Source organism: Mangifera indica, chromosome 9 (assembly GCF_011075055.1).
Source record: "Mangifera indica cultivar Alphonso chromosome 9, CATAS_Mindica_2.1, whole genome shotgun sequence".
Lineage (NCBI taxonomy): Eukaryota > Viridiplantae > Streptophyta > Magnoliopsida > Sapindales > Anacardiaceae > Mangifera > Mangifera indica.
The window spans coordinates 13678074-13732095 of record NC_058145.1 but is presented as its reverse complement, the minus strand read 5'-3'; the positions used below and the strand labels follow the sequence as shown (position 1 = coordinate 13732095).

The window sequence follows — 54022 nt, the reverse complement described above, 5'->3', positions numbered from 1 at the left end:
TTTTAAGGGGTACTTCTCAAGAACATGTATATGTCTTTTAGGCTTTATAGTTTTTAATATATCTTGTCAAGCTTTGCTTTCTAACCAAGAAAGTTATTCACAAGTAGTAATAACAAGAAAGTTATTTAATAAAAAAATAATGAAAACAATTCTAGTTGTGTTGAAGTGGGAAATCCATAAACATTCTGCAACTGAGCTTTGGCATGCCTAGCTCATGGGATTCTAAAATGAAGCCATTAACTTCAGAGAAATGTTTATGGAATCTACACATGGTAAGCTTTAGAAACTTTTAGATGCTCAGTAGGACTGCACTTAATATTAGTCGTCAAATCGTTCAAAAATGTTCACCAAATTGTCAAAGACCTGCTCAAGTTCTCCGTCTAGCTATGCTGGTGAAAATGCAGTTTGACAATTAGGAGGAGGATGAGGACAAGAATGATGATAATAATTAGTGAAATATACCAAGTCAGATGGAGATAGCTATGACTTTGGCCAGCGCCATTGCATGATTAGACTCTGCAACGACTAACAAGATTAACCCTAATGCTTTCTCTCTTTCTTTGTCTCGACATTTTCTTGGAAGGAGACAAACGAAATGCTGAAAAGCTTTTTTCACATCATGCCACCAAGCCCCACACTTGCTCATGTTACCCTGTGAGAAATTTAACAAAGTTCAAGTTATCACCTAAGGGCATAATCATGGTGATTAATTACTTCTAAGTCTCATTTTTCTTGGGCATAGACTAATATTCTTTACAAAATTCCAAGTTAATGGGGAAATGAAATTCATGAGGAAAATACGTACAACTTGGAGCTTACATTCACATTCACATGTTTGGTATTAGTGATTCTGCAGGTTTGCTCCGGTAGAGTAAGTACAGAAATTTCAGGAAAGTGTCATGAAAATTGTTGAAAATTGAAAAGAGGAATCAAACTACTCAAGAGATAAACAATGCTCTGTAAATATATAACAGTTTAGGTAGATACATAAACGGTAGGCGTTCATGTGAGCAATCATAGACCAGACTATATGATGCATGCATACAAAGAAAGTCAAGCAATCATGAACATTAGTCATTGTTGAGTGAGACCAAGATCACATGCAGGAAACAAATATTTCATAGCTTAAGGGAGCTCGAGCACTTACTATTTCATGTTCAGGGAGCTTCATCTTCAACTCCAAGATAGTCGGCTCATCATCTCTCCTTGATTTTACGTATCTGAATGTTTGAATTATTTTTCCATGGCTACTCAAAGCAATGCCAGTAGTCATAGAATTAGAAAATAGTGGGTATTTCATGTGATATATTATTATGATCAAGAAATCACATAAATCTTGGTCAACATTTTGGACTGCGATGGATTTAATATGATAATCATGCCTTCATTTTGCATGAACCATATTTAAAACAATTAATTACCCAGGAAAAAACCAATGAGAATATTAAAAAGTAAGGAGTTATACAGAAGAAATTTGTGAATCTTTCATTCAAGTGTTGGCGCGAATCAGGTTACAATTAAACTCTATATTAAAGCAGCTAACTTTATTATAAATTTTACATTATACTCGACAGAAAAATTACGATAATGTTATGCAGTAATTTTTATAATTTTCTTTTTCCAAAGTAATAAAATTATATAATCCACTTTAAATACATAAATGATTATATATGATTTATATATCATCAAATGATAAATAATTTTGAATTAAAGATAAAATAATAATCAATAATTTAATAACATATTTAAGTATGTATTCACCAATGTATTTAAAATAAATATGTGTAACGTTACTCTTTCAAAAGATGCTGGCACAGCAATGATACAGAAAATTTGTACTGATAAGGAGATTTCATTATGGTACATTTAGCCAAAAATACTGTGGGTTTTCACATGCAATTAACAAGATGGTGATGGTGATGGTCTGCCTTGTGACAATTATTCAATTTACGTACACACAGTATTTCTTATTGTGTTTTTTTTTCTAATTTATTATAAATTGTTTAAGCTTTGCTTCGGAGTTGATGTTGAAAAGAAAGAAAGTGACGAGGCATAAGAAAATAACGTGACTGTCCTATTAATCCAGTACCATATAAACCGGACAGATTAGAAGTGTCGGTGGTCACTTTTTAATTGCAGATTAAAACAGCTAATCTGTCAAAAGTTTAAAATCATTAGACCATCCATGCTTACACAGTTCTTTTGAGCAATTCTTGGCTCTATACAAACTTTAAATTCAACATTAAAATTAATAATATATAGTTTTTCTTCGGTGACAACTTAATTCAGTTCTTAAAAAAATGTAGATTGATCAGAATTTCTCCCTTTTATTGGCCTTTAGGAAAAGCTAGCTAAGGAAAATGTTTCCAATATCTCTATCGAGTGAAAAGGCAAACATTGGCGATGTCTGAAATAACGCTTCATTAGTTTTTGTCTGGAATTAGGTCAGCCATCTTTATACAAAATAGCAAGAGTGATGAAGGCATAATCAAAGGCAATAACACTAAACACAAAATGGATGACAGTGGAGGATACATGGAATGGAACAATTAAGTGGATACTTTAATTTAGAGGTTATCTCTTTCTCTGATTAAGAACCCCACTGCTACTTTTAAGGCCAAAAGACTTATTTCCACCCAAGGCTTAGTATATTCCCAAACTCTTGCCTACACAATTTTAAAAACTCAAATACTTATTCTGGACTATTAAAGTTAACAAAATCCGTTAATGCTAAAGGTTAAAATTGTTATTTAAACAATAATATTAAAAAAATATAAAAATTTAATCATTTTCTCTCTTGGTTTAAAAAACTAACAATTTTTCTTTGGATTAAGTTTTGAAAAATTTATTTTCCCCCTAAGGTTTCAATTTTTCGGCAAAACATCTCCCTTTCCAACAACCAGCACCTTCCAGACCACCCTCTCCCTTCTTCCGGACTCGTCTTCACCAGAGAAGACGAGTCTTTGTTTGGACAAAGACAAATCAGTTCGTCTAAAGAAATCATCTTCATCGATTTGGTTGGACAAATCGTGCCTAGGGAGAGCAACTTTTAAGTTGTCGAAGAAGGAGGGACATTGCTAGGAGGGATAGAGAGTGCGAGAGAAGTTGACTGTTCACCAGAAAATTATCGTTGAAAAATTGAAACCTTACCCCGGGGGGATGCAATTTTTCAAAGTTTAATCACGAGAGAAAATTGTTAGTTTTTAGGGTTTATGGAGAAAAATTAGATAACATTTTTTTTTTTTATATCACTAATTAAATAACAATTTTACCCCTATAACTAATGAATTTTATTTAATTTTAATAGTTTATAAGTGAGTACTTAAGTTTTTGAAACTCTGTAGGTAAGAGTTTGAGAATAAACTAAACCTTAGGTGGGAATAAGTGTTTTGGCCTATTTTTAAAGTGGGAATTTCAATAATAGTCAAGGGACCTATAGATGGTTTCCTTTGTATATATACATTCTTCCCATAAAAGAATGTAATTGTAGAGATAGTAGAGAGATGGATACAACCACCTTCTGTTGATTTAACCGATGGAACAAATATTAGAGATGAAAAGGCAAACACTCCCTTGCCTTAAAATTGCCTATGAACAGTTTACATGGAGAGGAAAAGCCAACAATCCGCACAATGCACGCATGCACATAGCTAAACTAGTGGTAAATCATTTTCCTTGTGAAAACCAGAGTTGATAAGTATTAGTAGGGATTACATGTTTTCTGTTATAAAAATTCATAATTAATCATGCATAATATTTTATAAACATCATTCATGCATGTTAAATCACAGGATCAAGTAATGATTATTCAACAAAAATATTATCAATCAATCAACAATTTTTAATTGGTAGAGGTGTATTAGGCTCCTTTAATAAATTTAATAAGCACCCGTTTTAATTAAATAAAAATAAAATTAAATGTCAGCAAACGATAAAGAAATTTTGGAATAATTTATCTCCGAGCGGTTGACAATTTTTGTTGCTTATTCAGTTTTTGATGAGGCAAAATGGTCTTTCTCACACATGGGTGGGTTGTTCATCAATTATAATGTCTGACTTCATTTCTCTAGTCACAGTAATCCTTACGCTCAAACTTTGTGTAAAGCTGAGTAATGGAGACTTTCATGTGTACCGAAATTTTCATAATAAAAGAAGCCAATTTGACCACGGCGTGTAGGTGTCATTCTACGGCTGGTCAACATGATGATAAATCAACAGTGCTATTATGCATGTGTCTATCAAACAATGGTGTTCGCAATTTTCTCTCACACATTTATTTATATTAGTTAAAATTTAAAAAAACAGTGATTTTTTCTCTAATTTTTAATTTAATCTCAAAATTATATTCATAATAGATAAAATATTTAAATATTAATCTATAAATTAATTATCATTTAAATTTTCAGTTAAAGACAGAGGTAAAATCGTTATTTTATCTATAAAGCCTAAAACCTTGGAATTTATATTATTTTTTTTCTCAAATTTTAAAAAATAATACTTCAATCTATTATTAAAGTTTAAAATGTTTAGATTTTACTTATAAGGTTTGTTTTCTTCTTCGATCGACAACCAACATTTTTTACCTACTTCTAGATCTAACGACAAAGGATAATCAACCAGACACGACAACGAAATATCATCCTTTGTCATATGAAAGACTCTATAAAAAACAACTCTTTGTTTTTCTTTGTCACATCGTCCTTTGCCATCTCATCTCTAAATGAAATGGATAATAAACATAAAAAATTGCTATAATTTGTGAACGATGGAATTTAGAGTAATGGCAGCATAGTGTGACAAATAAAAGGTGTATTAGGTTCTTTTAATAATCTTAATAAACCCAATAACATTTCATTGAACTATGTTACTATATGTTTTTATTAATAAAAATAAAATTAAATGTTAGCAAACAATAAAGAAATTTTGGAATAGTTTAATTAAAAAGACACACAATTTTTGTTGCTTGTTTGGTTTTTGATGAGGCAAAAAAGGTCTTTCTCAGACATGGGTGGGTTGCTCATTAATCATAATGTCCGACTCCTTCTCTTTAGTTATAATAATCCTTACGCCCAAACTTGGTTCAAACCCTTGAGTCTTAGAAACTTTCATGTAGACCAAAATGACCATAATAGAACAAGCCAATTTGGCCACGGGGTGTAGGTGTCATTCTACATCTGGTCAACATCATGATGATTCAAAAGTGCCACTATGCACGTGTCCATCAAACAATGGTGTTCACAATTTTCTCCCATGCAACTACTCGTGGTAATTAAATTTTTAATTGTCTTTCATTATCTCTAAATGAAAAGGATAATAAAAAGAAAAGAAATTTTCTTTTTAATTACTTCGTTATAATTAAAAAAATTCTAAAATTTCTTAATAATGGAATTTAGCAAAACAGCAGCAAGCTTATCATTGTACGGCTAATTCAATCTAGGAAATCTCTATGAATTTCTTAATTCTTAGCAACAAGTCGATCACATTGATCGGCATAGTGTGACAAATGACTTAATGTATGAAATTCATACATTAATATATAAAGTTATGGGGCGTGGGAGAAGCTTAAAAATAATGCACTGGGGAGAGAAGGTAATAAAGGATGAGATCGGATCTTACAAGGACTCAAAAAGATACAACATTCCTCTGAATTCTGATCCCCCACATATTTTCATATGCCCTACTCTTTGAAATCTCTCTAAAATAATTAGACTAATAAATAAAAAACGATGAGAGAGTTGTTACGAAAATAATGGTTATATTGATATTTCCTTTAATATTGTACTCTTCTCTATTTTTTATAGATAGATGGAACACATTTTATAAAGATTCTTTGTGAAATTTATTGCTTTTGAGATTAGTTTGAATACCTATAACAAAAGATAAATAGAGACCCAAGAGTTAGTAAAATTATTGAAACATTAAAATTTTTAGAAAGAAAGTTTGGATTTGAGCATTTATTACGTTTGTAAAACTTTGACTTATCTGATATAGTAATTGTGAGTCTGGTCAATAATTTACTTATCCAATCAATATAGATAATTATATAATTTAAAAATATCGTTATTGACAACCTAAAATAAAACAATAACATAGACCTTTGATCAAAACAAAGAGAAAGTCCATATAAAATCAAGTTTTGATTGCTCAAACTAAAATATGCAAGAATAGAAGTAAATTAGATAATGATCTACAACAAGAGAGAAAAACAAGAAAGTGATGTGGATTTTTTTTTTTTTTAATGAAGAATAAGAAGAAGAAAATAAAAAAGTGAAGTGGCGTTGGAGACAGTAGGGTTTGGTCCAGGAGAGAGTGGAAATATGGAGAAAGTGTTAGTTTATTGTAATGGAAATGAAAATGTTTCTTATTCACAGAACGAATTTGTCTAGTGAGGAAGGCTTGGTGAGGGTACGCTTGAGATGGGTTATGGGGCATAGCATAAGCTTGTTTAAGATGAATACACAAATGCTATAATATATAATTTCAATATAAATATTAATACACTTAAGACATGCTCTCTCTCTCTCCCTCTCTCTATACATTCACAACTAGAGTTAATAAACAATAGTTTGAAAGACCAATGACCTTTGGCAATTATCAAAGAGAAGTCTCATATCGAATCTCACACTATAACATTCACCTAGTGAAGACATTAACTTTCATACATGTCAATATAGACATAAATTCATCTATATAAATCTAAAATCATATTAAGTTTCAAAGGAGATGAACAATTCAATGGAGGTTTTTCCCTTCAAAAAAGTTGTATATAAAAGAAGAAGATAAAAAGATACAAGTAAAAAGAAAATAAAATAGAGAGATAAGAATCAGAAAAAAAACATTGTATTATATTTGTATTATATTATAAACTAGTGAAAACATCATAAATGTAGATATTATGATAATCAAATCAAATCACGTAAAAAACTTAGTATTAATTTTCTTTTTTATATTACGTTTACATACTAATTTGCATATTAATCTACAAATATTGATAATGAATTTATACCTATCTGAGTTTTTTCATATTCTAATTATTATTGTCATAACTAATTTCATATAAAACTCTAAATTACTATATCAATTAGTGACGAGAAATCACGTTAACATCATTTGACATAATCTCTTGTACTATTGGGGTGATAGCCACTTATACACCGCTCATATAAATACCCTTTTATATCATATAATTTGGTCATTAAATGGCTGTGCAAATTAAAGTTGTAAAACTAGAAAAAGACCTCGCGGGGATCATCTCATTTTAGGTCAAGCTTGCTCAGCATATCAGTTTTTAATCACTCATATACCTAAATTTCTCACATTTAAAATGAAAATGTAACAAATATGAAATTTTTGATAGTGAAAGCAATGGAATAAGCCACCGCCAATGCATGTGAACTTTTTTGAAACAAATTGCAAGCCAATGGGTGCTCAAGATTGAAGAGAATTGTCACATTAAGAATATCAAAGCATCTTTTTTATATGTAAAGCAACAACCCTATTGTTATTATTAGAATAACTTTGGAAATTCTTTTTATATTAAGAAAATTAAATTTGTATTCACACATAAAAGTTACTTAAAAAGGTTAATTGAGATAATAGTGGCTTAATCTTTGTTAAAATCAAACATAAAGTGATTCCATTAGAAGCTCTTTCTTCGCAACCCCCTCACAAGGGTCGGTTCTTATCTCGTCTATTTCTTCTTTCATTCAAATTACTCAAGATTCTTTTGCCCCTCTTTAGTTTCTGATGGCAATCTTTATGATTTTCTTTATGAAACACTCCAATGTCAAATATAATAATCATTACGATTAACAAAATTAGTGAAATATTAGAACTTTTATATATAAAATTTAGATTTGAGTTTTTTTCATACTTGTAAAATATTAAAAAAATTTATTTACAGAAAAAAAAATTAAAGAGCAATCTTATACATACTTATTTTAAATATACAAATATATATTTATATGTGTTATCATATGAGTAGATATTATTTTATCTTTAATTTAAAGTTGTTTAATAATGTGATAACATGTATAAGTATGTATATATTTATGTACTTAAAATATACATAGTTTTATTGATTTGCATAAGGGTATTATTGGGAAGAAGGCATTATTTAGATTTATAAACATAGAGTTTGAAAATGTAGTTAATTACATAAAACCCCCAATTTGTGGTTATTTTATAATTAATATTCTTGTTGTAATATATATTTTTCTATCTTATATCTATTTGTCCGTACATGATGGATTATTTAGACTTTAAGCATGGATTTTAACTCAGGCGTGCTAACCTGCGCCCGCGCTACCGTTATAAATGCACGTCCTCTGAAGCCACTCTCAAATTTATCTCGACCGTGGTGGGTCACTTTGAACACAGATAGAAACAGATAGTATATTTGTTTTTTTTCCTTGAAAGAGATGGAGATTGAAATGAAACACTCAAAATTCAGCACAATTTGTGTGTTTTGTGGGAGTAGTCCTGGAAAGAAAAGCAGTTATAAAGATGCTGCCATTGAGCTCGGCAAAGAACTGGTAATGGCTTCCCTCACTATTTCTGCTCTGTTTTTTCGTTTTCTTCTTTTTTGCTTTTTGTTTTGCGCTTTTTTGTATGTTTTCTTCCTTCCCCACCTTTAATGCTTCGTTTCTGATAGTTTTACATGTTTAAAGAAGTGCCTTCAGAAAAAGTACCTCATATTTCTCTCCATTGATTCTTTTCCTCTGTTGTGGCTCTGCTTCTCCTCTGTAATCTCTTCTCGTTCAAGACTTTAAATTTTTTTTCGTTTTTCATCAAACAGAAGTGAACTTAGTGGCTTTTGATAAATTCTCTGTGAGACATTTAAATGTACTCTGAAGGGTGCAATTAAACGGTTCATTTTTAACCTTACTTTATTCATCAAAGTCAATTTGTCTCACATAAATGTTATGATTTTCCCCAAAGGTTGCAAGAAACATTGACCTCGTTTATGGAGGTGGAAGCGTTGGCTTAATGGGTCTGATATCTCAAGCTGTTTATGATGGTGGACGCCATGTCATTGGGTAAACCACATTTCTCTTTTTGCTTGTAAATTGTTCAAAATAACAAATTAATGGATCAATTGGGATGTTTTTGGTTACTTGGAATGTTTTGAATTGAATTGACCTAAAACTTCTAACTAATCTTTGTCATGTTATATTCTGCAGAGTTATTCCCAAGACACTCATGCCAAGAGAGGTCTGTCTTCTCCCACTAAAATATAAGCTTTAAGGAATCTTATTTTAGAAGTTAAAATTGAAAATGACCAAAGAGCTGGCTAGAGAAAGAGAGAGATCCTTATTCCTTTACTATCTTCAAGCATGGATTTCAGACTTGTCTCTTCTGTGTTCATGCAGTTTCCAATTCGTATTTCATTGAATGATTAGTTCTGAATATTTGCTTTGTTTTCACACATTTCAAATCTCTGATGAATTAACAACTTGCCATCAATTCACTCACCCATCTGGGTCTTCACCATTTTGTCCCTACCAATTAGTTTTATGTACCACGAGCAAAGATTCCTTAGATATATCGTTTTTTTTTCAGGGTTTTTTCTTTCTTTCTGTCTTTCTTCATGAACCTTCATAACAGGTTTTTACTTCTCTTTCCTTACCAGAGTTAACCTGGTAGGCCCACCACCTCTGCTACACTCATTATTGCTCTCTCTCTCTCTCAAAAGTTGGTGTCTTTTGGGCACGTATTTGTATTTGATTTGTGTTTACTTGGTTTATACGTATTGTAGATCACTGGAGAAACAGTTGGGGAAGTGAAGGCAGTGGCAGATATGCACCAAAGAAAGGCAGAAATGGCTAGACAGTCTGATGCCTTTATCGCCTTACCTGGTTGGTATTTGTTTTATCTATATAACTTTACAAAGTTAAGCTTATTAATTTTCATAAAGACCCATTAAATTTGCAGAGGTGAAGCTAAATAAATTTAGGAGCATCCCCGGTTCTGGTAATGGGTAATTATTGGAAGAAGAATCAGAATGTTCACTACTCATTTCACCTGACAAAAGAATAGATTTTTTAGGGCCAAAGGACTATTTCCCACCCAAAGTATGTTGTAATCTCAATTTTTCACCCTTTTAACTATGAAAATCTCATTTACCCACCTATGGACTATTAAAATTAACGGTTTAAAGGGTAAAATCATTATTTTATCTACAATATTAAAAATAAATTAAAATTTAATCTATTTTCCCCCTTAACCTCTAAAAACTAACCATTTCCCCCTAGGTCAAGTTTTAAAAAATAGCATTTCTCCTCCTAGGGTTTAGCTTTCAATCCCTGGTGTTGAATCCGGCTTCATCGCCGACGAAAAAACTTTTCAGAGGCATCACTATGCTTCGACTGTCTCTCTTTTCTCCTCTGGAACGTCGATCGATCGAGATCTAGCCTAGAAAGTCGAAGAGACGAAACTCTTCGTCTTCCCATCATCTTCGTTTGGGACAGGCCAGATCTCGACCGACCAGCATTCTAGAGGAGAAAAGAGAGACGGTCGAAGCATGGTGATGTCTCTAGAAAGTTTCGTCATCGGTGATAGCGTCGAATTTGACGCCGATGATTGAAAGCTAAACCCTAAGGGGGAATACTATTTTTTAAAACTTGACCTAGAGGAAAATAGTTAGTTTTTAGGGGTTAGAGGGGGAAAGAGATAAAATTTTAAAGGGTTAAGATTTCGTTAATTTTAACCGTTCATGAGTGGGTAAATGAAATTTTTAAAGTTAACGGGAAGAACTTTGAGATAATAAGATATTTTGGCCATTTTTTTGCAATACTCTTTCTCCAAAGTCAACTAAGCTAACTTATTGTTCAGCCATTATAGCATCAAACAGCCAGGCTTGTTGAGTTTTTGATAAAGTGAAAGTTTACCTTGTACAGTCAATCCTCTGGCTGATGCTTTTCAAATAATTTAGACATTTCACTAGGAAATTTGATTGAAGTTAATAGCAGAACTGCAGAAGCAGAAGTGAGAATTGAGAAACTACAAGAAATTGGATTCTCACAAATATGAATTTAGAGAACCTAATTTCTGACTTCTATTATCATCACAATTCAATATTTCAAGATTAATTTTTTTACTTACCCAATGAGGTTGTGGTTTTGAGCTTATGGGCTTGGCTCCGTCTCAACAAAACCCAAATAGTGAAAGATTAAGATGAAGCTCAGCCCAAAACCTAAATCTTTCTTGTGATGTGTGTAAAGGTGGCTATGGGACTCTTGAAGAGCTGCTTGAAGTCATAACATGGGCTCAACTCGGCATCCATGACAAACCGGTAAAGCAAGTCCTAGATCAAACTGAAAGATCTGTGAAAGAAAAATCATTTAAATTTGATTAAATTTTGATTTGTTTGATGATTTTGAAGGTGGGATTGCTGAATGTGGATGGCTACTACAATTCGTTGCTGTCATTCATCGACAAGGCAGTGGAGGAAGGGTTTATTAGTCCGAGTGCTCGCCATATCATCGTGTCAGCTCCAAATGCCAAAGATTTATTGACCAAAATAGAGGTAAACATTAACAATAAAATTATATGTACGCAATTAAATATGTATTAGATGTGTATTTTCACGTGATTAGATCATTTTGAATTAAAAATAAAATAATACCTCTTCACATTATAACATATATTCATTTATATATTTAAAGTAGATATTCATAATATTAATACAACAACTATGTCTAGATTTATCAATGTTTTAAGGCATACTTCATCAAGCTCCTGTGTTGTTTCAGGAATATTTTCCACGCCATGAGAGAGTTGCTTCAAAGCTAAGTTGGGAGATTGAACAATTAGGCTACTCTCCAAAATGTGATATCTCCAGGTGAGGGGAGCACAAGTAGACAATACATATATGTGCAGTGGACTAATTTTAGGTGACAAAAGAAAGTTCCTAGAATGGGCATTGTTTTTTCTTTTGTTAGTGTAGACATTAAAAAAAAAAAAAATTAACCTCAGAAATTGAAGCTACATTTGGTTGGCAAGGAGAAGAAGATGAAAAGAGATGTGGGTTTGTTAAATTGTATGCAGGCTTACCTTTTTTTTCTCTTCCATTTTCTTGGGAATGACTGATAGCTCGAGTTTAGATATAAAAAAGGGTTAATTTTTTGTGTATTATGAGTTTATGACAATGTTTTCATTGTTAAAGGTCAATTTTTGGATCATTTAATGTCATTAAGTCAGAAGTATGGGGCTGAAAGTCAGAGGATTAGAAGAAGAAAATTTGTGAAAATATACTAAACTTTAATCTCCATGTTAATGGTAAAAAATATTACAAAAATAGTAAAAAATATTCATAGAATAGTTAATGGTTGTTAGAAGTAAAAAAAGGAGAAGTGGTTAGAATTTGGGAATCGGTCATGCGACATTCTGCTTCACTTTGCAATGGCAAAGTCGCAACTCAAGCAAAACTTGACATGGTTTATCGGTCTATGCAAGGTTATTGCATCAACTTTAAGTGTTGGTGGGGTTGTGATTATGTTGTGATTGTAAGAGGGATTTGTTGCTGAAAACGAGTGGAGAATTTGAGCTTGAATGATCATGACAAGGAAGAAAGATATGCATAATCATTCTAAATATACAAATAGGTACATATTTATATATATTGGGTCTTACTTTATACTTAATTTAAAATCACTCACTCATATAATGACATACATAAATATATACTCATTTGTGTATACAAAGTAAGTATGTATAATTTTGTTATTTTTTCTTATAACAAAGTTAGGATTTGTGTGAAAAAGTATTTTAGATTAAACTTTTGTAAGAAAATGTTATTCACTCTCGCCTTTTAATCGTATTTAGATGGTAAATTTTCCAAATTTATAACCTTATCAATATGAACAAATTCCTTTTACTCCTTAGAATCTTAGTCAAGAGAAGATTATTTACAAATTTTCATTCAATGCCTAAATTAACATCTACGAAACAAAGAATAAGAATGTCTGGAACTGTCAAAAAAATGTGGTCAATCGAATTAATTTCTAATGTACAATCCCTCAGAATATAAGAAAAATGAATAAAAAAAGGGGCCAAAATAATGACAACATTAAGATGATTGGTAATGAAAGTAAGATCTACAAAATTAGCTTGCAGGTTGGTGGTGGTGATGGAGATGTTCAATTCAAAATGGAATTACTTGGAGTAAAATTGAAGTTTTCATAACAAACACTCATTGAACGTCAGGTTGGCCAAGTTTTTTTTTCCCTTGCATTTGCAGATATCTCACATTCATATTCAAATAAGAAATGTTTGTTTCACCTTCCTGGCTTGCTCAGGAAGTTTCTCTTTTTTTTTTTTTCTATATTTTCTCTTTTCATTAATTCTAAGACATGGCTGGCCGTGGCTGTGGCTGTGGCTGTGGCTGTGCTATTAAAGCTTAAAAAGAAATTCATTCATGATCTAGAAGAAAAAAGTCTACTACATATAAACCCTTCTTACAATAATTAACAACGGTGGGCACCAACCTCTTTGTCATAAAAAATAAAAGGGTTGGGCAAATTCAACATTCTCACACAAGCCAAATCTCTCTCTCTCAAACACAGAGTTATCAATTCATTTCCCAGCTGAGGATCGCTGTAACTCGCCGGACTCTGGTGTTTTCGTGGAGTTTTAGGAGCCCTTTACACAGAGAAATATATCTTGTACATTCATTTGTAGGTTTTGTTCGGTAGTAAAATTTGATTTCTGGGCTCCTAAAACTCCAAGCTTTTACTTCTTTTTCTTTAAGGTACGTAAGTTAACCACCGTCAAATTGTTTTGTTTCTGTATGTTAAGCTACTTAGAACTCTGTAGATTGCAGCATTCTTTATCCTCTTCATATATTGTTTTTGTTAATGAAGATATGGGAGAAATGTCGAGCTTTCAGTTGGGAGTTATTGGGGCACTGTTTCTCTCAGTGGCATCATCTGTCTCTATTGTCATTTGTAACAAGGCGTTGATGAGCAATCTCGGCTTCCCCTTCGGTAACTAAACACTACCTCAAACTAAATTAATAAATATTAATTTGGGTGAAATATTTGTTAATTATCTTTTTATCTCTTGTTGGTGGTATAAATAGCAACAACATTGACTAGTTGGCATCTCATGGTTACATTCTGCACTCTTCATGCTGCACAAAGATTCAACTTGTTTGAAAACAAGACAGTTGACATGAAGACTGTGATGCTCTTTGGCTTTCTTAATGGCATTTCTATTGGGCTTCTTAACTTGAGCCTTGGATTTAACTCTGTTGGATTCTATCAGGTTACTTCTTAGTTTCATTTCGTCCATTTTTAAATATACAAATAAATAATACATTATCATCATTTGATTAGATATTACTTTATCTTAAATTAAAATCACTCAATCATTTAATGACACATGCCAAATGTGTGTCCCTTAATGTATTTATAGTTTTATTGTTTGTTAAGAGATTATAGAAAATGTCAAACTTTCTTGTCCTCGTGTTCATTTTACTTTGAAGGGTGTTTTTTTAGCAGATGACTAAACTTGCAATTATACCATTCACTGTGTTACTGGAAACAATCTTCCTGAAAAAGCAATTCAGGTTTTACATATATCTCTCTCCCCTGGTTACAATTCTGAAAACATAATTCTCCAGGGTTATATAATTATATTGAAACCTCTTATTTTTCATACTTGTTGCAGCCAGCAGATAAAATTGTCCCTCTTGGTCTTACTGCTTGGGGTTGGCATTGCCTCTGTGACCGATATCCAGCTCAATATGCTCGGCACAATCATCTCTCTGCTTGCCATTGCAACCACCTGTGTTGGCCAAATTGTATCCTTTTTTCACAACCATTTATAGTAATATTTCCAAATTGTAATCAGTCGGCTCAATAAAGTTGTTTGTACTTAACTAAAATCTGAATATAGCTCACTAACACAATACAAAAGAGGCTGAATGTTTCATCCACTCAGCTGCTGTATCAGTCAGCTCCATTTCAAGCAGCTGTTCTTTTTGTCTCGGGCCCCTTAGTCGACCAGCTCCTCACCAAGCAAAATGTCTTTGCTTTCAAATATTCTCCTATAGTTTTGGTATTTTTTCTCAAATTTCCCACCTCATACTTTCCTTTGTTCAACTGAATTTCTGATTCATTACATTAAAATAATTGCAGGCATTCGTCATCCTTTCATGTATTATATCAGTTTCTGTGAACTTCAGCACGTTTTTAGTTATTGGCAAGACATCCCCAGTTACATATCAAGTTCTTGGACACCTCAAGACCTGTCTTGTTCTTGGGTTTGGCTATACATTGTTACATGATCCATTTACAAAGAAGAACATTATTGGAATTCTAGTTGCCATTTTTGGTATGGGGCTGTATTCATATTTCTGCACTGAAGAGAATAAAAAGAAACAATCAGGCAATTCATTGGCACCTCAGGTAGTACAAATTCAAGAACTGAAAAGATGTTTTTGGTGTTATTTGAAAACAGTAAAAGTTTTTTCTTGAATGATTTTTCTTTTTTTTTTTGGAATTGGAAGTGAAATTTGTTGATGTGTGTTTCAGATGAAAGATTATAAAGAGACAACAGCTCTTTTGGGTCATCAAGAAAAAGAAAGTCATGAAGTTAAGAAAGCAGCTAAGCATTCTCTTGTTTGAGTGATAAAGATTTTCATGTATTAGTATTAATGGTTTCTTGAAATTGCACTTGGTTGAGTGTAAATGATTTTATTCTTTAAATAATTAATTAGACTCCCTTTTTGGTTTCTTTCCCATATTAAATCATTTATTCCCTTTAGCTACACTGTAATTCAAATTCATACAAATAGAGAAATGCAAGTGATCATCAAAAGCCCAAATTATTGAAGGTAAATTACAAATTAAAATTCAGAAATAATGGTTGTCAATTTCGGGGTCAATGAAGACCATTTAGCCAATTCTAATTGTTTGTTTATTAAGCAAATTGTCAAAAATATTAGAAGGTTTTCTTTTACAAAGCATTAAAATGACTTCATCTGATCATACATAATAAATAATTTCACTTAAAAAATAAAATATAATTATATATATAATTTTTGTGCACAAAAATAATACGTCATTATATAATTGAATTTTATTTTATTTTTAATTTTTTAACTATTCAATCATATGATTAATGTCACTGTTTATATACAATTTTATACTGTTAACTTTTATTGATTCTTATGACTTTTGACTATTTGTTCTTTATGATTACTTTCTCTTTTTCTCGTATGTTGGTATTTCATCTTTACAGAACAATATAGAAGTTATATTCAAATAATGAAATCAAAGTATTTCTGAATCAAACATAATTCTTAAGATCCTAAAACAAATACTAAAGGGATGTGTTCTTTGTTAAGTTTTTCTTCTTGTAATTTTTTTTTTTTTCACAGAGTTAGAATATAAATAAAATCTCTAAATTCATTGTAGTATTATAAAAAATTATGTAACATCATTACATGCAGTCTTACTTTTTTGTCTTCACAAAGGGCACTCATTTATCATTAATATCTATAATTTACACACTTTTTTTAAGGGATAAGTTGATACGAAATTATACTGTCAATTCCAATTATTATTATTACGTATATCAATCATATAATAACATATATAAGTAATAAATTAAAATTTTAATTTTAATATATTATTAAAAAATATTTAAATGAATATTTTTTTATATATAGAATCTCATTTTTTATCATTTAACTTATATTTTAGATGATATTTGGTTTAGATAATGTTTTATTATCAAAATAAAGAGATTACCTTGAGGATAAATTACTTAAAAGATTACTGAGTATAAATAATTACTATATTTGATAAAATTTAATAGGTATAAATAATTATTGTGTTTGATTAAAAGTAATAAAAAATACTAGTAAATTATTTTACTTAAATACCCTTAAAGATAATTATTTTTAAATATTTTTTATATTATTTATTATATTAATTAAAAATAAATTTATTTTTTTCTTAAAAAATTAATAAATAATAATATAATTATAATAAAATTAAGATTATCTTAGTAATTTTTCAATACCTAAAGTGAAAATGGTAATCAGATTATCTCATATATTATCTGTCACATCAACATTGATAATTAAATATTATTGTAATATTTTATTATTAATAAATAAAATAAAATAATGAAATATAGATTATCAAAATAATCTTTAAATCCTGAAACCAAACGGCGTTTTAGGTTTTTCTTATAATTATTAATGATGCTGAAACAGAGAAATATTGAAAGGACATGGCCCCTTGTGGCCCACGGCCCACTACATCTTTGGGGAGCTCCGGCACTGGCACCTGGCCGTAGTTCTAAGCCAAATATTCTGTTTCTCTTCCTAACGATCCAACGCCAAGACTAACTCAACCATGATTAGCGTTCTCGCTCAGGCAATTCTCTGTTCTTTCATAATTGATTTATAATCTATTTTGGGTCTTTAGTTGAATCGAAACAGGTTACTCATGGTAATGCATTATTATTTTTGCCATTTTTTGCTTGTGGAAAATGCAGGAGCGATTGCTCGGTGCGCTACTGGGGAGTTCAGTTACCGGAGTGATTGTGTTTGAGCAACGTAAACGCATCCATAAATCCATTTCCGATGATCAATCTCAAGCTGGTTCCCAATCCCAGGTACATTTTTGTTATCTATTGGATTTATCGCGAACCCTAGAAATTTAATTTGCAAGGTAACTTATTAATTTTTACGAGAGCCCCTATATTGTTTTAATCCCTTCAAGGTTCTGGAATAGAGTATTTTTCAAGTTTCTGTTCGTTCATTGGTTTCATGAGGTTTGACCGATCAACTATGTCTAAGTTCTTTATATACTAATTTTTGTGGGATGGAACTTCTTTTTCATAAATTGAGAAATTTTAATTTGTCCGCAGGGGTTAGTTAAATGGTCTGGTTTATGGTTTGCTACCTAATGAAACAATTGTAGGTTTGGCAGGGACCTAAGTTTTGAAATGAGTCCATTATGAGAATCAGAGGATTTTTAGGTTGTAAATGTGAGGAGAATTTATTCGAATGTTAGTGGATTATTTAAGTGATACACATAGGATATATGGGGTTGCATAAATGGATTTGTTGGTGTTGGGCAAGTACAAGGGATTGTGCACAATTTCTTGGTCGGCAATAGAACAGTTTGCTGTATTTTTTGTATTATGTTTTAGGTATCTTTTTGTAATGGTGGGTAGTAAATCTGCACTTGACTGAACTGAAAAGTTTTAGGTGACACAATAATTCATCTGGTGAAATTTTTGAAAGTTGGATATCCCTCCATGAGATGACATAAAAGTGATAGTTGGAATGGGGTGGTTTCCCTTTTTTTTTATATCAAACAATCAGTCACTTTTAGATGATGCAATTAACTTAATTCCTTGAACACAAGTATGGAGAAATGATGGGAGGCTAGATTGGTGAATTGGAGTAAAATCTTTGCTGTCAGAACTAAGGTTTTAAAATGTATCCTATGCCTCTCTTTTTCACCTCTCAATATCTTATTTGAAATAGTATTTGATAACTGTTTGCATCATAGTGCTCAAGTTGCATACATATAGCTTCAAATCATAGACTTTGATTTCTACAGAACTTTGTATCTGTATTATTGGACTACAAGATCTATGTTATTAAATTACTCTTAATTGTATTGTCATGGTGGATATAATTGCTGTGATCATAACTATGACAAAATGTGAAAGACAACCAGAATTTCCTTTTATAAGTTAAAATCCATATTTGTAGTGCATTATGTCTAATAGCTTTAACCTTGAACTTTTTGCAGACAAGGGAGACCATATTTCCTAAGAAAACACTGTCAGAGTTTGCACAATTGTGGAACAAGACTGTAGACCGGACTCTTGGCCCTGTGATTTCATATGTTAGTTCACGAAAATGGTAGTGGTCTTGGAGTAAATCCACTGCCATCTTAGGGATCTCTTTATTAATTTGTGACATTTATACATGTACTGGTTTTGCCTGGATCTTATCTTCCTATTCTTTGAATACTGGAGAGACACACCTTGACCCAGATTTTAGATCGAGTCTAAGGACTCATAATAAAATGTTTTGTGGTCATTGTTGTTCTTCACTCATCTTTTTTATATCCATACTAGTTATTATTGTAAACTGTATATAAAATTGATTTCACATGCAAAGAACTTAATATCATTCGTAAGAGAATGCACAAACAGATAGAATATTCCCTTAAAAAAAATAATTAGAAAAAGGATAATTGCTGAACCAGGCAAACTGTGTTTATTTCAACATGTGAAGGTGACATGATTCAGTTCTATACCAGCCGGCATGATTCTACAGAGGGTCTGTCAGTTTTTCGTTGGATCCTGATTCCTGCCCGTACTGCAATATGTTATAAGCTTATGCAGAAATGGCCACTTCCAGGGCCTGAGACCAACTGACTATGGTCGAACAACTCTGTATGTTTTTTATTTCTTTCTTTTTGCACTTGGAAGAAGCACATGCTACAATAGCAATAAAAGAAGTTAAATCTTGGAAGAAGCACATGCTACAATAGCAACAAAAGAAGTTAAATCTCGGTTATGTTAATTAATTTTTACCAATAAAATCATATAATTATTTTATATATGGCTTGGCAGGTGGCATTATTGTAGTTAGACCAGTACTTCCACCAAATAAAGGGGTTTCCTCTTTCAGAGTCTAGGCCATATACATCTATTTAGTTTGGCAGCTTATTGCATTTTTGGTGCCACAGGTCTGTACAACTGAAACGTAACGTTCTATTCTTCCAAATTAAATAACATTATCCATTTTAAACTGAAAACTTATGGTATTCTGGTCAAGAAACAGTGTTTCTTTTTGCAACTTCTCGGTTGCTGTAGATTTTGCCCAATTTTTGGCCATATTTTTAATGCCGTTTTTAGCCATAATTACCATCAGAATATCACATCTTCAACGTTACTGGACAGCAGTTTAACATATTTATAGAACTCTTTGTTGGCTCTCAGAACCAACAGTTCTGTCTCTCTGCCCCATTGCTTACAATCATGATGTTAAATGACTCATTCACCCCACTGCATACATTAATCACCCTTTACTCATTTAATCTTTAAGCACTAAACTATCAGCCACTGATGAAATCATAGGTACATATATTCCATAACCCACATTACAATAAAAAGAAAATAAATAGCATAAAATACGACATGGATTAGAATACATATTAAAGAACCCATCTGCAAAAGAGCTACAAATGCAGAACCAAACACAACGCTAGCAGCACCACAGGCACCAACTCTGCTTCCATTCTTGGGAATCTTGAGCTTTGGCTTTTATGCACTTCAGTAGTCTCAACTTGAGCTGCAACAGGTAATGGAGAACAATTAGAAGAAGCACAAGGTTTAAAGGTTTCAGGTTTTTGTGTTTTTGGATGAAAGAATTCGACTGCTGAAGGTGGGAAAGCCATAGGGTTTTCATAAATCAGCCCATGTGGAGCTCTCTCTTCAGCTCTGGCAATGGGGAAAAAGACTAGAGAAGCCAAGATTAGGAAAAGAGAAGTTAGTTGACTCATAGATGATTCACTTGTTTTCCCCAGTTGAATGACTTTTAAGGAAAAGCAAAAGTTGTATGTATGAAATATTTTTTGAAGGTTTGAAGTGAATTATATAGCAGATTGCGAAGTGGTTGTTACTTGGGTTGTGAAATCATGTCTCCTTTCTTCTCATTTTGTCACCACATTCTGATGAAGTTTCACCAGGTGGCTTGTGAAATCATGCCTTCTCTTTTTGTTTGAGTGCCTTCTCAAGCAAACAAGAGCAGAGCTGTTATTTTATTAACCCCATTAATGCTTATGAATGATAATATATAATTTAGTTATAATTTGTTTGTGGATTATTACCAATGATAAAACAAAACATCACCCATCTAAATGAATTGAAAATCATTTTCTTGGCTTAGAATTGTTAATAAATATACATAATCGTAATTAATAATGACAAAAGCAAAAGATATATATTGTGGTTGAAGTAATATGGAAGCATAGGGGATTTCTTAGCTTAGAGGATCAGTAAAGGGATAATACAGATAATAACAAACACATTCGATGGTTATAATTATACCGGGGATAAATTTTTTTTCTTTAGATAAACTCTCAAAATAACGATTTTACTTTTGACAGTAATATCAAAATTTAACTTATAAATGGGTGTTTAAGTTTTTTAAAGTTAACAGATAAAAATTTAAAAAAAAGTAAACCTTGGGTGGAAAGAAGTCTTTTGGCCTAATACTAAAAAATAATTATATATATATACTTTTAAATATATAATTAAATATGTAAATAATTTCAATACATCGTGGATGTGACAATGACTTCTCTCTATGATTTCTGAGGCCCATTTAACATTCACACAAGATGCTTGTTAATTTTACTTAAATGGGCGGGCTGTTCACATGCCACCTGAAGTCAGATTTATTGGGTTTTGATTGCCTGCCAGCTTCTAAAATGGAAAATGGAATCAGAAATATACAGAGGAATTGTATTAATGGCAAACACATGCTTAAATGAAGCTTTTGACCTTTAGGAGCTCGAGAATAAACATTGATTGTGGCAAAGAGGTCAGCCATGAAATATACTGCAACATTTATAAACAAACTTAGTGCTTTGACTGGACTTTATATACGTTTCAATTTCACGCCCATCACTGCTATACCTCAACGAATTATCCTGGAATTCTCAAATACTTCTAGGGGCAGTTTGGTTATCGATTTTAAAGATTACTTTGGTAATCTATCTTTTATTTCTTTATTCGATTTGTCAGTAATAAAATATTACAGTAATCTTCTATTATCAATGCTGACGTGTCAGATAATATAGATGGTAATCTGATTACCACCTTCACCTTAGGTATTTAAATATTACCAAGGTAATCTTGATTTTATTATAATTATATTAGTATTTATTAATTTTTTGAGACAAAAATAAATTTATTTTTAATTAATATGACAAATAATATAAAAAATATTTAAAAATAATTATATTCAATGACATTTAAGTAAAATAATTTATTAGTAATCGTTTATTACCTTTAACTAAATACAATAATTATTTATACCTATCAAATTTTATCAAACATAGTAATCATTTATACCCAGTAATCTTTTAAGTAATTTATATCTTTCAATTTTGGTAATAAAATATTATCCAAACCAAACGCTCCCTAATTGAATCTAGTTTTACAATATTTGGCCAAAAGTTAAACAAGGGTGTCCAAAGGAAAAAAAAAAAAAAAGATTGAAATATAATAATGCAACTTAATTAAGGGAGAAACTTAATCCAATTAACTTAAAATCAAATAATTAATATACAAAATAAATCTCTAATAAATCTAATACAATAATTATACATTCGATGTGTTTATATTTGAATTTATTCTATTTATATCAATAACATTATACAATAATTGGAAAAAGTTAAAATAGATAGAAAGAAGGTGCCATGAATTTGATGGGTTGGAATATTACATTGTCCTTCCTTCGGAATTATTCTTACAAAGAGATAAGAGAAACATGAATAGCCAAACCAAACATATCTTCTCTCTCATACTTTCTCCATTAATTTAAGCTAAAATATGCATCATCAAAGGGTTAAATCTCACCTACTCGACCTCACGAAAATGACCCAGAAGCCATAAGTTAAAAAAATAAAATTAAGATTATAAATAAATTATACAAATTTTTATATATAAACCTATGTAATAACTTAAGATTAAATAATATAATTATTTATTTTTTAAATTTTAAAATTCCTTTATCTCAATTTTACAACATCAAATTATATAATTATAAATTATTGGACTCATTTTTTTTTTTTCTACCTTTTTATAAAGCAAGGAATCTTCAACCTCTACTGGCCTAATATGTTGTTTTTCTTTTTAAATTTCTTCTGTCCTCCACCAACTACTACATCATTTGATGGAGAATCAATTTTGCATTATCTATTTCAGCAGAACCACCGCCACAAAAGCCAACTCATATATCCTCATCTGGGTTATCACTTTCACTGTGTTTACTAATTTAATTATTTATTTATGGTCATAATAAGGCCCTTGATCAGTGTCCCCTGTAGAAATTGTTTATATTTTGAAGATAAGAATGCCAACAAACCAGCACATACAAGTCTTAGAGAAAAAAACAAAGAGAGATTCTTCAAGGTGGGTGGGGGTGCTAGAAGGATTAAAATTAAATACCACTTTCAACATAAATACACCACTTTTAACTAAATTTACAAAATTAAAAATTTTAAAAAAAAAGGATAAATAAACAACACCACCACTTCAGTAGATTTGTCTTTTTTTTTTAAAGAAATTCAAGTTTAGGTTTCACAAACGGAGCTCTCCATACATATTTGCACTCTCTTAATTGTTATTCTTTTATTATGTACACTATGATCTTGGAATATTCATTTAGGCATTGCTCCTGAAGGATCGGAGTGCCTTAATGGCTGCTGCTCTAAGAATGTATTGGTGGTAGAATGCAGCAATGGCAGCTCCAATGAAGGGTCCAACCCAGAATAACCACTGAAGATAAATAAAACGATACAATAAAATTAGAGTCATATAAATATTCTGACGATAGGCTTATAATAAAAATAAATCTGAATATATATTACTTGGTCATCCCAGGCTTTCTCCCTGTTGTAGATCACAGCAGGTCCCAAACTCCTAGCAGGGTTGATGCCGGTGCCCGTGATCGGGATTGTGGCCAAGTGAACCATGAACACAGCAAAGCCAATGGGCAGTGGTGCCAAAACCTTCATTTGGTGAACCAAGAACATCAATCTAATATAAAATAATTCAACCATAAGGTCAATAACTATATATATTTATATTTTCAGAAATTTCTATTCTGATGAACATTCGATAAACAGGTGGGCAGGTGAGAGCCGAAAGATGGATCAATTTATTCCGATAATATTTTCAAAAACTCAGTACCTAATCTTGCCGATGCGAACCAATCTATAGATTATCTGTTATATTAATTGTTCATTATTTCTTTTTGTTTTTATTTTTTTTATATTTTTATTTCATAGTTTTTAATATTTTTATCTTCAGATACATAACTATTTTATACAAGAACAAAAACCTACCTTAAATTTAAAAAAAAAAAAAATTCTATTTTTGAAAATTTTTCAGATTGAACATAAAATGGAATAAAAATTTATAATAAAGTGTTAATACTAAAATTCTTTAAATTTATTTTCAACATAATAAATTTTTTAACTTTTGGATAAATTTAAATTTATTTCATATAAAAAGTACGTATGAAATCTGTATCGAGGGCATTATAAGTTTGATCTGAAGAGAAAAAGAGAAGATGATCGGAAAAGAAATCACCGGTAACCTATGTATACCTGCAGCTATACCCGATCCACAAAAGTGGATCACAGACAGGTCCAAAAATTTCAAACTCACCCCGTTTTTAAGGGGATTATCCATTTTACCAGGTCATGAACTACTTACGGGAACATGGGAGTCTCTGGCACTCCTCTTGGGATCAGTGGCGGAGAAGACAGTGTAAACAAGAACAAAGGTTCCAATGATCTCAGCTCCCAATCCAGTGCCCTTGCTGTAGCCATCTGCGAGTTCGTTGGCTCCGCCTCCATACCTGTTGTAGTATGACTTCTGGAATCCCTTGACCAAACCACAACCACAGATTGCTCCCAGGCACTGAGCCACCATGTAAGACACTGCCCGGATGAGGGAAACCTTGCGGGCCAAGAACAACCCGAATGTCACAGCTGGGTTTATGTGTCCTCCTGTTCATAATTATGTGAATATTAAGAGCATATACGTCATTTATGCCCCTCTAATGGAAATTTTAAGCTTTTTTAGTTCAGATAAAAAAATTTTGGGTCAAGAAGCTTGAATCCAGTAGAAATAGAATATGCTCTGGCAGTCAAATTACCATTTCAGTTGTTGTACTTTTCTAAAGAGATAAAACTCCTAGAGCAAAATAGAAGAAAATATACAGATTTTTTTTTTTCACTTTCTCAGCAACCAAACGGAAAGTTCTTATAATTTTGTTTCTTTCAGAAGGTAGCATAGGTTGGAAGTAATTAAAACTCACCAGAAATACCAGCGGTACAGTAAACAAGAATGAAAATCATGCCACCAAAGGCCCAAGCGATACCAAGAACGCCAACGCCATCACACTGATCGGTTGGCAGGTTCACGTCAGTCAGCCTCTTGTAGCCAATTACAGTCAAGACTGTAATGTAGAGGAAGAGAAGAGTTGCAATGAACTCAGCAATAACAGCTCTGTAAAACGACCATTTGGTCCACTCTTCAAAGTCGATCAGTGGTGCTGGAGGTGGGTCATGGTAGTCCTTTGCTGAGAACTCTCCTTGCTCAGGTCCTTCAATGTCTTTGGCCATTGTTTCTCTGCAACAACTAAAAGAGCTAGAAGGAAAGAAATCTATTATTGAAGCATGTTCAGAGGGCTATTTATTGAAGGGACAGAGAGAGAGAGAGAGAGTGAAGATGAATGATTGATGGATTATGTGTATGATGACATACTTTAGATGAATCTTAGCCGTCCATAATCTTTGATTTTGATTTTTGTTTATTTTAAGGTCCCACCATTATAAGTTCAAACGTCTCTTACAAGTTCCATTTTTCATTCACTTGGGAAACGATTGCCACGGCTACCAAAAGAGAAAGGCAGGCAACGTTGGAAATTTATGGGATGGACTTGAATGTTTGGGAAGTGTCTTAAAACTATTTATGATAAAAGCAAGCATGAAGAGAAGCAAAAAGGACAAACTATAATTATCTCATGGTTGCTCAATTTTCAAACGGATTGGAGGGTAAAAGATTATTGTAAAACCAATTTTAATAAGGTATTACTCGGGTCGTTATTCGGACCTATCGAACAACCATGTTTTGGGTTTACCCGACCCAATTTATGGTCCTCCTTATTAGTTAAAATTTCATAGTTTTAGAGCAATGAGAACACGATAGGTTGCTATCCTTAAAATTGAAGTCACAAATTCACATCTTCCATTCCATCTAATTTTAACAGAAAAAGAAAATAAAGACTTTTTTTAATCTAATATTATAAAATAAAAAAATATTTTTTATTCTTCCCACAATAAGCTTTTTCTTACAGCAATCCCCTTTACCTCCATCCTCTGCAACTCTTAATTCTCCTTCAATGATGAGGTCCAGCCATAATCTTCAACAACTGCGCCTCATGCACGTCATAGATAATCACAAGCAGTAAGAGCCATTGGCAGGCACCATCAATTACCATCGGAGACCCTTTTTATTCAAATCAAATCAAATCCAGCACAGTTTATGTTGAAAAAAAATTAGGCATGTAACGCATGTTGCACGGACCGTCAAACTCAGGGTTTGAGATAATTGTGTTTCAATCTCATGGTTTTTTTTAATATTTTTAAAATCAGATCAGTATTCAAATTAATTATCTCGTTAATTTATAGTTTAATTAATTTAAATTATTATCTTTTTAATAGTATAAAATATTTATCATAATTTTTACACTTAAGATATATAAAATATAATTTTAAATATATTAATTAAATAATTGACACTTTATTATATAAATAAAAAAAATTATTTATAAATTGTATCATTAATTCAATTTAGGTATTACAAATTATAATTTTTTTAAGTTTTAATAAAATAAAAATTATATAATATTATATAAATTCGGTTTTGTGAGAATTTCATGATTTTAGAGCAATGAGAACACAATTGTTTATCCTAATTATGCTAAAATAATAGGTTGCTATCTTTAAAATTGAAGTCACAAATTCATATCTTCTTTCTAATTTTAACAGAAAAAAATATATAATTTTAAATATTAATTATAATTTTTTTTTTAAATTATTCTTTCCACGGTAAGCTTTTTCTTACAGCACCCTTAATTCTCCTTCAATGACGAGGTCCAGCCAGAGTCTTCAACAACTCTCTCTCCCTCGATAATCACGAGTAGTAAGAGCCATTGGCGGGCCCTATCAATTGCCATCAGAGACCCTTTCTATTGAAAGCACAGTTTATGTTGCAAAAAATCAAGACAGTAAATGCGGTAGTAGACTCGTGCAAGGGCCGTCAAATTCAAGATTTTAGATTAATTGTGCTTCAATCGCTCGTGGTTTTGCCTTGTTTTTCTTAACCTAGATTGGTGGTCAAATTGATTATTTCATTAGCATGCAGTTAATCGATTTAATTTATTATTAAATTATTATATATTTATTAGATAATATTAAATATTTATTATATTTTTTAATAATAAAATTATAACTATTTATTTTAAATATATAAATGATTAGATTTGAATCGAATTGATTTATATTTGAAAATTAATTTGATTTAATTTGAATTCATTTATTTCGAATATGAACAAAGTTTGAGTTAAAATATTTGACTCGTTTTAAGACCAAACTGAACTTGAGCTATAAAGAGTTCAATTCAGTTTAGCTCACAAGCTAAATAGATAGCTCAATTCGATTCTAATTTGGTTAGTGGTTTGATTCAAATTATATTATATAGTTGTTAAACGACATCATTTTATTAATGAATTATGAATTCAAATCACCAATTTGAGCCACATATCCGAGTCATGAATTTAAACCATAAATTTGAGTCAAACTCGAACCACCTTTAATATCGGTTTGACGAATTCAAGTCAAACTATTTTTTATTATAGCCAAAGGATGTTCAGGCTCGATTAGATTCGTATCTACACATTTATGTGTATCATCATACGATTGAATAATTTTAAATTAAAAATAAAATAATACACAATCATATGTTGACACACATAAGTGTCTTTTGTTTATGTACTTAAAATAAATACACATAATATTACTCATTTTTTAAATATAAAATATATAAAACATATTTTTAAATATGTTAATCAAACAATTATAAATTTTATTATTATTATTCATCTTAAAAATTTACTATCTAAAGAGGAAAAAGAGTTAAACACTTGCCATTAAAACTTTGTTAATGTAATCTACATACGTTTTATAACTAATCCTAACATAAACAATGAAAATAATTTTTAAAAAATCTATTTCAGTTAGAGATTTACAACCATGTTTCAATCCACTAATTTTAAAATTGCTTTATATTTTTGTTTTGAAATTCAAACTTATGCAAAATGAGTAATATTAAATTTATAAATAAATTATATAAAATTATTTATATAAATAAATATAATAATTTATAATCAGATAATATATTTATTTATTTATTTTTAATTTAAAATTACTTTATCAAATATTTTTACATTAGTTTATATAATTTTATTCTTTTAAAATATTTTAAATTATAATTAAGTTTTTTAATGATTAATTATCGAGACCGAGGAAGGTGATGGTAAATATCTTTGAAAATTGTTAGAATAAGGAGAGAAATAAACAAACTTTATATTATAAAACCGACCGACCACCCTCGAATGTGGACCAGCTATATATTTTATAAAAAAAAGGCCAAACGACTATTTCCCACCCAAAGTATGCTGCAATGTCAAGTTTTCACCCTTTAACTATAAAAACATCAAACACCCACCTATGATTAGTTAAATTTAACAAAACCCTAATGATGATAAGGGTAAAATCGTTATTTTTTATATAATATTAAAAATAAACTAAAATAGAATCTATTGTTGCCTCCCTAAACTTTAAAAACTAAAATTTTCTCTTAGTCTAAGTTTTAAAAAATCGAAGTTTTATCCTAGGGTTTCGTTTTGAAATCTCCGGCAACATCTCCTGCTTCATTGTCGACGGTCTCTCCCTCTCGAAGCATCATCTCCTTTTGACTATCTCTTTCCTCCCATTTGGACACCCGATCGATATCAAAAAAGTTGTGAAAGACAAAGAACTTCGTCGGAGAAGACGAAGTTCTTCATCTTCCCAATCGTCGTAGTCTGGGAAGACGATCGTCTTTCTAGACGAAGATGAGACGACTCGTCTTCATCTGGGAAGACGATCGTCTTCCCAAACGACGTCTTTCTGCGTCTGATAGGTTAGGATGGAGTTGAGGGGGGCCGTCGATGGAAGAAAAACCGTCGGGAGGGGAAGACGGTCGGTGATGGCGCCGAAGAAAGTGAAAGGGTTTGAAAATAAACCCTAAGGGGCGAAATGCGATCTTTTCAAACTTGGCTTAGAGAAAAAATATTAGTTTTTAAACTTTTAGAGGAGAAAATGAGATTAAATTTACCACCATTAAGATTTTGTTAAATTTAACCGATCATAGATAAGCATTGGATGTTTTTATAGTCAAAGAGTGAAAACTTGACATTGCAAGATACATTAAAAAAAATGATTCCGTACATATTGATTGAGCTGACCACGGGGCCTGTCAATTTAGATTTCAAAACGTTTTCCTCGATTTAATGTTTCATAATAGAGCCAATAATTCCTATCACACTTATTATTATTATTTTTTTTTTTGCGGGTTTCTTTGAGTAACGATTATGGCTGCAACAGAACCACGTGTCAATCATCAACTTTGAAGAAAAATATTATAGGCCAAATTACTATGTCCCACCCAAATTTGAATGAAATATAATGTTCCCCTATTCGTTGCTTCCAATAATTTCACTGTAAACTAATAATTTTCCTTTTTAATAAAAATTATAAAACTATTTTGATACTTAACACAAATATTAAATACTATTATGTTATATTTTTATTAAAAGTTTAAAAATTTCTTAAACTAATTTTAAATATTAATTATAATTTTAATATTTTCTCCTTTTCTCATTATTTTCCCCTTTCTAAATTTCTTTTCTTCTAGTCACCTGAATGATAGTCTTACATTGGCTAAATTTTTAAATATCTTTTAGGCCAAAGGACTATTTCTTACTCAAGTTTTAATATATTTTTAAAGTTATATTCATAAAATTTAAAATTTCACATATAGGTCAATTGAAAATAAAATTTTCTTTTAAAGACAAGGGTAAAATTGTTATTTTTACTAATAATATTAAAAATATATATATAATTCATTACATTTTCTTTTATAAGTTTTAAAAACTAACAATTTCATACCTACCTAAAGTTTTATAACTTTAAAAAGTCACATTTTCGCTTCCAAACCTAAGGATTTTTTTCTTCTTCCCTCCAACTACCATATTCAGCATTGATGATCTCTCTTCTCCATCCTAAACTAGTGGTTGGTGTATAAGAAGTGATCTGGAATAGATCTCTTCGTCAAAGATCAAGAGATTCGGCGAGGAAGAGATCTAGAGATCTCTTCATTGTCGAATCTCTTTGTTAGATCTCTTCCTCGCCGAATCTTTTCGTCTCTAACGAAGAGATCTATTCCAAATCGCTTCTCTTACACCAACCACTAGTTTAAAGTGGAGAGGGGAGGTCGGAAGGGTGAAGAAAAAATTTAGAGAGAAAAATGTGACTTATCAAAGTTTAAAAACTTTAGACAGTGGTCAAGTTGTTAGTTTTTAAAAATTAGAGGAAAAATATAATAATTTTTATTTTTTAATATTATTAGTAAAATAACGATTTTACCCTTACCTCTAATAGAAAATTTTAATGATAATTGACTTATAGATAGGATTTTAAGTTTTTCAAATATCAAAAGTATGATTTTGATAATACATCAAAACTTGGGTGAAAATAGTTCTTTGGCCTATCTTTTAATCACATTTTTGAGGCTATATAAAATCATCATTTTGCTTTTCTATATAATAATTTTTCATGAGTAAAAATCGATGAGAGTGAGAAATTGAAATTTTCAAACTTATAAAATAATAATTCGGGTGGAATTTGGCCAAAAATATAAAATCCTACTCATGATCTTCTTGTGTCAATTGTGACTTGTTGCCTATCGCTGGCCTTCTCTTCTATTAAAACTGGAATTAGGTCATATCAATTGCAGTAGATTCAAATAGAGGCGGCTGAATTTTAATTTAGACTTGGAGCAATGTCGACAAACCTGTCCTGTGTCTAGTCCTATTTCATTGCATTATTATTATTATTATTATTATTATAACTAGAAATTTCATATTAGTTTGATAAATAAACTTAGTTATAATGATCAAATTTATAATTATAATATCAAATAAGTTAAGATTTTTAAAACGTGATAAAGACTAAAATCTAAACTTTTCTCTAAAAGTTTTAATGTCCCACATTTAAGATTAGATTTGAAATGAGTTTGTTTAAACTCAAACATAAACATAAGATAATGAGTCTGAGCCCGAATATGAGCTTAGGAGTACGAACGAAAACAAGTTCAAACCCAAACAAGTGCCTTCCACGACTCATATGGCTTGATTTTATTAATAAATAAACTTTGAAATGATGTCACACAAGCGAACCTAACATGCAAGCTCGAAGCCAATCAGAGTGAATCCAAACCAAAACACACGAACCCGAATTAAATGCAAGCCACTCACGAATACTAAAATCATAAAAGTGAGTTAAATACGAACACGTGTTAAGTGAGTTCGGCGAGCCCATGCCTCAACTCACCGAAAACAAGCTGAGCCCTATTCGGCTGGGCTTGGCTTGTATCCAGCCCTCCCCGCAGCCACTGCATTATATTCTTATTCTGTCTTTGCCTTTTCTATTTGATCGCTGAGGTCTACATTGAAGAAATTAAACATATTAAAATGAACCTGAAAATTCTTCATCATGGTAATTATATATTCAAACACAAATGATATGAATGATTTACACATGGGTTGAATATATATAAATATATTTTGCTCTTTTGGAATATGGAATTGGTCCAAGATATATCAAAACGTACCTTAGCTTTTATTAAAAGCGATAAGAATACATCAAGTAGGAACATAGAAAACAATGAGAAAGGGTAATAACAAAGGATGGAAACAAGTAAATATATAATTTTGAACATTTGTTATAGTTACCAGTTCCATATATTGCCTGCAGGAAACTAACAAAATGGCTCAAATCATGTGACCAAGTTGACAAACTTGGCCACCAAAATTGGATTTAACAAAAACAAGAACCACTAGTTACTCATCATCATTTTCATCCTTATATTCTTCTGCTCCCTCTTCTTCAATGGTCTCTAGTTTAGGAGCATTGGAACACTTCCTTGGGAAACTGAGGAGCAATGGCGCCACCTCAATCCAGGGCTTCATCTTCCGTCTGAGCTCTATTGCCATTGCAGTCATATAAACAACAAGAAGCCAGACAGCACTTCTCCTAGGTTCTCCAGGGAAAGAGGGAGAGGCAGATTGAATAGTGAGATTGCAAGCCAAAATCCAACTTGCCTGGAAATCAATTGATTGATTTAAGAAAATGGGTATCTTAATGAGGTTTTTATATTATTTTTTTTCAACTGAGTCGGTGTATTGTTGGCATAGAGAAAATTACGGGCCAACTAAAGGTTGTGCCAACATGAATACCCAACCGAAAACTGACTTATTTTTATATAGTGAACGGTTTACACAATCTTGTTAATAATAGCAATAGGGAATAAGTTTTTAAAAATCTTATCTTCATGTGAGTATTTTTATTTATATAAAGTTTACATATTCATCTATTATAATTTTATTTTTGTAACTTCCAATTAAGACTTTTTTGATATATGTTAGAGAGTTTAGATTTCTGGGTTCCTATCAGCAACTAAAGGCCATCAGCTAACAATATACTCCGCTGAATAGTCCAATTGTCAAAAACCTGTATATTTACAACAGATGTTCAACTAATATAGTCTGCCCATGGTTTCTGTATCCTTCAGAAGAAGATCTCATCAAAACTAGATCAAAAATTCCAAAATTGGGTCACTACTTACAACTTCATCATGGAATGGCCAAATCTTTTGGCCCGGATAGTCAAATTAACTTCCATTTATTTTCAGACTACAAGATAGAAATCACTAGCAAAAATTAGCAGTTTTTAGAAACTGGTCACTAATGAAGAATAAAAAAGCCACATAAAACTAGCAGAGCTAGACGGGTGAAAGACCCCTTATAGACATCACTGGGGGGCTTGAAACTCCAGAAAAATCAGAGGATGAAAATCCTATGCACAGTTGTACACAACAAATAGGCCACCTATTCCTTTATGTTACTGCCCGCTTCAACTGGTTTTCAACCTTAGTGTTAAGAATGACCTTATCACGCTATGCTACAGTGAATGACCCTACAACGCTATGCTACAGATTCAAAGAGCTGATGTACATAGATGCTTTAGACACATCTGAGATCAAAATCCCTAGAATTATACCAACTCAAGAATATCAATAACCTTAACTATTGTAGGGGCCAAGAGAAAAAGCACCTTTGTGCATTTGAAAAAGAGGATAACATAGAATGACAACATTGGAGCAAGCCTCACTCCTGAAGCATCCTCTTGCCATGGTTATACAGCACAACAAGACATAAAACCAATATCTATTCTACAAATTAAAAAAATGTTCATCTGTATCAGAAAAAGAAAATTAAAAGCAGAGTTCATTTTCTAAAACCAACATTCAAGTCAAATATAAGATTCTGAAAAACATTATTCTAATAAAAAATTCTTCCACGTATATCACTGCTTAATGTAGGCCAAATTAATGCCCTAGAAATTCAGTAAGATATTGATGATAAAACAAATGAAAGGGCAATACAATCAATGTAAATAAGCAAAAAACCTGCAACATAATTCAATCCCTAAACCTTATAAGAGCCCAAACTGAAACCTGAAGGATTATGAACACCGTGAAACAATAATTATAAGCATATACAACTTACAACTTGGAAATTATGAAGTAGAACTTACAATTTAGGAATCATGAAGTAGAACTTACAATTTAGCAATTACGAAGTAGTAACTTACAACTTAATAATTATTAAGTATTTAAAAAATATTAGAAGAATAAATATCTGCCACTAGTGCCAATGAACTTTAAAAGTATTTCTAAAGTTGCAGAGTCATTCCGTTTGGAATGCTCGAGATGAGAATTATTAACAGGCCAGGACTATGCAACGCCATTACTAAATTTATGGAGCTATAGCCTAAAACTGTCACAAAATAAATACTACACTGTTCTATTTCTTTTTATGCAGAAATCCAAAACATATGTAACACGAGCTATGAAAATCACATCATCGCTCAGATGCTAAATACTGATATAAAAAATCACATGTATCAACTATACCCAATTAAATAATCTATGTTACCTCATTCAAATAAAGGTCCTCAAATTCATCCAAAATCCAACATAAACCAAAAACAAAATGATAACAATTTTTTTTTTTAAAAAAGAACCAGCTTGATCTCAATCAAGGGGAATTTCCACGTCACCGTCAGTAATCTCCTGTTGCAAGTCCTTGGGATCCTTACCGTCGACCGTACAACCAACAGAGACGCACGTGCCTAGTATCTCCTTCACAGTGCCACTGAGGTCCTTGGCCATGGACCTTGGCCTCATAATCTTGGCAATCTCGATGACGTCATCCAGAGTGATATTACCGTTATGCTTGATGTTCTTGGTCTTCTTCCTGTCTCTCTCCGGTTCCTTCAATGCTTTAATAACAAGTGCAGCTGCAGAGGGAACCACCGAGACTTTAGCTTGACGGTTCTGTACGGTGAGCTTGACGGTTACACGGAGGCCCTTCCATTCCTTTGCCGTTTCTTTGGCAATGTCTTCTCCGATTTTTTTGGGGGAAAGACCGAGAGGACCGATTTTTGGAGCCAGCGAACTGGCGGCTCCAACCTCACCACCCGTGACCCTAACGAACACATCCACAACCTGGGACGGGTCGAATTTGGGCGGCATTTTTCGATTTCGAGGTGAGGCAGGAGAAGTGAAGATGGGGATTAGGGCTACGAAATGGAGTGAGCAGAGAAACAGAGGGAGAATATTCAAGTACCGGTTTATATACGTAGGGTTTTGCTAGGGCTGTAACTAGAATGACTGTGTTACCCTTAATGATTTTAATCATGAGGGCAGATTTGTTGGGATTGGTTTGGAAGTTGACAGAGAGGTTTAAAACGCAGCGTTTTGTGTATGAGAAATGAAATTCTAGTTATAATGTTATATAAGAATAAGATAATAAGGTCATAGCTCCAAAGACTTGTCACACATTCTTAACTTGTGCACACCCCCAACAAATAAAATCCCTGAGTGAATACAAGTGTTGCATATAATTGAGGTATTTTTAAAAGGCTTCAATCTCATATTGCTTAAATGTTTGGTCAATTTATGATCAATAAAAATTATTTGTACAGATTTATGGATAAATAACATATCATTATATAATTAAATAATTTTTATTACAAATAATATAATATTCGATCATATAATAATATATCATTATTTTTATATAAGTTTATATATATTGTTTGTGTATATAATACTATTTATTTATTATCTATAAACATTCTTATCTGATGGACTTATAGAGGGTTAACCAAAGGGGTTGTTGGTCTCACATGTAAAAGAACTGGTCTTTACTTCTCTTTACTTATTGTTGCTCAAGGTTGAGTGAGTGAGTGACATAGCTTAGTGTTTTCGAACAAAAAAGGTTCTTTCATAGTTCATGGAGTATTAATCAACTTGCATGAATGACTTTTTGCACCGAGTAATTGCTATCAATGCGAATTGTAAACAAAAGAATATGAAAGGTGTGGTATACAGAGCAATATTACGAGTACTCAATTTTAAGCATCTATTTGGATATTTATATAGTAGAAATCATATAATTTGATATTATTTTATTTTTAGTTTAAAATTATTCAATTGTATAGTAATATATTATTATTGATAATTATTATAAATATACTATTTTATTTATTAAATAATATGGGACTTCTTCTTAAGTAACAAATTTGCACATTTAAGGTAGAAATAGCCATGGGTCAACATTGTACCATACGGAACGGGCCCATTTTCTCTAGGAGTCCATTAACAATCCTTTCTTGCAAGTGCCCTCCATTTCTGTATTCCAGCTTGGCAATGGTGAAAGTACAATGAACCTTGCACATTTGGCTTCAAGAAGTGTGGCCACCGTTGATCTAGACAAACCACGATGCCCGATCTGAAAACGTTTACTATAATATTTAAAATTGTATACGCCACAGATCAGGTGAACAAAACTCATATATAAATTATATTTTCCAAAAAAAAAAATGACGTAGAAGGATAAATTATGTATGACAAAGATTTTAGTTGATAATTGAGATCTTAACGTTTTAAATAATATAGTTGGATAGATATGTCCTTAGGTTGGGACAGGTCGTGTCCAAGTTGGCGTGACCGACTGTACTATGAGTCATGTCAAGCCTGGTTTGTCAAAAGTTAATTTTTTTTTTAATTTTACAAAGGTCAAAAACTTATTCCCACCCACATTTTGGTGAAATTCCAAAGTCTATCTGTTAATTTTAAAAAATTTAAATACTCATTTATTTATTAAATTTACTGTTTTGATTAAGGGTAAAAATATCATTTAGCTAAAATTATTCAAAAAAATATATTCTCTTCTAAATTAAAAAATATAATAATTTTCTTTTATTCAAAGTTTAAAAAATATTTATCTCCTTTTTAAGGTTTATATTTTTTGTTTGTTACTTTTTTATGATTAGAGTCGATCAACCTCTTTATTGGCGCTTTTCTTATCTCTCAAACTAAGACAAATCATCAATCAACCAAAAGTTGACTAACAACTCATCAATATAAATCTGTGTGATATATAGATATGTTCAATTGATTAGTATATCGATTAATGTATAAATCAGGTAAACAAAAAATATATTTTTTCATCCCATAATTTTACTAATCATACCCCTCGACCGTGTTTTTTTTTTTATTTTAAACCGGGGGTGAATTGGAAAATGAAGTGAAAGATAATGTAAAGATAAATGGGAAAGAATGGTTATCAAAGGTCATTTCGAAGTAGTAACAATCACAATGAAGCCAAATAATGCAAAACCCACATCCCTACAAGTTACAACTACTTGGAGTCCCGTTGTTTTACGAATTGAAGTCGTTATCTGTCGTTAATGATATGAATTATTACTGCTTTTATTATGATGCGGGCAATTACACATCAACCTTTCTGCACGAAAGGGAAATATCCCACCTGCTACTGCCTGCTTACATAATTATGTTGATAGGCATTGAGGTGGAGCGGGCCTATTTTCATTCTCCACCTCACTTATCAGTTAACATTTCTGGCCATGAGGAGTAGTTTCCTACGTTTAATCTGTTCTAGTACAGTAGCAGAATTTTCATGAAAATATAAATTGAGTTTTTAATATATTGAGCATTACAATTCATAAAAGTACGAATTATTCATATTTTAAATATGTTATTTTAAAATTTTTAATTAAAAATATATTAAACACATATTTTTATCTTTTTTATGAATTTTTTTCAAATATAAAAATATATCTTATATTTTAATTAATTATTATAATGTCATAATTATATAAAATAAAAAACCTAATTTTTTGTCATCCAAATCTCTAACATTTCTTGATAATTTTTAACGATAATTGAATCTTAATTATATATTATATTATATTAAATTTAATAGTTAATTAGATACTTTATATTTAAATTGTTAACAAACAAATTTAGGAAAAGTCTTAAAATTATTATTGATATCAACATGTTTTTTTAAACACATTATTAACGATATGTCATATTGAACATGTATATATATGTTATATATCCAAATTTTATAAATTTTTTTTATAAATATATTTTTTATTATTTATCGTATTATATTTTATATATATATGTGTATACGTATACGTATAAGAAGGGTATACTTTCTTAAATTTATAGCTAATTTCATGTGGCAAACAAAGAAAGAATATTACACAAATCATGCCAATTCAAAATAATTATAATTTTTTTAAAATATGCTTTTCAATATGTTACCCGATCGGAAAGTCAAAAGCACATTTCGTAACAACAAATAATAGGGACCAGGGTATCGGAACAGAATCACTCTGGCACTTCAAATTAGCGTAAACAAGAATACAAGTACTATTTGTCATTTACACGCAAAGGGAAAAGCGACATGGTCCAGATGTTTACTAAATTTGCTACAATACAAGAACCTTTTCTTCAAACCAACAACCACCCTTTGTTTTTTTTTATTTATTTTGTATATATTCTGAATACCCTCTTGATTTTTATTAATCTTTCATTTCATTTACTCACTGTAATTCTTAAATTTTATAATTTTTTTTTAATTTAAGTTTTAAAAAGTTATATATATTTTTTAAATTTTTCTTTATTCTTCAATAATGGAAATCCAACTAACAGCATCTTCTTCATTAGCACTCTATCTTCATTGATGCTCTCTCATGAACCACAAATCGGCTCTTAACTAAAGTCCAGTGTGAAGAACTTGCCCTCAAATGCCGCCAAAAAGAAATTGTCTAATAGAAACGCCACCATGAACAACTTCTCGCTCCAGTGTCATCACAATTACTTATTCAAATCAATTATCTTCATGAGGATCTCATCTTCGTTGTGTTTGACCAAACCAAGACACATAATGAAGGTGACCTAGAGGGGATTTTGATCAGAAAAAGAGAGCGCTAGGAGGGAGAGAGATTGGACAATAGTAAGCATCATGTCGGCCAAATTTCAACAGCCAAAAAATGGGAAAAACAAAAAACTTTAAGAGAGAAAAAATAAGTTTTTTAAAATTTAGGCTTAGGAAAAAATTGTAAATTTTTTAAAACTAAGATAATAAAATAAAATATTATTAATTAAATAATAATTATGCATTTGATACTAATAGACTTTACTAATTTTAATTATTAACTAATAGATATTTAAATTTTTTAAACTTAAAATGTAAAAGCTACAATAGATTAAACCTTTTATGGGAATCAATCTTTTAGCCAAAAAAAAAAAATTAAGGACCCCGAGGGCCCCTACAGTTTCTTTTTCTAATTGAACATGAAGGTCCCCTAGCCAACAGTTTCACTATCTGTAACACATTATTTTTTCGTTATAATATTTTATATTATGGTAGGTTTTAAGAGTCATAACACCCCTTGTCTAATTTTATTTATTTATTTATTTACGTCAATAATTAGTATGAAGATAAATATAAAAATATTGTTAACTATTTAGAAACATGAAGTATAATTAATAGATCTTATAAGATACGATTCTTTGATATTGCTATTAAATTAATATATAAACTATAATATTATAACTAATCTTATTCATTTGATGCATCCTTTTTCATTTTTTTGACTTACTGCATTAAAAAACCAATAACGATAAAACCAACCTGTAATAATGGCTTATTATAAAAAACTACCTGAAGTTTCCCCTGTTATCAATAAAAAGTAATATTACGTGCATAAATAAGATACCGTTTTATATATATTTATTAATTTAATAATAATCTTATGGAGACATAATAATATAATGATCGAATTTATAACTATAATTTTTTTAAAAAATTTTTAATATTCTGTTAATTATGTTAACTTTTAACGTCGTAAACATACTTTTATTATTAAATAAATGCTCCAAAACCTCTTTTGTAGTTTTATGTTTTCTTCCAAACAATCACCTTTACATGTTTTGATTTTTGTATTATTTTGTTGTTCATTCAATGGACTTAGCAGAAAAAAAAAAGAAGAAGTGAATGATTTTTTTAATTTAGAATATTAAAATAATAACTTTGTCATCTTTAATATAGATTGTTTTTATTATTTTTTTAACTTAAAAGGGAAAAAAAAGTTAACAAATTTTGTCCTTTTTAGTATTTTTAAAGGGGATACTTATGATATTTTAAATCTTAAAAAATTATTAAAAAAATATGATAAATTTTTATTTTTAAAATTTTTTATTAAATAATAATTTTAATTTTAATAACAAAATTTAATAAACATACGAGAATTTATATTTTGAAAGGGTAAAAGAAGAAAACTTTAAAAAAACAGAAAAAGGAATAATCTTGAGTTGAAAATAAGTCATCCGACCCAATATATACCTTTGGAATCACCCTTATTCACTTCCAACAACATTTTGGAATTTTATTTGGAATAAACCTGAAAATATCTTCAATTCCAAACAACTGTATATTTATTTTCAATTTCCCCCGTAAATTAATCTATCTTTAAATTTCATTAAAAATTATTTTAAAAATTCTGGACAATCAAGTCATTATGATTCTCCAAAAAATTTCATTTTCTCGCGCAGGCGATATTTAGAAAGTATAATCGCGTGTCGCATTTGATGGGACCTCAGCAGAGTGGACAGTACCAGCTGGCAATGAGAACCAGTACAACCGCGTGGGGTCCCACCTCACTTTCCATCACGCCCATCCATTGGACGAATCGACAGCCAGCCACGTGACAGGTAAAAATAATCTTGACACGTGCCACAAGAATGGATTGTCTCACGGGACCACTTTGTCCCGCTTCGTAGACCCCAGTCAGGTGAAACCCTCCCTCTCTCTCTCTTACAAGTCACGACAAATTTGAACTCGTAATACAAAATTACTGTCGTAAAAGACAAATTCGTATTCCGAAATTACCCCCTTGTCCCCTGGAATTGCAGGGCCTGTTGGTAATTTCAACGAAAAATAAAGTCTCAGAGAAAACAGAGTGCCTTATCCATTTTGTAATCTAACCTTTATAAATAGTGGATGACTCATTCACATTTTTCAAACCAAACTGAAAATCTAACCTATCAGAAGAAGAAAAGACGCAGAGAAGAAGGGAAGAGAGAACCCTGATGGCAACTAGCAAGAGTTACCATTCCCGACCTAGCTACCGATTCCTCCCCACTGACTCACCTTATATAGCGACGGCAACCGAGTCGTCATCATTCGAACTCGACGAGTCAGACTTCTACAATAACTCGGACCACTCGCCCGATTTCCCCCGCAAGCCCACCGTTTCAAGTTCCCGGATGAACAAAAAAGCAACCAAGTGCTCAAGTACTACCGGCGGTGCCGCAGCTTCCTTGCCGGTTAATATACCTGACTGGTCCCAGATATTGAAGGATGAATACAGGGACAATCGGAGGGCGGATAGCGACGACGATGACTTGCACGGCGAGGGAAGCGTGAGAGTTCCACCGCACGAGTTTTTGGCGAGGCAGATGGCTAGAACGAGAATCGTTTCGTTTTCGGTTCACGAAGGTGTGGGGAGGACTTTAAAAGGAGGCGATCTTACAAGGTTGCGAAATGCGGTTTGGGAAAAAACTGGATTCCAAGATTGAAAATTATTAGATCAACAAATCCTTTAAAAAAACATAGCATCTGAGTCAGGCCTGGGGAGTCGTAGTGAAATGATTTATTACCTGATATATATTTTTATTTTTTAAATAGTAGTTTTTTTAATTACTAAATGTGGTAACCGATCATTTTAACGCGTGTAATCTTCTGATGTGCAGATTGTATCCGAAATTGTAGAGGGACTTTAATTATATTAAATTTTTGTCCAAATTATTAGCGTACTTTGGTTTGATTAATTTTTCATTATAAAATATAAATAACATAATTGAAAATATTATTAAATATTTATTATTTTTTAAAAATAAAATTAAAATAAATAAATAATTATTATAATAGATTGATAATAATAAAAAGTTATTAAAATATATTTTACTTAAATACTTTATATATAAATTAGTATTGTGCATTTTCTGTTTTGTATTTTGACTATTTTTTTTGTAATATTCTTCAAATTAATACCATAATAATATTTTTTAATATTATCTAATTAAAAAATAAAAATATTTTTATTTTATAAATTAATATATCAGAATTAAATTATAATAAAATTAATATTATTTTTGATATTTTAAAAATATTTATAAGAAAATTAGTAATTAAATTATTTATTATATTATATGTTACATTATTTTGATAATAAAAAATTTTAAGAATATTTTATTAATAAATTTATGTATACTTAAATTTTAAATATTTAATTAGATATTAAAATAATATATATAATTATATGATAATATGTTATTTAAATATTTATAAAGATATTAAAAATTAAAATATATAATATTAATTATATTTTAATATTTTATTAATTAAAGAAAATAATATTATTAATAAAATATATATTATTACCATAACTAATCATACCATTAATGTTATTGTTACTAGTTTCTAAAATTAGATTAAAAGAGGGGCAATTCGGGCTTATAAAAATGAAGAGGGCTGTTGAGATCAATAATTGGTGGGGTTTGGGATTGATGTGGGTGGGGTTGGGAGGAAAATTAGAGCCCGCAATCAATGTCATCTGAGCTCACGATAGCGAAACGTCCAAATGATTCACACAGTACAAAATATCAAATCTACCCTTTCGTTTCTGCTTTTTGCAAGTCGGTTCATTTTGTCCTTGGTAATGAAAAATAGACATCCCGAAATGAAAGCATTTTCTTTATTTTCAGGAAACATTTTTAAAAACCGCTTTTTCGAAGTTGGTGCTAATGCCTATTTTTGGAACTTTCGATAAACCATCGAACCTTGAATATGGTAAAAAAAAAAAAAACAGATTTAATTTATTATTCTAAATACATAAGGGCCAAATATTTACTTTTCATCTAAGGTGCAGTAAAATAGAAATTTTTATGCTTTTTATTTTTGACAGTTTAAATTTTTATCTATTATTTAATTTTATCGCTAAATTATATTTGATTTTATTAAAATAATAACAAAAATATTATCATCATTTAATACAAATTTTAATTATCAATATGCTTATAAATTTATCAGAATTATAAAAAAAAATATATCCTTAACATTTAAAATTTTAATTCAGCAACTTCTTCACCAATAATATTTAATTTACCAATTTATATTTTAATAATTATAATTTTTTTTCAAAATTTTTTCCTTATTTTTCTTTTATTATTTCTCTTTTTTTCATCATCTTTAGTTCTTTATTATTAACTGTTGACTATTCTCTTTTTCCTCTTATTATTTTCAACTTCAACTGTCATCCATTATTCTTTTCTAATTATCGTCATCACCATCTCTACTAGCCATTCTTCTCCTCCAATCATTTTTACCGTTGCTCATCTTTCTCTTTATGTCTTCTTTATCACCACTCATCCATTTTCAATTTCTTAAGAAAAAAATTTTCAGCAATCTTAGATTTATATTTATTTTAAATTTACAAGAAAGTATGAGAACGAGAAGATGAAAAGCTGTATTAGTACTTGTTGAAAAGACGAGTGGGAGAATAAAAGGGAAAGATGTGGGGCAATGGGAAAAAGAAGAGGAAGGACATTTGTTGAAAATAAATCAGTGGGCGAAGAAGAGGAAAAGATAACGGGAAATGAGTGGAAAAATAAGAGAAAGAAAGAGATTAACATCTTCTTGAAAATAAATGAACAGGAGAAAAAGAGGAAGAGGTCACAGGAAATGACGAGTGGAAGAAAGAAAATGAATCGGGAGATTGATATTTATTGAAAATAAATGGATGCTGGGGGAAAAAGCAGAGAAGTTAATGGGAAATAAGTGAGAGAAAAAACAAGGGAAAAACTCTTAAAATTAATTTGAATGATAAAAGAAAATATTTTATATATAAAAAGATATAAGTTTTAATTAATTTTAATAATAAATTAAAAATTAAAAATTAAAAATTAAATTTATTTAATTTAATAACTATAAAATTAACTATTGGATCTAAAACTTATAGGATATACCAATTAATACCCATAACAAGTTTATCTTCAATACATTAATTTTATAATTATTTGGATTATACTGAAAAGGCAATTCACAATGAGTCGTTGTCATTTTGACAATGCCCTGCAACTATAATCGAAATTTCAAGATTGATTTGATCGTTTTTACTTAATTTTGTATTATAGTGTTGTCGTTTTAATATGCAACTTTTAAACGAAAATGACGTAAATAATTTTATAAATTAAAAAAAGGCATTAATAATTTACTGAGAAAAAATGTTAAGGGCAAAATTTGTTTGAATTCGGAACAAAAAAATTAATATTATTTCAGGCCACAAAATAAAATTATACCTAACGCCGGTCTTCAGCAAAAAAAAGTTAAAGATACGTCAGCCGTTTCTTTTTGATAGATTGGAATGTTTTGGATCGATATATTTATTTTCACAGGGCGAGGCCGGCTGAAAGTGAGGGCTAGTTGACCACTTTATCATCTCCAAGTTGTGGCGTTTTGTTTACGTTCGCCGGTCGTTTTCATCGTCCTGTCTTATTTGAAATTCATGGCGACTCCACACAGTGATTGGTGCCCACATGGTAAGAGTCACTGCCGGTCACATGAACTTTCAGTGAAGCTGCCTCCAGTGGAAGTTTTTCAATAACAAATGACAGAGATTTTAAGTATCCCTGTAGAGGATAGTTTGTGGAATTCAATCTGGAAATAATGGTCAAATTTGGGTAAGATTTTTGTCATAAAAAATTTTAAAAGATAAAAATAAAACTTTAAATCTCTTTTAATAATATTTTTAATTAAAATTTTAATTTATTTATTATAATAATTATTAAATTTAAAATTTTATTTATTTATTATGATTGATTCTATTTTAGAAAAACAATGGAACTCTAAGTAAGTTTCCTCGTGAAAAAAAATAAACAATAAACCCTTCTGGTTAAGCTAGTTTATGTGGGCCAAAGGATGAGTTGAGTTGTGGTCGTTGAGGATAGAGGCTGACGTCTAGCCTTATTAAGAAAAAGAAAAAAAAATGGTGGGTCTAGGAGGCCCATAATAAAGAATTGAAATTTTGAAATATGGAGGGTTTGTGGGTCTGCCGTTCACGTGCCCTCGCCTTGCCTAGTAATGGATAAAAACGTCATTCAACTCTCCCATGATTATAATTTACTAATTTTTTTTTTTCACACAAATATTTAAGGCTAAATGACATATTTCCACCCAGATTTATTTTGTTTTCAAATATTCATTCATTATTTAATTTTTATTAAAAATTTTAATTAATTATAAAGGTTAAAAAAAAGATCAATCTCCATTTGAAGATTTAATTTACACAATTCTTTCAAATTGAAAAGGTGGAGGTGGAAGTTATCATCATGAAGTGGCACAAATGTTAAAAGATGATTGTGATAAAATAGGAACACAATAAGTAAGGAAGAGGCAGATTTTATATATACATATATATATAAATATATATATGTATGTATGTATGTATGTATTTATCCTCTTACGGAAAAGGATTCATAAGCATTGTCTGTTCTTGGATGGTCATCAAACTTGGATGGCATTCGGCCAAAGCTAAAAAGGACACTTTAGAGGGCCAAAGAACTATGTCCCACTCAAGGTTTAGTTAAATGACAAATTTCTACCCATTAATTTTAAAAAATCTAAATACATATCTATCTGTTAAAATTTACTGTTGGAATCAGGGGTAAAAATGTTATTTAATAAAAATATTTTTAAAAACAAAAAATTTATCATATTTTTTTCTCTAAGTTTAAAAATTAACAATTTTTCTTCAACCTAATATTTGAAAAGTGATCAAATCTTTCATAGGACTTTTTTTACCCTTCTCTGGTGACCATCTCCAACGATTAGTCTTTCTAGACTTTTCTTCTCCAATCAAAACATGTCGATCTTTGGTTGAAGTTATTTGACGAAGACAAATCATCTTTGTCCAATGAAAATGCATGTCATTGTCTGATCTCCAGTGGAAGAGGAAGATATAGTAAAGGTTAGTTGTTGGTCGGGATCAAGGTGGTTACCAGAGAAGGAAAAAAAAACTTCAGGGGGGATTCGATCACTTTTCAAATCTTAGGTTAGAAGAAAATTATTAAATTTTTAAATTTAGAGAGAGAAATATGATAAATTATTCATTTTTAAATAGTTTTGTTAAATAATATTTTTACTTTTAACTCTAATAAAAAATTTTAATGAATATATCAGTTTTTAGGGTTTTTAAAGTTATAGAAATTTGTTATTTCACTGAACATTGGGTGGGAATAGTGCTTTGGCCCACTTTAGAAGATAGCTTTTTCGTGTAAATGGGCCTCCATGGCATTGGCGTGGGCATCACCCCCATTTTTTTGTACGAAATTCTTCAGCTGGTAACTTTGTGTCTTTGACCATTATGGCTTATACATTATAAAACTGACGTCATAATAATGATACTCAGTTTTTATGGCATTGTAAACATAATAATTAGATATTGTATAAAAAATTTAATTTTTTTTATTATATATCACATATCGTTAAATACAAATTTTAAAAATAATAATAATTGAACTAAAAAAAATATTATAATCCCTATATCATAATTTTAAAAATATTACAAAACTTTTTTAAAGTTTTAAAATACACTTTTAACATGTCATTATTTCTTTGAAAATATGTATTGATAACATATATTGTACTATATAATATAAAAATATCATACTATACGATATATCTACTATTTCGATAATTTTTGATATTTCTTAAAATATATATTATATTGTAATAACTATATTTATAAATGGCATTGTGTATTTTAATTTGATTAATTTATCATTTTACTTTTGGTTGCGTGTGGAATTGGATTCAACTTAATTTTGGGTTTCACCTAAGGAAAACGCCCAGTATAATCCAAAATAGAGTATCCTTGGAAGAAAATAAAGCCCATGAGTGAGTGGGCTGAAAATCCATTGTCAAAATTGAATCAACCAGGAATGGATTCCTCAGCTGCACCTACCGGTCAGATCAGAGCCTCGTCTCTTGCAACCCGAATTATACAGAGACACAGAATTTAAACAACCAAGCGACGACTGGTAGGGCTGGCATGGACCTCTAAGTTAGCTCCCGTTTAAAAAACCTAGTCATCGTCAGAAGATTCCATAAGAAATCAGAAGTTTCATTTACACCAGGCCCCAAATTGAATCCAATGTCCTCCTCTTCATCAGCCCCATCCTCCGTTGACGAAATCAACCCTACCCCTAAACCAATCCAAGACGAGTTGTCATTGGCGTCAGTAACATTGAGTAGCGAATCGAATGGTAATGGATCAGTGAATGAGAATAGAGAATTGTCGTGGGGAAGGAAGCGTTCGGAGGTAGAAGTGGAGGTGGATGGGTCTCCGAGTGCCAGCAGTAGTGGGTATGCTGGAGAAAGAGGGAGCAGTAGCGAGACGAGTAATTCTAGAATTGATGAGGATGAGATACAGGAAGTGAGTAATAATGATGATGGTTTTGGTGATGGAGTTCAGGATTCTCAGCCTGTTTGGGTTCCCGGTAAACGCTACGTTGATGAGGTGAGTCAGTCGGTTTTGGTTGTGTTTTGTTGATTTGGAATGTGTCGCCGTTTTGAATTTTGTAAATTGTCGGGGAATTTGGTGTCCAACTGAGTGTGTAACTGTCTGTCTAGAAGATGATGCAATTGATGTCTCAAAGATAGGAATTGATGGCCTAGGCATGGGAGATTTCTTTTTTATGAAGTGCATTGTGGGAAGTTTATTGTTTCATTAAATATGATAATTTTGACATTGTATATATAAGTTGCCGAGTATTCAAATGTTGCAAATACACTGCCCACTAGACACATTACTAAATTTTATCTAGAAACAAGTAAATGTTAAAGACCCAGAGAGCTATGGGCATTACACATTAGCTAATAGTTATGAGGTTCAAGTTCTGGAAAGAGTGAAGTTGAGAGGAGTGGAAGGAATTTAGAATACTACTCTAGAGATGCATGATCTAGATAGGCAGAAGACCTATAGGAAATGAGTTAGTTCCAATGCAATAATATCTCATTGTGGTTTCTATGGACATTTTTAGTGATTAACAGAATCTGTACCATATACTGGTGTAATGAAATAATAAAAATTTGTAAAACTGGAAAGTTTACTCTGCAAAGCTTTGGAGGGTGTCTCATTTGTGATGCATAATTGCATGTGTATGCATCACAGATGACACATACTAGTGTGCTTGGGGACTGTTGTCAAAAAATTCCTTTGCCTTTATTTTAATTTTTCATGCCCTTGAATCTCATCAAAATGTTTTCTTATATGACATCTTGTTATGCGCATTGGCTTCTAAGCTGAGGAGAAATATACCACTGACTGTGTGAGGATGATTATGATCATGTATATAAAACATCTAAAGGAATGAAGAATTTAGAAGTTGAGGGTTGCTTTGAAATATTCTCTCTGTGTTTTACGTAAGATCTTAATTCTTGGTCCGCAAATAAATAAGCTTTTCTATTTCTTTTTGTTTTCACCATTGTTGCAAGGTCTGACTGTCAAGATATGTTTATGAGTATATTTTCAATGTTTTATCCTGTTTAATTTATAAATAAAGTGCAGGATGATACTTACATATCATGGAGAAAGAGAAAGAAACATTTTTTCATTTTGAGTAACTCTGGGAAACCTATATATTCCAGGTTTGTCTCTTGTGCTTATGAATTTTAAGCATTCTTTAGTGCTCAAGTTACATCAATCTTGATTTAAAGTAGAGGAAAATGTTGTACCATCTTTTTCAGTGTTTCATGTCATCTGTTATTGACTTCTAGATATGGGGATGAACATAAGCTAGCGGGCTTTTCAGCAACATTACAAGCAATTATTTCCTTTGTGGAGAATGGGTATGTGGCTGCATCTGTTGCTTTATATTAATGAATTCACAATGAAGCTTATATCTGCTCTAATGGTAATCTTTCATAGCAGTTTTATTATGGAATTTTAGTGCTGGCCTCCATTAATTACTTTATTGTTTTTCAGTGGGGATCATGTCAAATTGGTTAAAGCTGGGAAGCATCAGGTGTTTTTAAGTTTTCATTTTTCCTACCTGATTTCAATTTTTACTTTGACTTCTTAACCTTCTAATAAGTCCTTGTTTACTGGTTCTGATAAAAGCTGTGATTTTATTTCATTAGCTACCTTAACATTTAAATTGAGTATTGTGAAATATATTTTGTCATCCTTAAGTACAAGAAATTAACAATGGGAAGATGCAATGTAATGGGTTAACTTAAATGTGTAATCTTTATGCCTTATGCTTCTGCATGAGTTTGCTGATGTTGTAATTCTCATTTAGAGAGTGAAGTGTTGATTTTTCTAATCTTGACTTATATTCGGTTGACTTTTGTATGTCAAGGTGATCTTTCTTGTGAAGGGACCAATATACTTAGTTTGCATTAGCTGCACAGAAGAGCCTTATGAATCATTAATGGGACAATTAGAGCTTCTTTATGGCCAGGTGCATTACAATCTCCCATTCGGAAATTTGATTTCTGCAGCTGTGTTTTACCTCTTGCTGTACCCACAGATTTTGATTTACTTTGTTATTACCTTATACATTATTTGCCCAGTATAATTTTAATAAAACAGAATTCTTTCGATTGTCATTCCACTATCATTTGATTGATACGATATCAATGCAGATGATACTTATTTTAACAAAGTCCGTAAACAGATGCTTTGAGAAGAACCCAAAGTTTGATATGACACCCCTGCTTGGAGGAACAGATGTTGTCTTTTCATCACTCATTCATTCTTTCAGCTGGTTTGTTTCTCTGATCTTTTTGGGAATGTTTATATTTGTTTTGACCCTTTTTTACCCCTTTTGCTGAAGATGGAAAAAGTATGCATGTCTCCAGGAGTCGATTTCCTTTTTTTTTTTTTTTGGCATCTTTGTCAATTCATATTTCCTTTCACTATTTTTTGGACAAAAGTTTTAGAAACCTCTCAAAATGTGCAGAATTGTTAAATTCAGCTGGTTGTGGTTTGTTAATTTGTTTAAATTTGGGACAAAATAAATAAATAAATAAATATATAAATAGAGATCTTAGGATTTAAAATAGTGTAACGGTTAAATATTCTTAGATTTAAGGCTGTTTCTGTGTGGGATTTATCTTTTATTTCTTATGCGTATAGTTATACTAAAAAGGTTTAGTGGTGATATATACAAAATAAGCCAAATAGTGGAAGTGTAAATTCTAGGATTGCTGATTTTATGGTTTATGCCTTAAAACCCAGTTAAGGTTTCAGATTAAACCAAAACTTGGTAAATTATGGAGTGGTAATCTAGATTTAGTTGCTGAGAATATGAAGAGGCCCATATATGTGTGTGTGTGTGTGCATTTTGAAGTTTCAACGCACAGATCAACAGAACTTAATATATGTTTTACAACTAAACTGTACTTTGGAATACCCTTTTTTCACCTTTCACAAATGTAGGTTGGATGACACTGTTAAATTAGCCAACCATTTCTTTGTTGTTAGGAATCCAGCCACATTCCTTCATGCATATACTTGTCTTCCCCTTGCTTATGCAACAAGGCAAGCTGCTGGTGCTATATTGCAAGATGTTGCTGATTCAGGTGTCCTTTTTGCATTGCTAATGTGTAAATACAAGGTAAAATTCAACCTATCCCTCTTTTGATCTTTCTCTTTCTTTGTAAGCACTTTTCAAGGCTTCATCTATCTTTAAGTCAGCAATCTTTTGATGCCAGTGGCATTTTCTCACTTGGCGTAAAATTCCAGGTTGTGAGTCTTGTTGGCGCACAAAAAGCCTCTCTTCATCCTGATGATATGCTACTTCTTTCCAACTTTGTTATGTCTTCAGAATCATTTAGGTAAGTAGAATGAAGAGTCTTGTGTCATCTTTTGATGATCAACTTGCATGGGTGTTTTGTAAGTTTAAAATGACTATGGACTCTAAGGAGAAGTCTTTTGGATCTGCTATATACTGATTAGTTTATTTGGAAATCTTTTCTATGTAATGTTATATCAATAATGCTGTCACTTGAAGCTTGGCCATTGATAGTGTGGACTCTCTATCTGATTAAGCTGTTGATGAATGAACTTATTTCATGGATGCTTGTTAAGTAAGCTTAATTTGATGAGTAGGATGCGACATTTCTATTGAAGTTAATTTTTTCATGGATATGATCTTAGGTTTTCTTGTCTTTTTTGCTTTACTTAAGCTGCATGCCTTCTTTATAAGAATAACAAAGAAAGTTAAAACTGTTAAGTTTCTCTTAAATGCCTAATGGTATTCCCTATTAATCACACATCTTCATTTTTTCCTTAATAAACTTTTGTTGGCATCAGCGAAGCTCATAATGATCCCTAAGGACGCCATCATGCTGCTCTAGTTCCATGTGAATCTTGTCACCTATATATTACTGTTAATTAGCTTAAAAGTTATAACATTCTTTTCAAATTTACAAAATTAGGGACTAGAATGTTCACAATTGGAATCATCCTTAAATTCTGTTGGGTTGGACTTGATGTCTGTGATTTCTGAATTTCTTTGTGGTGTTGAGTCTTACTTAGTTTCTGGATTTTTGCAGGACATCTGAATCTTTCTCACCAATTTGCCTGCCAAGATATAATCCCATGGCATTTTTGTATGCTTATGTCCATTATTTTGATGTGAGTAAGACTAGCATCACAAAACATAATCTCATGCAATTCAACCACTTAAAAAGTTTTGTCTCTGGCTCTTGGAGGAATGTTTTTGTTTTCAGTTTTCTTCTTCTTCTTCTTCTTCTTCTTCTTCTTCTCCTATTGGTGGAGAAATAATTGAAATTCATAATACTTAAAGCAAATTAACAGAAAGTCTTGACATGGAGTCCACCAAAACAACTACTCTTTTATCTAATGAAATCACCCTTTTATTACGAGACTGTATCATCCCAATTAGACTGGGAAAAGGGGATATCTCTTGAACTTTTTAGAAACCAAAACATACAACAGAGCAAGAAAATGGAATATATCTGAATTGCTCCTCTTTAATTATCTTTTTCACATCCCATATTCATCGTTGGCATTTTCACTGTGTTATCATATCAAGAGTAGAAGAATTTATGTGGCAATATCTTGTTTTTATGGCAGGTGGACTCATACTTGATTTTGCTTACTACTAGTTCAGATGCCTTTTATCATCTTAAGGACTGCAGGTAAACATTTGTGCTCAAATCTTATAAGTATTATTTGTGGGTATAGATACATGCATTTCAACTTCCTTTGATCAATTATGGTTTTGATCTGTTGTAACCTTGTGACTGTTAAATGGTTAGTATCCAATTACCCACATGCCCAAGAAAAATTAAAAAACCTTGTTGATGGCTCAGGATTTTAGCACATAGATATTATCCTCAGACATTTGACTTAAAATCTTTTATAGGATTCGTATTGAAAGTGTCCTTGTGAAGTCAAATGTTCTTAGTGAAGTTCAGAGATCTGTATTAGAAGGGGGAATGCGAGTTGAGGATTTGCCTATTGATCCACTGCCTCGTTCTTCCATATCTCATCGTTTGAGCCAACAGAGGCTTTTAACAGATTCTCCTGAAGGGTTCACTGAACCAGTTATTGGTATTGGTGGTCCTTCTGGACTTTGGCATTTTATTTATCGCAGTATATATCTGGATCAATATGTGTCATCTGAGTTCTCACCACCAATTTGCAGTCCTCAACAGCAGAAAAGGTAATTGCTGAATTGTTTACCAGATCTTTTAGTTTTGTTTTTTATTGTCTGTTGGATAACTAGTTTCTTTGTTGCAGATTGTATAGAGCTTACCATAAACTTTACTCTTCCATGCATGATAAAGACATTGGACCCCACAAAACTCAGTTTAGAAGAGACGAAAACTATGGTAAAAGTTTCCTCTCTTGTTCTTTATTTAGTTCTTATTACATCTTAATATTTCAGGATACATCTAATTATCTGCTAGAGCAATTTTCTCATTTTGCACTGGCTAGTCTTCTTATATCACAATTTTTTATTTTTTAACTAAGCCTACACACAATAAATGCCATCTCAAAACCAAAAATTTTTGGGATTTTATAGAAAATGAACGCTATGGTGGAACAGAGATTGATAATAATTTGTTTGAAATTTTCTGCTCCCATCCCACAGAAACAAATGCCTTTCAGAAGTTCTCAGTTATTACATTCATAAGTTGAAGTCATTAGTGTTTGTGGTTTGATGGACCTGGGTATATCTTTGATCATGTAAAATTGAAGCTTTGTAGCGAATTCAATAGACAGAAGCAATATTTTCCAGGACCAAACAACTAATAAGATGTCTAAGTTTTTACTGTATTTAAATATTGGACTTTTGTTGATGGATCTTCTTATGCAACATTGCTAACTTAATTTCTTCTTTTGATTGCATAACATTGCTTGCTCCTATATATATACATGCTTGATTGGAAGGTTTACCGTTTAATTTATACAATCACTTTCATGTGGCAGTTCTTCTCTGCTGGGTTACGCTGGATTTTGAACTCTATGCGGCCTTTGATCCACTTGCAGATAAGGTCTACATTTTGATCATGCGACTAGGATTTCTTGCGAATTTAACTTGTAAAAATCATTTTAAGAGTAGTTTGGCTGTAATATCTTCAAAATGAATTTTCTCTGTGAAAAGCGTAACTATTGAAGTCCTTGTGGATAATTAAATTCTTAAAATCTGTAAACCTTACAAGACTGATAGATATGTATAAATTAAGCTAGTTTGTAAATCTGCAATGACCATCCTGCTTCATTTGAGTATGTAACAAGCTCCTTTTGAATTGAACGTGCAGGCAGTGGCCATAAAGACTTGCAACCGGGTTTGTCAATGGGTGAAGGATGTGGAAAATGAGATATTTTTGCAGGGAGCAAGCCCCTTTTCATGGTGATATCCCATAACACAGCATGTACCCTAGTTTTGTTTATTTAATAAAAGCTCATATAATTTCATTTTTGTTCCCACTCAGCTACATTTTCATGATGGCTATAATTGGCTACCTATATGTATGATTTACCTCCTGAGGTTTTGCACAATTGATAACCTGCATATGTAGTGGTAGAAATGTAAACTAATTAATTATAGTTAGTTCCTTAATTGTGAATATTTAAAGGCCAACTTTGGCTGTCCAAAATCCTGAGCATGAAATTACACAGCAGCAAAGGTCAATGTACAAGTGTTGAAGAGGTGAAAAATGTTTTTCTTGTTACTCTGTCATGAACGACTCTTTGTTATTTTCCTTGTTTATGCCCAGCGTTTATAGCTGACAAGAATAATTCAGATTCTTATTATTCATTTTTTGTGGTGGCCTAATCGTGTCCTTTATCCCTAGACTTTCAGTTGT

At 31.2% G+C, this 54022-nt stretch overlaps 6 protein-coding genes across 9 annotated transcripts; 4 read left to right on the top strand and 2 right to left on the bottom strand.

Annotated features, from left to right (window-relative positions):
* The first annotated feature begins 8307 nt into the window (after positions 1-8307).
* Positions 8308-12132, top strand: LOC123225208 (cytokinin riboside 5'-monophosphate phosphoribohydrolase LOG1). Of its 4 annotated transcripts, none has more exons than XM_044649112.1 (7): positions 8308-8534; positions 8941-9038; positions 9183-9213; positions 9758-9857; positions 11223-11293; positions 11384-11527; positions 11754-12132. In XM_044649112.1, the coding sequence occupies exons 1-7, from the start codon at positions 8421-8423 to the stop codon at positions 11844-11846; spliced, it is 651 nt and encodes a 216-aa protein (XP_044505047.1). In that variant the 5' UTR covers positions 8308-8420; the 3' UTR covers positions 11847-12132. The 4 variants fall into 4 exon arrangements, with proteins under 4 accessions (XP_044505047.1, XP_044505050.1, XP_044505049.1 ...); XM_044649115.1 differs by lacking the exon at positions 8308-8534 and adding an exon at positions 8543-8744; XM_044649114.1 differs by lacking the exon at positions 8308-8534 and adding an exon at positions 8543-8799.
* Positions 12133-13350: 1218 nt separating this feature from the next.
* On the top strand, positions 13351-15738 carry LOC123225207 (UDP-xylose transporter 1-like). Its single transcript, XM_044649111.1, has 8 exons — positions 13351-13750; positions 13863-13985; positions 14081-14265; positions 14502-14569; positions 14671-14803; positions 14899-15060; positions 15141-15410; positions 15537-15738. The coding sequence occupies exons 2-8, from the start codon at positions 13865-13867 to the stop codon at positions 15627-15629; spliced, it is 1032 nt and encodes a 343-aa protein (XP_044505046.1). The 5' UTR covers positions 13351-13750; positions 13863-13864; the 3' UTR covers positions 15630-15738.
* A 7457-nt stretch (positions 15739-23195) lies between these two features.
* On the bottom strand, positions 23196-25501 carry LOC123225206 (aquaporin PIP2-7-like). The gene is made up of 4 exons (XM_044649110.1): positions 25100-25501; positions 24493-24788; positions 23643-23783; positions 23196-23550 (listed from the first exon to the last, which is right to left on the bottom strand). Exons 1-4 carry the CDS (start codon positions 25404-25406, stop codon positions 23437-23439), a joined length of 858 nt encoding a protein of 285 aa, XP_044505045.1. The 5' UTR covers positions 25407-25501; the 3' UTR covers positions 23196-23436.
* An 8637-nt stretch (positions 25502-34138) lies between these two features.
* LOC123225033 (60S ribosomal protein L12-like) lies at positions 34139-34854 on the bottom strand. Its single transcript, XM_044648878.1, has one exon. It carries the CDS (start codon positions 34762-34764, stop codon positions 34264-34266), a length of 501 nt encoding a protein of 166 aa, XP_044504813.1. The 5' UTR covers positions 34765-34854; the 3' UTR covers positions 34139-34263.
* Positions 34855-40218: 5364 nt separating this feature from the next.
* Positions 40219-41415, top strand: LOC123224944. Its single transcript, XM_044648735.1, has one exon. It carries the CDS (start codon positions 40705-40707, stop codon positions 41191-41193), a length of 489 nt encoding a protein of 162 aa, XP_044504670.1. The 5' UTR covers positions 40219-40704; the 3' UTR covers positions 41194-41415.
* Positions 41416-46648: 5233 nt separating this feature from the next.
* LOC123226006 (vacuolar fusion protein MON1 homolog) lies at positions 46649-53812 on the top strand. The gene is made up of 14 exons (XM_044650423.1): positions 46649-47192; positions 48243-48322; positions 48452-48523; positions 48660-48699; positions 49036-49137; positions 49322-49443; positions 50163-50295; positions 50424-50515; positions 51236-51317; positions 51780-51844; positions 52072-52371; positions 52449-52540; positions 53142-53206; positions 53474-53812. The coding sequence occupies exons 1-14, from the start codon at positions 46827-46829 to the stop codon at positions 53567-53569; spliced, it is 1707 nt and encodes a 568-aa protein (XP_044506358.1). The 5' UTR covers positions 46649-46826; the 3' UTR covers positions 53570-53812.
* The last annotated feature ends 210 nt before the right edge of the window (positions 53813-54022 follow it).

Excerpts from the sequence above, each read along its gene's own strand:
- LOC123225208 (XM_044649112.1), top strand. The coding sequence starts at position 8,421 with ATGGAGATTGAAATGAAACACTCAAAATTCAGCACAATTTGTGTGTTT. Across the intron at positions 9,214-9,757 it reads AGACACTCATGCCAAGAGAG|ATCACTGGAGAAACAGTTGG; the intron begins GTCTGTCTTCTC and ends TACGTATTGTAG. Across the intron at positions 9,858-11,222 it reads TGCCTTTATCGCCTTACCTG|GTGGCTATGGGACTCTTGAA; the intron begins GTTGGTATTTGT and ends ATGTGTGTAAAG.
- LOC123225207 (XM_044649111.1), top strand. The coding sequence starts at position 13,865 with ATGGGAGAAATGTCGAGCTTTCAGTTGGGAGTTATTGGGGCACTGTTT. Across the intron at positions 13,986-14,080 it reads CAATCTCGGCTTCCCCTTCG|CAACAACATTGACTAGTTGG; the intron begins GTAACTAAACAC and ends TGGTATAAATAG. Across the intron at positions 14,804-14,898 it reads CCACCTGTGTTGGCCAAATT|CTCACTAACACAATACAAAA; the intron begins GTATCCTTTTTT and ends ATCTGAATATAG.
- LOC123225206 (XM_044649110.1), bottom strand. The coding sequence starts at position 25,406 with ATGGCCAAAGACATTGAAGGACCTGAGCAAGGAGAGTTCTCAGCAAAG. Across the intron at positions 24,789-25,099 it reads CTGTACCGCTGGTATTTCTG|GAGGACACATAAACCCAGCT; the intron begins GTGAGTTTTAAT and ends AATTATGAACAG. Across the intron at positions 23,784-24,492 it reads CCAGAGACTCCCATGTTCCC|GTTTTGGCACCACTGCCCAT; the intron begins GTAAGTAGTTCA and ends CACCAAATGAAG.
- LOC123225033 (XM_044648878.1), bottom strand. The coding sequence starts at position 34,764 with ATGCCGCCCAAATTCGACCCGTCCCAGGTTGTGGATGTGTTCGTTAGG.
- LOC123224944 (XM_044648735.1), top strand. The coding sequence starts at position 40,705 with ATGGCAACTAGCAAGAGTTACCATTCCCGACCTAGCTACCGATTCCTC.
- LOC123226006 (XM_044650423.1), top strand. The coding sequence starts at position 46,827 with ATGTCCTCCTCTTCATCAGCCCCATCCTCCGTTGACGAAATCAACCCT. Across the intron at positions 49,138-49,321 it reads TAGAGCTTCTTTATGGCCAG|ATGATACTTATTTTAACAAA; the intron begins GTGCATTACAAT and ends ATATCAATGCAG. Across the intron at positions 51,845-52,071 it reads TATCATCTTAAGGACTGCAG|GATTCGTATTGAAAGTGTCC; the intron begins GTAAACATTTGT and ends AATCTTTTATAG.